The following is a 72,089-nucleotide window of genomic DNA, read 5'->3' on the forward strand; positions in this document are numbered from 1 at the left end:
GGGTAGTTAGAGGCGGGTGAGAGGAAAATACTCTGCGTGGAAGTACAACTTCGGCTATGCTTAGAACGAGGACAGGAAGTTACCAAAATGCGCGTGGTTTTGTGCAATTGATGGACTGTATTTCACCAGCTTATTTTTACTGTCAAGGCTCCGGACTATATTAGGAGTCTATTCAATCTCTTAAGTCATGAAATGTGAATAATGGGTTTGGATAAAATGCTTAAAATCAGTTTGGTCATGATTTAAGATACTAAGTGTATGCAAAACGAAAGACTTAAATTGTATGATAAAAACACAAACACCTCCTCATGTCTCACCTCTACATTTTTCCAGTTTAGAGAAACTGATGAAGTTTTGTTTGATTAAAAAAAAAACAAAATTAGCAAACAAGATTGTTGCCTTGCAGCATTTCAGTTGAAACTGGCTTAATCTATCCAAACAAATAAGCTCAGAAGGAGTTGTAAAAACAAATTTTATACTATATTCCATGAAATATTTTATGTACAGTCTCTGATTAAAAGCTTCAGAAAAAAAAGGATGCATTTAAGCTGTTTACAGAATTTGATAACTGCCTTTTCTTAGAAATAAAAATCTTACCATTTCCTAGAATGTCTTATCCATACACTAAATTTATGCTACTATTTTCAAGTATTATTTTTTAGTTGATTCGAAGCCACTTTTCTATGAGAATAATTGAAAAAAAAAAAACAAAAAACACATGAGAAGTCTCACAACAGTGAAAAGTGGTTCACAACCTTGATTAAAAGACATAGAAGGGTTAAAATTTCAGATCTTTATGTAAGAATTAAAAATAAAAGGAGAGTTAAAAAGGGGGAGAAGGGGGGGAAGAGCTAAGCTGCTGGTGACTTGAGTGTATTTATGGATTACTATGTCGTGAAAAGAAGAAAACCAGAATTGTAAGATGACACTGCAGGGGTTGTCTGGACTTTTCACCGAGTGTAAAGTCTGTTTAGTCAGTGTCTTAATGCCCAATGCTGACCTTTGTCCTCTTCACTCCTCCCTGCTCCAGGTGCAACATTTTTGCAAGTGCTTTAACTCTACTGGAAGGGCTGTGCAGGTTTCACACACTGCAAAGTGCACAGAGCACTTTACACAACAACATCCATTACACACCCAATATCAAAGCTTAGTAAATTTTTTTTTTTTTTTGTCTTAAGTAAATGCAATGATTTGGTTTACATATCTTCCCTTATTAGCTATTATCGTGTTAAGTTAATGAAAACTAAAGCTTCTTTGTAAGAGTATTCCATTTGCATATTTCTATGTAACAAGCTACAAGGTTAAGTTTAAACTCATGTTGCATACTCCCCAGCACTATGAGTTATAGCAGGAGTATGCAACATATGCCAGCAATGCTATTGATCTCTCCTAAATTAATTTGCTTTGCTATGGAAATGGCAGACAAAACCAGAACCTATTGCTAAACCAAAGCAGCTAAGGAACTTCAGCTGATTTTCCTCAGAAATAAATTGATTTCTTGTACACTTATTAATTATATTTGGACTGATATAAATTTAAAAGAAAAATTTTACAGACTAATAATAAAGAGAGCTAAACTACATAAGTCTGTATAATATCAATTTTGATTTACAAAAATAAGAAGTGTAGTAAAATGTATATTAAATATGAGATGTTATAAAGTTGTTAGTGATGCAGATAAAAGATGGCACATACGTATGTAATGTTTATTCATCTACGCTTAGATTTAATAGGTGGTCGCTGAGATTTTTGAGGGCTTGCAATCGGACTTTACTGGTGAAAAATTATAAGCTGTATACCATCATCTTTGAGACCATTTCAGATTTTATGATCTTTCCAAAAAACTTACTATTGGTGTTTCCTGCCACTATGGGCAAGGAACCCAATTTCCCTGTTCATATTATGCTGTGGGACTGATGGTTTCTTCAGATGGGGACCTGGCATTTCAGATCCCTAAGTTTTCCACCACATGATACTGTGTACTAAAACACACTCTGTATGACTGCAGTATAAATCTTGCTGGAAATACAAGTCTGTTCAGTACATATTTCCTGCATTTTGTGGTCTATACCATCTAACTATGCCTAATAAAGATTTAGGAATTGTGATTTAGACGTTTAGAAGCTTTAACTAATTTGTTTCTCCTACATACCATCCTCACTGAGCTATGCTGCAAAATGTTCATTATGCTGAATTTAGGAAAAGAAATTAGGTAGTCTTTATGGAGAGCCTCACCAATCAGAACTGTTTAGCCAAAAGAACCCAGGATAACCCCTCTTCTAGGTACAGCATTATTTCACCATCAGACTTGCAGAAAAAGAGGTCTGATGATGGTTTACATTTAGGGAACTTCCATAACAGACATGTTTGGCTCTGGACTAAAGCATTTATTTTGCTGGATTGTCTTTAGATATGACAAGTGGCCTGCAGTATACTGTGTTGTTCTAAAAGACTATTTTGTTGTTTCCCTGCGTCATCTCTATATAAGTTAATTTAGGCCATCTTCTTTATCTGGATAGTTTTAAGGGGTGTGGTTTTGGAGGAGTCTTTTTTTCTTTTTTTAAACAAAAAAATCTGATTATACTAGTTTATGCTAGGAGTAGGCACAAGTCAAAGGATCAAAATATTTTAGGAAGTGTCCTGAGACAGTTTTCTTATGTTCTTTTATTTTGTTTGTAACATTTAGAGTACAAGAGAATTGAGGGGGGAAAAAAATAAAAGAAAGAAAAGTTGTTTATTTCATGACAGACTATTTCTAGGGCTGGGTAGCTTTATCTCAACACAGAGTGCTCCTGTTCACAGTGCAGCTGCTAACAACTCATCAACACTCCTTGTTTAAGAGCAGGGCACAATTAGAAGCCAAACCTGTAAAGCAAGCTGAAATGTTACTATTGTAGTAAACTATGCGACTGGATTTGATTTCTAGCCAGATTGTATCCCTTTGCTCCTGACACTGTTTACAAGACATATTTAGTGCAGGTGGTACTCTCCTTAATTTCCCTGAAGGTCAAGTGTACTTGTCATAATTGTATTTTTTGCACAGCTGAGAATTCAACTACTTCTGTAGACTGAAAACAGACATTGTTTCTGTGAAGGAAACATAGCGCTGAAGAGTTGGACTTAAAAACAGAATGAAGTAATTTTTCACACTGTTTTCTCCTACTTCCTCATCAAGGTCATCACTTTTGAGGTTGTTGTATCAGTGGAAGCAGCCATTTGGGTAGTTGTATTTACAGAACTTCAGGATCTTTTCTCTGGAAAAGTCTGTCTTCCTTTACATGGCTACTATGAATCTTTTTCAGGAGAGCAATATGCAAAGAAATTTGTAGTGTTTGTGAAGGACTGATTTTACAATGACTTGCAAGCATAACATTGAATAAAAATGAATTTCTAATTTAAGTGAAGAAAAAAATAGATTACAAAAAATATAAATTCGTTTAATCGTCTGCTATTTTGAAGCATCAAAATTGTGTCTTTCAGGAGAGACTCATAAAGCTTATTCTCTGTAAGTTCCAAACTGATTTGTTACAGTTTTTACACACTGTACTAATCTTCAGGAAAAAAAATAGGATGATAGAAGTAGGACACTATTCTTGTGTCTTGATTAATTTACTCATGAATTATCAGTCCCCTCTACATGCAGTAAGTGCATGTAAAATACAGGAAATTGTCCACCGAACCGCCTTTTTCTGTGAATACATATTCCCCTCATCCTCTTCCTTACAATCGCTCCTAACGCCTTTGCTACATATTTTACCTGAAGAAAAGAACTTAATGCAAATCATCTTTGAATTGTGCTTGGTTTTAAACTTGTTTTCCATGTCGGTTGAAATAAGCTATAGCAGAATAAAAAAAAAAAAAAAACACCCCAAACCAGGTGCCTCCTTCTGCAATTCTTATATAATACTTCAGTATTGCATAACACTTAACAACCAGTTTTCCCCCAGTATGCAACTTCCTAATGTATCATAGACATAGAAGAGAAGAAATACTTCCTTTCAGATCCTGTGCACCATCAGGATTAGAGCTCAGGTGTGCTCCAGAGCGTCAGCTGACAAAATTCTATGACTAGAGACAGATTCCGGTGTGAAATCTATTCCCCATTGAGCTGCTTCTTACTGATCTCTTCTACTCGTATCCAGCCTGTTTCTTTAAATGGCTCTGCCCCCAGTTGCTGTATTCCTCTGAAAGAAGGAATGAAAAGATATAAAAATTGGAACTGGTTGCCATAAATATGAAAAAATACTGTAGATAGAATGCTATTTTATTTTACTTTAAATCATAAATGCAAGTAAAATAGTGCCTTTCTGTGGGGCAGATGATTTTCAAAGATAGATAAATATTTTTATTCAATTGACACAAGAAAGACTAGGACTTCAAGACTATATTTTCATTATTAGGGGAAACCACTAATCAATAAACAGCTTGCAATCTGATCAGTCTCTTATAATTTTCCTGTTTGCAAATTCAGAGACAAGTTTCCTCACAACATAAAAGAACATGATAAAGCAAGCATTGTCTCATGAAATTTCAGTAAATCTAAATATGGGACATGGTTACTTCAATCTGTGGGATTCATCTGACATTTTGTTTCTAAATCCAAGCTTCTTCTTTCTGCACCTTGGTGTTGGAAATGTACTTTATCTTTCAGCAGTATTTGTTTATTATTATTAAGTTTTATTGGTTTATTTTATGGCTAAATCCATATTACAATTCTACAAAACACTCATTAAGAAAAACGAGTGAAAGAGATCCCTCTAAACAGTATCCTCTGCCAGTTTTGTATGTTGATTCAGTGAATAAAGTTTATATAACTCCATTTAAAGAGTCATTCACCATGCCTACTATATCAGTACCAATATTCTAGCTGAATTTTTCAGGCTCAGTGACAAAATTCTGATAACTTAAGATCTTTTCCGTGGGAAAAAAAAAAGTTAAATGTACTATGGCACACGTTAATGAAGGAAGTGAAACCTGAGTTACTTAAAAAGCTGCTAAGTTCATGTTGTTTCAAAAAGGAATTAAGAAGTTTTTTACTGAAAAACTGGCTTAAATTTGTACAAAACAAGATTTCCTGAATTTTAAGAAATAAAGAGGTCGAAGGAAACAGGGACTAACACTGGATATGTATCAAGTTCATGAATATATTTTCTGTCTGTGTAACTCTTTCAAGATGGTTCCTCAAGGGACATGGCAATACCCCTGTATCCATGCAGGTCTATTGGTAGCAACTAGCACAAAGTGTCATCCCAACAGGATTTAAATGGGTTAGGACTTCATTGTGTGTTTCCATCACGCTCCTGGTGGAAGGAGACTAATGCCTTGAATACACAGGTCACAAAAACATCAAGACCGTTGAAATCACCAAAGACACTTGCCTGGATTAATTAACTTTTTTTTTATATTAAGAGCTAGCTCTCTACTCCATTTGCCTCCAATGCCTCTCTGCTGGGTAACACACTATGCAGTGCCTACCTCCTGTCCTTTTCTTCCCTTCTTTGGGATTCAGACAGAACAGACAGCAATGATTTCCTGCTGGATGCCCTCAGGATTCACTGCGTGTTTTGGACATTGCAAGGGAGAGCAGGCAGTCAAGAAAATTTGAGACTTTTATGGGAGAGGGGGTTGTGGCCTTTGGCTACAAGACCTTAATGAGCTTCCTGCTCCTTTTTCCTTAGCTCTCTACAACAGGAGGTGGCAAGCATAACGAAGACTAGAATTGTGTATCCCTCCTTGCCAAAGATTTGTCATCCAGTATTTTTAAATTTAGAAACTTAACTTGGCTGGCATTTCTTCTACTGCACAAATGTAAAATAAATGAGGTTAACATAGCATGAAAGAGAAATGTGTAGGAGACCTACTTTTCAATTGTTCTGTTTGAAAGCTCATACTTTTTTGTGACAAGCAATAAGTGAAAAAGTCAGTCTGTGTTGAAAGATACTGGGCATTCTTCATTATATGAGAATATTTCTGAATGAAGACCTTCTGTATTGTTTTCCATTTCCTTAAGAAGGCCTCAGACTGTACCAGCTGTCTAAACATATTTACAGTCTCTCCACACTTCTGCAAGTCCACTGTAGTGGAATTTGTGTAAGGGTCAAAGGTAGCATAACTGAAGAGTTTTTGTTTTGGTTTGTTTTTTAAGACAAGAGAAGATAGTCATGCATTTTCTGCAAGCAGAGCTATGCATACAGCTGACTTTTTATAGAAACATTTGTTAATCTAATTTAAAGATACAACCTGAGTGACTGCTATTTGGCAAACTTTTTTTTTTTTTAAATTTAGTGCTAAATTCTGCAGCTTGCTTTTGACTTGCGTACTTTGTTCTCTACTGAGCTTTCAATTTTTTTTTTCTTTGCAAGATGCTAGTTGAGCCACAAAAACAAACTCTGTTATCTCCCAGTATAGTTGCCAAGTTAACTTTCCTTTAACTTATTCATTTAAGTTGAGGGAAAAGAATAAATGTTTTTGATCAGATGATATATCCACATTTGAAACCAGAAGCTGAGATCAGATCAAGTTTACCTAATCAATTGCTCAAAATTTGACAGCTAATATCTTTTTTGAAATTGCTATATTGAGGATCCTTCCCCCATCCTCCAGGAAAGACATCTGGCTAGCACTGAATGGTGCTTAGTGTTTGAACATCCCATCTGGTTTCATCATGTTAACACATGATTCCAAGTCATTCAAGAAGTATGAACAATGGATATTGTATTCCATATAGTGCCATGTGGATTTAATCTTTACAAGATGGTGGCACTGTACAACTCAACCCTGTAGTTAAAAGTAAAAATATTTCATGTACTTAAAACTTACTTCCCATAGCCTCAAAAAAGTCTCACATTTTATTCTACTCTTTTCCTGAACATGGTAGTGAAAAGCAATGTTAAGACAGAAGTTTTCATGAGAATACTCATTATGTTCATCGTCAAATTACTTCCAGATTGCTTAAAAACAAATGCAGAAGTTTGCTATGAGACAAATGGAAGTTGGGTACCTTTGCCTTCCAGAGCTGGTAACTACCTTTCACTGAGATTAACAAAATCTACAATGTCTTTCCAAAATAATTGGTAAGTGTTTTCTCTTCAACAGGACTAATATGTCTCAGTGATCCTGAAAGAACATCTCGTTTCTCTATATCCTCTTGCATAAATATTCAAATTTCAGTTAACAACATTTCTTATTCAATCATTTCTTTTACATTTATTGCTTCATAAGGATAATTGACCCATTGTCCTGTAACACAGGTCTTAACAGGCATTTTAATTTTTTTTATTAAAGGATCCCTAGTAGGAACAAATATTTAATAAGTGGCTTGTTATGAAAAGTTAATAAAACTGTTTTCAGACTTGAAAGAGAATCATAGAAACTTCACATGTAAGCAGGTATTTAAGTATTTGCTAGCTGTCCTTTAAGCTGCCTAATAAAACTAGGTTGCTTCATTTGAACACTTGGGAAAGTAAATGGTTTTCATCTGCTAGGGCAAGAAAATAGGGAAGTAAATACATATATTTGTGTGAGAAACATCTTTTTAGTGGAATGAAGCAGGGAAAATATGCTTTAAAATGTACACAACATGTATGAATATGTCATTTTAAAATCAGATTGCTGAATCTCAACTCATGTTTTATTTTTTGGAGTTAAGTTTTTAAAATATTTGATTTCCCTTCATAAATCCCTAGAACTGAACCAGGAAGAGGGACTGGTTTAGCTTCAAAATTGTGAAGCCAGAATCAGAGCTGTGTAACAAGACATTATAGATTTGGCTGATGAGAAAAGACAAAGAATTCTGTGGAGACTGATAAAGGAGATTGAATTACACCATCCAACTTTTTCTGAACTCTGTTGAAATGTATCCTTACTTTAATGTCACCATAATTACCAGCCAGCTCACAGGGTAAAGTTCAATAAAAGTGGGCAAGAAAAGCAAAGTGGATCATGTGACATCAGGATTTTCACACCAACACCTAAATCAAAAGTTATTGATGATGTTTAAAAGATCATTTTGCATTTTCTGGAAAATTTATTTAGTGCTGTGCTGTTTCAGTTAACAAAATCTGTCTAGAGGACCAGGACTACTGTATTTGGAAAACGAAGGAGCAAAAGAAGAAGAAATGTGCTCCTGTTTATGGAAGCAAATGAGTTCCCTGTGGGAGGAACTCAATAAGTTCACAGCAAAGTTGGGTTGAAGGTTAGCTGTATCAGTTGGAGAATTGATTTAAACCTGTGGAGATCATACAGACTGTTAAACCAGTGGATTATAAAGATTCAACAGCATCACGTCTAGCTAAATACAGCAGGGAAGCTACTAACTCCGTAATTCATGAGAACAATAAAATGCAAGATTGGAATACAGATGATCAAAATTTGTTGGTTTTAATAGAGTGTCCAACTGCTCCTTCCACCTCTAATGGTTAAATCATTAATATATCAGTGATTATGCTCATTAATGACCACCTTGCATTTAAAGAACTAAAAGAGAATTGTTCATCTCATTTGGCAATACTTCCATCAACACTTTTCAAGTAATTCTGGTTGAGTACTCAGCACAGATTTATGCAAGCTACAGAAGACAGCCTGTGTCAGAAAGTCTTCAGTTTTTTTGTCCAGTTCAAGTACTATGTCTAGAAAGGCATTGCTCTTCAGTACTCAAAACCTATTCATTCACTTCCTTATGTTGATTGGCACAGAGTCTCCAAAATACACAATACTTATCTGTCCATAATTATTAACAAAGAAAATGTTAGGTAACTCCCTCCACCATTTGTAAAACCTTGACTTCTGCAAGGACTTGCCATACACTAAATGAAAAAAGGGACACTGCAAAAGGAGTCTTCAGGAAACTGAAGTACTAAATTGAGTCTGCCTGAAAGCACTTCTAAAAGATTTTAGATTTCTGTCGCCTTAACACATGAAAACATGCAAGATCCTGGTTTAAACAGAAATAAAAAATCCTGTGTTTTGGAATTTAGGCAGTTGGTTAAATCTTATTGGTTCCATGCAAACATTTTGCACAACTTGACTTTTTATAGTGGAAATGCTTGACTTCTCAGACAAGATCTATTTGGTTCTACTCATGATAGGTTCTGCTTAAGATGTAGCAAGAGAAATGTGAAGATGTAGCAAGAAGTTTCCAAAGGAGATAGAATTTCTTTATTCAAATGCTTTACTTCAAGTTCAACCATGCTGGCCTAGCTAGACAACACAAACTTGATGCCAAATGGTCCTCAAAAAGATTCTCAAGGTGGTGGTAGTACAGTGCCTGATAGAACATTGTTGTTACATCAGTTTTCAGCAGTTTTATTTAAGTTTCAGCATTAAGATTAAAAATAAGTGGCTTTATTGAGGGCATCTGCTCTTGCTGGACAGAGCTACCACCATTAACTGGACCTAATGGGTGGTCCTAACATGAAGTCTTGCAAGGGCAGCCTGAGCTCTAACTTGGATCCTGATTATTTTCAACTCATGGCTAGCCTTATGGAGGCTGTAACTACATTACAATCCAAACAACTAAATGCAAATCTCTTCTCCTTTCATTAATGTAACTAAAATATTTGTGCACTGCAGATATTTGAAATCTCAGTCTGTCCCTCTTGGTCATACAATTTTGTATTCCACATATAAATGACAAACTGCCAGTTTGGGAAGTACACAGGCTGCAGTGCAAAGGAAAATAAGTAGATATGTCTGTATGTGTTAACTACAAGTCAGACTATTGTCTAGTGCAGCTGGAATGAAAAATACTCCAAAAAAGCTAATTACAACTCCAGCCTTTATTATCATAAGCAAAAGCTTTTGTGAGCTAGAGTTGCATTCCCCACTGCATTTATTTCTTTGTTTTGCCTCTTCACTGATTCAAACTCTTGAAAATAAATTTGTATCAAAGCTATTAAAACAACAACAAAAATGTTATAACAAGGCAATTTATCATAACACAGAACAAAGAACAAAATTATTTATGTTCATTCCCATTCCTCTATAGATGACACTTTTAGTTCCTTTTAACCATATGTAGAACGCAATTCCAGCATAGACACTGGAGCTCATTAAAAAATCTAATAAACAAAACCTATTAGTATTGTTTGAAATACTTTTCTAAAGCTTCCTTTTCCCTTTCTTGGGAACAGAAAGAGGCAAGTTACTGGTGAAACCAGCAGGTGACCCAGGTTCACCTGGGTTCCTGTTGCAGATTGAGAATGATGTAGTATGTGAAACTCTACTTATTCCTTGACTGCCATGGGATGGCAGTCTCATGACGGCTATGGGAAGGTAAACTATGTTTACTTCCCTTTGTTCATTCTATTATAAAACAAAGCAAATGGAGACTGTTTTGGACACTGCTATATGGTAACAAGGAAATCCAGGTGATTCTATACTGTATATCATACACACATTTGTATGTCACCCTCAAAAACCAGTAGCAGTAATCTAAGTCAGGATACAGATGAAAACATATGAAGTTAACAAAACTAGAAAACCCCGTGTGTTCTCTTTTTATCTGTATTTTCCATCCATGTGCTGTATTTTGACCATCGTGTCACCATATCTGTTGAGCCTGATAAGATAAAAATATAACCACAATTATATTTTATTCATCCGCACTTCTAGTTAAGAATGAGAAACTTAACTAAATTTTGTGAGCTCTACTGTGTTGCATTCTCTCTTCATGACATGCTTGGCATCTTCTTTTGCCACACCACTCAGAATAAGCTGCTTTTCTGTAATTCATAGACCACTTCTGTACAGGACTGTTGCCATTTTTCATTTTCAAAAGCAACTATATGAAGTGATAGAACTTTCAGAAATGGAAAAAATGTGTTCTACTTTTAACTTAACAGAAAGTGGCATTTCATCTTATAGCCTTGCCAGTGCACTTGTTAGTAATGTGATATGATGTGTCATGTAGGTTGAAGTGAATTTGTTTGCCTCAAGGATCAAGTGCCACTTCTCACCAAAAACGTAAGAAGATTTCACATCATGTTTGACTTCTAATTCACAAGTAGTGCAGTCTTTGAATATCAGCTTTTCTGTCAAGCTGGAAGGTAGTGATTCATGAAATTAAACTTCAGTGGGGTTGTACTATTTTAAAAGAAAACTCATTTGGAAAACATTTTTAAGGATTAAAAGGGAATTTATACTGAAAACCAGACACATTGACTCCAAAGTAGCTGTTTCCGTCTTCGGCAGCAAAGTGACTATTTTAGACAGAGCTCTTCATTTTCCTAAATTTCATGGAAATTTTGTGTAGAACAGAAATAGTTCTGAACTCAAAGTTTTGTGGGCTGGAAAAAGTGAGTTTTCTGCTTAACAGTGGTCATGAAATATTTATCAGTTTGTCATTTAAAAAAAAAAGTAGCAACAAATGGTATATAGTGAATCAGTTTACATATGAAGCACTTAATATACATGAGCAATATAGCTTTCGGTAGTCATGTGTATTCGACATATTGAGTCACGTTACTTTATCTCACCCTCATACAAGCATAACAACTACATTACATGGTATTTAATGTAATGGGCCAGAAGTATCTCAAAGTTGCTCAGCATAATTAACAACCCAAGATAGAACTAAATGCCCAAATTTTGGGGAACTTTGCAAGAAATCCTATGTGCAACAGTATCTATTGCGCAATTTCTAGCAAAACCTTTTAGTCTGTTTTGGACAAATACAACTACTTATGTGAACTTTTCAAATTAAATATCCAGTGAAGCCATCTAATAAAACAAAAATGCTGTAATCAGTCTTACAGATACAGTAGTTAATTTTAGTAATAGAACTAGCACGTCCCAGATTCAAATCCACTTTTTAAGCATTTTAAAAGAGAATTGCAATTGTTAAAAGGTATGTAAATATATTCAAGGGTAAGGAGAAGGATGACTTTTGGACTTTCATTATTATAGTTTTAGGGGTAAGTGGAAAAGGAATGAGAGAACTAGCTCTGTATTTAAAATAATTATTTTACTGCCAGAAGATTCTGCCGTCAAAAAAATGAACAATACATGAAACAAACCCAACAAGACAAAGGTCTTCTCAGCCTCTGCTTATGACCAGAGCTAAGCAAATGCATAGCTGACAAAAGGCACTCAACATCCTTTTCCTGAGTCTTTGAAACCTTCATCACAGTATTATAGGTAACAAGGCTTAAGAGATGTTGCTCTTGTTGAAAAGCATTTTCAACAATTATCAAAATTATGGCAGGCTGTCATTTTCTGAGTCATGGAACTGCTCTATTTTGATGTCAGGCATTTCAGGGGACTTCTCACAGAAACCCCCCACAAGATTTCACAGCAGTTCAGCAGAATAGCCTAGCTATTACCATAGCCTCCACCTTCCATTTTAAATCTTTTAGGAAGGCTTGGTAGCCTCTTGAAAAACAAAAACAAAAACAAAAATGAATTGGAAGTATATATGTAAAGATTGATATGTTTGAGGTGTGGAATGAAGAAAAAAAGGTTCTAGTAAGTACAAGACCTGTATGTATTTAAGACAAGTCCCTTAAAATAGATTTCTCCCTGCAAATCATCCTGTAAGTACAGGACTTACTGCTGCTATTTTTTAACATTAGAAAGTTGCCTCACAAAATAAAAAAGGCTGGCTGCTTAAAAAAAAGAATAATGACTAACAGAATATGAAGTTATTTCTTTACAAAGATGAAACAATTAAATTAGAAAGTCTTCTGTGATTTTAAAGACAGCTATGCAAATATTTAACAAATATGTATCTTCCTCTATCTACTGTAAGTCAAGCATATAGCACTGTGCTTGGGAATAAAATGTGGAGATTGATTAAAATTTCCTCTGGCCTCAAATTTGATTTGATGGAAGTCAAAAAAAAAAGAAAGAAAGAAAATCAGTAAATTAGAATACGTTCTACTTTCTTGTATTCTTTACATCATTCTGGTAATTTAGGTTGTGGATTTTTTTCTGACATAATTTTTGTGGAAGGTTCTCTATACATTTGAAGGCAGAAGGATCAGTACAACAATTTTTTTAGAATAAAAAGAAATCTAATTACACATTTAAGAAGAAAAATTCTATTAACAGTCAATCAAATAAAGGAGCAATAGTAACAGAGCAGATCTCAGTTCACTACTACTTGTTTGCAGAGAAATTTGTCTAGAAGTCTGCAAGGTGCAGAGTCATAACTCTCTGCTGCAGTGTTAGAAATCAGTGTCACAAATATGAAAAACAGAATTATTTAAAACATTTTTTGTAGTTAAAAGAATTAAAATAAATTGTTAAAACCTGTTTAATAAACCAGTGTCACAAGAGAAGGCTGTAGTATCTGCAGCAGCAACATTTTCCAGGGCACATGCTGTACTGATAGCATTATCAGAGCAACTTGTGATGAAGGAACAGAACCAAAGACCAAATTCTGTTGAACAACCAAAACCCAGTGTACAACAATATATGCCTCCATAGATTTTGGTTTCTCTCCCAGATATGACCTTATTACAGAAAAAGAGAAGATTTAAATACTGGAATTGAAACAGTGGAGAAGAAACACCAAAAAGTATTTCATGTCCTAACTTGAAGGCATGGGGCATTTACATGTTAATGCCTGTATATGCTAACTAGTAAAATGAAAATATTACATACCATACTAACTCAGAAGCAGACTCACTGCATGCACCAAAATATTTGGCATACTGTGAAGAAAATTTACTAAAAATTCCTTATTTAACAATATAATTTATGTACTTATTAAACAAGTATATCATATCAGTACCACTTCCTACACTAACTTGACTCAAGGAAAAAGTATTGTACGGAGCTTGGCAGAGGAGTGCAAAAGTCTGGTTTTCTTTTTTAACAAAAATTCCTTCCTGTATCATAAATGAAGGCTCCTACTACACCTATGTCAAGTATAAGCTAATAAAAGAGGAGAACTTTTGAAAGTAAAAAAAAAAAAAAGAAAGAGCTGCCCACTTATAAAAGAGAATAGAACTTGCTGTTTCTGTGAATGGAAAATTATTTCCACTCTGAAAGAAAAAAAAAAAAAAATCAGTGGAAGACGAAAGAATCCTTAACCTTTATTCTCTCTCCCTAGAAACTTTACTATAAAAGAAAAAAAAAATCCACCTTTTTAGTTGGTCACATTATATTAAGATTACCTTGGAGAAATAATAATTCTGGAAAGAAGCAGCCCAAGGCAGTTATAAAAATCTTTATCAAAATATTTAAGAAAAACAAAAATCATTTCATCATTACATATTCCCATATCCTCACTTTTCAAAAACCAACCAAACAAAAAAAACCAAACAAAAATACAGGTAGTTGTGTTTAAAGGAGTAGGAACATCGTATGCATTGATTTGATGAGTCTGAACTGAAACTAGGGCATCAAGAAATAATAATAGCAGCAGGTATTCCCTTACTCCTCTTCTGCCAAAAATGATGCGACTCCTTACTACACATTATTACTTCCTCCTCTGATTGACCATGTTACATGACAGTGAATCTCTGATGGTTGAAATTAATATCATAAGAGAATTTACTTTTGTTTTTAAGTTATCGCAGGCAAAGCAAAGGTCTTTTCTTACAGAAGCAGTATTTGGAGTATTGACATTTCTCTCTCTCTTTTTGACACTACTGCCAACTGTCATTGTAGGCACAGTGAGGACTCCCATGGCATTGCTTCTCCTTAACCCCTTCAAGAACATATGACATAGAGGAAGACTTCAGGGAGCCAGGAGCCTTCTCTAATCAATAGCATTAGCCAGCTCTTTCTGCTGAAATGAATGCAGCAACAAGTATTTGCTACTTGACAGAAAATAATTTTTACAAACCTTTGTGATACCAAGTATCTTCTGTTCCATATATTACAAATAAGAAGTCAAAACTTTAAAGCATTGTTTAAACTGAATTGCTCAAGTGAACACCTTTGAAAATTAAATGCCTGAACTCACATATCCTATTGGCAATCCATAGTTTTTAATACCTGCTGGTAGCCCGGAACACCTTTTCTTTTTGCACTCCTTACTGGCAGCCTGGAGAGCTCCTGCATACCACAGGATGAAATTCCAAGAGAATTTGGGCAATACGAGCAATATTAGTGATAGTAAAAGTAACATTTCAGGCAAATTCTTTAAGTCATAATACATCTGTATGCAACTACTTTCACACATTTGCAGTAATTGACAATATTTTCACGTATGCAATCATTATGGGATTTAAAAGGACAATGAATGGGAATACGTTCTTTAACCTGTGCGCCAAAATTGTTATTTCTTAAAAGAATTAAGCAGAGCTTTCAAACTTCTGTGAAATAAAGGGATTTGCAAAAGAGATCCTAGCCTAATGTGAAGCACTATAATAATAAACCCTTGGAATACTTAAATAACAGTGTGGATTGTAATTAGAAATTTTAATATTTGAAGTTTAATACAAATCTTTTTTCCTTTAATGCAAATGCATTTTCCTTCACTCCAGTTAGTTTTTGTATAAAGAACCTACTGCTGAATCAGAAATAAACTTCTCTTTACGCTTGAGTAAATTAGACAATCAAAAATATCTAAAAATGTTGGTGAAGAAATGCATCATGTCTGACCACAAACACTCACAAAGGAAAATGATCTCAATGTACTTAAAAATCCTAGAGGACAAAAAGAAATATTGTGTGTTAAATTGTGTGTGTGAAATATTGTGTTATAGCTGTGGTATAATCAGGGTTCCTACAGTTTCTTTGAACCTTGTGACTAACAGAGTGGGCTTTGGATTATTCCTTTTTTTTGCAAAAGGCACAAGATGATAATTCCAATACAACATAAAGAGGAAATCTAGATAATATCCTGGAAAATGCTAGTTAGCAAGAGAGTGTACTTTGAAACTTTGTGCCTATAAGGTAACAGAATTCTTTTAGCAATACCCAGTCCTGTTAGGATTGTAGTTTTTTATATTAACATCTTTTAGATTAAACTGGGTCTGTATCAGAAACCTTGTTTTATACCAGTCTACTATTTACTATACTTGTTAATCTCTATAAAATTTGTATTTAATCAATCCACATGTACTGGTGAAAAAACCACTAGCAATGTATCATTACAAAGAATTCCGCTGATGGACACATTTCTTTCTAAAAGAAGCATCCTAAACATGAAAATTTCCTCCTCAGTTATGCAAAACGCACATCAAAAGCTGAATCCAAAGATTAAGCTTGATATGAAAAGGCTCTCTGGGATGTGCAATTGAAGATACTCATATTGTTTATTAAAAAAATCTTGTATATTTTTTTCTATTTAAAGAAATTTCTGTCTCTGGATCTGTGATCTGTATTATAAATACCTGATATTCAGAAGTCTGAAATACATTAAAAATTCACACAGTTCTCTTCAAAGCTTTGCTGTGGTTTTGTAATAAAGAAAATGTACCTTGTCCACAATAAACTTCTCTCAGGAACTGAATGGCTATTACAGCTCTGAGCTAGGGAAAAAAACCTTGACACAATACCTTATAGTTACCCTGAAAGCACACTTCCAGGAGGTGTCTTTTTGACTTTTTCTTATTACAATAGTAATTTGAAGCGACATCTGAGATATTTATTTGCAGTAAGAATTCAAGCACTTGTGTCAAGTAGCGCCATGTTCTGTAAGCTGTCTCATTTGAAAGCTGTAAGTCTAGCTGGATGCTGGCATGTATGATTCAAGGTGACAGAACCCTCGTGCTTAGCAAGGAAGGAAATGCATTTAGAAAATAATAGAAGTTCAATTGTGAGCTATGGAAATATATAATCTCATTGAGTTGCATGGAAAAAGGTTGTGCTTAAAGTTAGATAAAGTGCTCAAATCTCTTGTTTAATCAGTCATCAGTAAAAGAATAACTGCCAATAAACGTTTTAACCTGACAAGGTATTGTAAATACTGTGACTTCTCTTTGGATATAGTCTATTGTTTTCATAGTATTAGCTACAGTCAGTGGAAAAAATAAAGTAAGTTGTGGGATGTAGTGTTGGGTTATCTTCTCTGAGTTTACTGAATTCCTTCCAAAATGCCTTATGGATGGACTATTTAGTATTCATTGCCATGCTCCTGTACAGCAACGGCTGTTAATCTTCTAAAACATACAGAAAAGGAAAAACATTACCTCTACAAACAGGCTTATTTTGTCCTATCTTATAATTTTTAGTAGACGAGTTGCTGGGCTTGCTACAGGGGGAAAAGAATTAATTTCAATAGTTAACTGTAAATTAAACAGCAAAAGTAGGAATTTACTGTTTAGTGTATATAAGAATCAGTGAAACAAATTCACTTCTCTTCTTTTTTCAGGGTCAGCCCTATGATGGCATACAGTCTGTATTACACAGTGGTATCATACAGCCAACATGCCAGATGATGAACCCATAATTCAATAAGCTCAAACTTAAGGTCCAGCACAAACGTGGAGTTAAATATGCTTCCCAGAGCTTCTGAATATTGCATTCAGTCATTGCTGCTTCCTAGGAAAACAACCACCCCTCCCCAGCCACATACACAGAAACCTCCTCCTTTTCCTCCTCTTTCAGCCTCCTACCTACCCCCAAAATGTAACACAAAACCCAAAGAAACTCATAAGTATGGCAAGCAAGGACAACACTGAATTTTGTCGTTGCAACGTGGAGTTACTGAAATGACCTTAACAGCTCAGTGGAATAGATAGCACTGCTCTGGTTTTACACTAGTACAGAGGGGATGAGCATCTAACTCCCTTTTTGTTGTTTAACTGATTTTTAACAAGAGGAATTAGGGAGGAGAAAGGAAGGGTTTCTAACTGCTTTCTGAAAAGGTGTCTCTGAAGGGAAAATACAGTTTTCAAAAAGGAAGAAAATTAAAAGCCTTTCCTCACGTTTCCTTTCATTTCTTATCTTCCTAAAATATATATATACAGTTTGTTCCAGGAAATGTCTGAAATGCCTTCTTTAAAAGAAGCTACCGCTTTTAAATAAACACGAAAAATCTCCTTTTGAGTTCAAAGAGTTTCATATAATGATGAAGGAAGGGTTCTTGGACTATAACACAGATGTAAACAAAGGTCAGGAATCACTCTCAATAATTAAAATGCATTATCATTAGTTTTGGACTTTTAGTCTGCTATCACATAACTGAATTAGATTTGAGCAAAGCTCTAATGTGCTTCCACAGCAATCTTTTCCTGTACACTAAAACCAACAGACCACAGCTACATTTCTTGGCTAGGAGCTAATGCTTCTGGGTACATGGTACTGTTGCAGTTTCATTTGTCAGAAAAGCCTTATTTACTTGCTTCCTGTTATTAATTATGGGAAACCGGATCTCTTCAAACTGTAGGAGAGGCTCTTTTAACTCCTGTCTAGACTTTTGAAGACAAAATATTGATGAGCCCTTTAATGTTTGTGCAGAAACACAAACTGAGCTAAAAAAACATTGTTACCTAAAACAGTTTAAGACTCCTTATCACACATTCAGAAAAATAAAAAAAAATCCTTTAAATCACTTGGGCTCACATCCTTATTGTTAGTCACTGAAGTAAGGTTTTCTTTCATAGTTGGATACTTTCTTCATCTGTCACACTGATTAATTAACATCTCACAGTATGAACCCTGAGCTTAAATAGCCTACTGAAATGAGGAGGAGAGATCAACATTAATATTCCATAAAAGGCTGAAGCAAAATGCTTTCTTTAGTACGAAGGGATCTGTCGTCTAATAAAATAAAAAATTAAGCAATTTTGTTTGCTTACATTCCACAAAGAGATGAAAGCACATGGCCTGTGAAGGAATATTGCAGTAGAAGATCAGGACAAAAGTTAGAGAAGACTTTAAATGTTTTAAATTAAGCTGCTGGTTGGAAACAACCAGGTCTTGAACACCAGTGAAATATTTTTCATCGTCGTTTAAAAAAAAAAGCCAGTTTATCAACATGCAATATACAAGTCTATAAATACAGTACCATTGCCTGTACAGATATATGGAGAAAAGGCATGCAATTACATGAAATGGAGAGTTACTAAAACCTTAAACCTAAAGCTGCTTTTAGCCAAAACATTTGTAGTTTCTCCCTCTCCACCACCTTTCCCAAACTGTTACAGTCCAGCAATTATTTCAAGGTTTTGACTTTCAACAGCTAAGAGTTCTCCCCCTTTTAAGCCCCTCCAGTATTGCTGAGTGGACAAAAATTACAGATGCAAGAAAAACTGACAAATGAGTGCAAGGCCCCTCCTTTCTAGTGCCTCGACAGTCAGAGCTCCTGCCAAAACATGCCTGAAAGCTAGTGAGGAGACAAAGACACAAAGATTTCCATTCTCAGGGAAAACAGATTTCATGTAGAAACTACCAGGGAGAAGAATAGCACACTGGCACATGTGTCATTTCAAAAGCAGAGCAGGAATTAATGTTTCAAGAAAAAAAGAAATCATATTTGATTATTCAGTAAGCTCAACAAATGCTGTTTAAGACACGGCTCTTTTTAAACTGTGAAGTGCTATAGAGGATAGGAGGGGGGTGGGAAGCCCCCATAAAGCTGGAAAAACATTCTCAGTCATGGAGAATCTTCAATTCAATATAACCGAAGCTAAGGGTTCACTGCTGTTGCTCTAAATCATCTCCTGATTGTGCTGTAGTACACGTGCAACCAAAACAAAGTAAATCTAGCTTTTTTAGCTCAAATCTGTTTGAATGTATTTACTATTAAAAGATTCTTCCTCCAGGGTGTCGTTAATAAAGTTGCAATGAATTTAAAACCCTGGCAGCTAAGCACTTCCAAGTTTGCAAGTTTTTCATAGCAACTTTACTAGTTTTGGCTTCTTACATTATCATGACTGGCACTCATCACTGAGCTGGAACTGGTTTGCCTGTGAGCAGGGAGATCAGCAGCAAGATGAACATGGGCCAGCAGAGCAGAAGAGAAAGCGAGAACATGATTTCTCTGAAACTAGTCCTAAAGTTGAGAAAAAAATGCAACTGATGGTAGGAAGATTCAAGTTTCTCACTAATTTAAACCCAAGGATATTTACAACAACACCATATAAGATAAAGAACTATCAGTTATTTTAAGTGCAATTCCAATCCATTAGGACTCAGGGGCAAAAGTAACTACTGCTGTTAAATATAACATGGACCAGACTGGGAACTTGGAAAGCAGCGATGTAAAATGGAGGTGTAGTCATCAGAAAGGTTTTCAAAATGTTCCCTGCTCTGATAATTACTGCCCATCAATATGCAGCATTCTTAGAAACTTTCTGCTTCTAATAGCCCTTTTTTCTTTTATGTGAGCCTGCTTTTACCTGTCTGCTGGCAAGAGCCACCCGAATTCAGCTGAAGTCTTCCAGCCCTTCAGCATTAACACTAATGTAGTATAAACAGAACATAGAAAACATTACATAATGAAGGCTCTAAAAATATGATTAAGGCCTTGAATTGACAGGTTTGCAATTGAGGATAAGATACAGCAGCTGCAAGCTCTCTAGAAGAGGATTCCTAGGGCCACCTGCCCTGCAGAGAGCACCACAGGGAGCAAGTACAGCTCTCTACTTTCTCCTCACCTTCATATTCCCTCTTCTTTCAGCTCAGCCACAGCGGGCATCTCCCCTGCCCACCCAGACCCAGGCCATGAGGGTGTGGCACAGTTTTCTCTCTGAACCTAGGAGCTGCCTCACAGCCATCACTCTCACAGCCATCTCTCTTGCCTTCTGTCTGCTTCTGAAGACTGCTCTGATGATAGGCTTAAGAAAGAAAGAGCTGGTAATCATTTGACTAACACCACTTCAGACTAATACTGATCATTATAGAGGGATTGGGATAGTGAAGAACATCATATGAAGAAACAAAAAATCTGCTGAGAAACAAACCTATTCTCCTTAATACATCTGAAGTGAAGGACAGAGAAAATAGGAGCAAACCTTGAACTCTACACATTTAGTTATAAGTTTATTTTTCACTAAATTTGGTTTTCATTAAATTTCTTCACATACCCTTGGCTGATCCCACTATCCTCCCACTTGCTAAGTCTAGGAGTGTTCTAAGTCTTTGTAGCCATACACAGTATCTAAGTGCTTTTTGTTCTTTTGATGCATTTTACCATCCAACCATCATTCAGCCCCTCCTCATCTCATGTTCCTGCTGCCATAAAGTCCTCTCATCTGCTCTGATAAAATACCATGCTCCTCATGCACAACTATTCTCATTTGGTCTTCTTTCTCAATGAGACCAAACCATCATCACATTTTTGTTTCATTAGCACAAAGGAATCCTAAATGTTGGCTTACTACACAGATGTGAAAAGTCTGCATCTACAAGTTTGATCCTCTTTACTGAAACTTTTTTTCCTTTAAATTGTTGTAATGTGGATCTCAATACCTTCCTGTACTGCACCAATAGAAAGCAGAACTGCTGCACTTTAACACATAGATCAAGAGTGATTTGATTGCTTGATTTCCAGAAATACTGCAGGAGAAGGGCACTTAAATCTGGGGTCAAACGCTGGAAAGCCTACTAACAGCAGAACTTTATTAGGGAAAAAAAAAAAAAAAAAGGGCTTCAGTTGTCAACTAGGTGAGAGATAAGGAGGAAAGAAGGAAATAAACAAGATTTTGAATAAAGAGCTACAAATATTCTTTTTCTTATAAGGCTGGAAACTCATTTTTCAGAATACAATTACAAAGGAATTTTTTAAGAGAAAGCTCAAGTTGTATCAGAGTGTAGAAACACTACAGCAGTAGAAAAAATTTATCACTTGATTTCACACATAGTGGCCTGTTCCCTCACTTGGCTAACACTATTCCTATCTGAATACTTTTAAAGATTACTTGAAGATCAAATCCTAGAATTATTTAAACCTATAAAAGCTGTTGAAACTCAAAATGAAGACTCACATCTTTGTCTCATGTCTGTCATTGCAACTGAGATCATTTTAATGACCACATGTCCAGGCAATGTGGCACAGGGTTTGAAAAGGAAGGAGAATTATGTTTTAGTTGGCACTGGTACAGCATAGGTGTTTAGTGTAAAATTTATTAGCATTAATGGGCATTATGTAATTAAAGCATTGTGCTTTAATTCCCTAAGGGGTGCTGTGTTTTTTTGTGTTGTTTTTTTTTTTTTTAATTATTTTTTGTGTGTTTTTTGTTTTGTTTTGTTTTGTTTGTTTTGTTTGTTTTATGTCCTATGAAATAGACAAATAACAAATGTGAGATCTTTCAAAGCTATTCAAAGAATTCAAACTTTCATGTTCCTCCACTAATCATAATAGAGAAGGTGTAGCTAAACAAGATGGATCCAAAATTCTCAAAATGTCTTCCATAAGACTGAATAGAAGTTAATACAATAGACCAGTCTTTTTAAGCATATGCTGTATAATTATATTCTGCAAACCACAAGCTTGTCAAAAAGTAATCATTAGGCCACTGAAAAGTATTGTTTTGAAAATATTTCTTTTTAGAATTAATACACTGTACTTACTTGGTACTAGCCTTATTTGGATGATCCAATTTAATAAACTGTCTGTAACAGGCAACTCAATGATTTGTTACTTTAGCCCCAGCATTTTCAATCCTGAATGCCAAGAATTTAGAATGCTTTCGGAATCCCATCCCATAACCCACTGCACTTCAGGGGCAGAGGATAGTTTTTTGTGTAGTTCCTCAGGTGCCTTTAACACTGCAGGCTAAGGTTGGAACAATTTTCACAGCTGTTGAAAAACTACAGGATTTTTGCGGAATTCATCAGGAGTGGTGCATGGTACCAATAAAGGTCAGACAGACTATTACCTAGACCTGTAGTTGAGACCTAGACCTAGACTGTATTTGAGTGTTTAAGTGAGATTATTTTTCATTAATTCAGAAAATGAATTCAAAACCACCCTATGGAAAAAGACCAATACACACAGGTTAAATATTTTAGTTATCAGAGAAAGATTTTTATCAGCACTTATCTGCAGCACTGAAAAATAAGCCTAGAGCTCATTTCTGGCAATTTTTTTTTTTTTTTTTTTTATGTATCTGAATACTCTCACAAGAACAGCAGACCAGAACAGCATGAAACAAAACACCACAGACATATGTATTTATGATGTTTAAATTATTGAAAATATAAGGCTTATTCACAGAAGTGTGTCTCAGTTTAATATTCTGAATAATCTAAATTCACTTACAGATAACTTGAAGTACAATTTATATTACCTGGAAGTCCATTTAAAAGAATTAGTACAAATAGTACAAAAACCAGTTGAACCTCTGTAGGGACACTAATGTTTTTTCCTCAGGTAATGTCAAGACCAATTATTAGCTGATCTATTGAGCATATCCTAAACTATCACACAAAATTCTTTATTTCTTTTTCTTCTAGACAAATCAGCACAGAGCTACAGACCAGCAAATGAAGTGAACTGAGGGCAATTTGACCAACATCATCTGTGTCGGTTCCCCAGAAGTCAATGAAACGTTATCAGGTCTCCAAGGTACATCCCAGAGATTAGTTGCTTGTGCTGTACAATTAGTAAATGATTAAAACAAGCTGTTTTCTTTGATTACATTAAGATATTTGCAGCAGTGATAGCTGTTATCTTCTACAGAACTGTGTACCCTCCCAAATTATGTTGTTTATTAGCACTTCATTAACGATATGCCAGCTCAGCCAAATGATCAGGTAGCATTGTGGTCTCGGGTACAAGGAAAAGATCACTATGAAACCTCACCTTCTTCATTTGGACAAAGCAAGTAAATATATTTGAACCACAGATTGCACAGATATTTGAATACTAGTTTTCATCTCAGTTTTATTTGTGTATCTCATGCTGAACCCATAAGCCTTTTTTCAGAGTTATCAACAAAGCTGGGTAGAGACTGAATTAAACACATGAGTTTTTAAATGGCTGAACAACTTTTCCTCTTCAAAAGATCAGAACCTTAGGTAAATGATACCCTCTAATACAACGCATGAAAATCTCAGTTATGGAAATCATTATTCTGGGCATAATGTGCCATTTTATCCTCCCAGCAGGATGTTTTTCAACTCATCAAGAGTTTCTGAGGCTGTTTAGTGTTTCTGTATATGCAAAAAATATTTAAGATCCTCTGAAATCATCTGCTAATTAAAAAAGCTGAGACAAGTGGTCAGACAGACTGGAACTTGAGGATTATAGGTAGGAGGGATGAAATGAAGGTTTGGAAGCTATAATTTCTCTTTCTGTGGTAGCAGTAGAAGCAGCTGTTATAGATGGACGAATTAAAGACATGGCTAAGCCAGCAGTAGGGAAACAAGCAATTGCAAAACCAAAACAGCAAGTCATCTGCACCCCACTTTCAAAAAGCCAAAAGTGCTGACCACTTCTTTTTCTCTCTTTCTCTCTCTCTCTTCCTGTTATTCTTATCTGTCACGAATATCCTCCAGCTGGTACCCTTCCAGCTTTTGCTCACCAGTTCTGATTTCCCACCCCCATATTGGGGAGTTAACAGTAGTTCCCATGGCTGTGTACAAGTGCTCTGTAGTGGGAGTTGTCAGCAAACAAGAAGGCATACTTCTAAAAGAAGCGCAGGTGAAATAACAGAGTTGCATTTCTACTCTTTTTTATTTTTTTTTTTTCATAAGAGAGTTGTTCTTCAAACATGTAAAAATAATCTTCCCATACTGAGCAATATTTACCATTCCTTGAGTGCAGTTTCCTCTGACCAGTAACATCAGCATCTAGACACAGAAAGTTCTCTGATTGAAAACCAGAGATTACCACCACAGTTTTCAGAGACCTTGGTTAAGTTTGTTGTAATTGACTCTCTTCAGTTTCTAGTCTGTTGTTCACCCTGAATCTTTTTAAAATAAGCTAATCCTTGTGCAATGAACTAATGCGGCTGTGTATTTTTTCCAAATGAGAAACAATTTCTGAAGATTCTATGAACTATCGCAAAAATAAGTTACTTAAACAACAAAAGCACTCCAAAAAGTCCTTGTCACACAACAGGTATAGACTTCCTATTAGAAGTAGGAGAAATATTTTCTTCACTTAGACAGCTTTTAGGTCAAACAGTGTTGCCAACATAGATTTTTTTTTTCTCAATTTATGTTAGTATAAACCTGTGGACTCTATTTGATCTCAGTTTATACACAATGAATATCACCCAATCTATTTCTGCTGTGTTTATTCGTACTCAAAATAAACCCATCATTTGTGGTAGATGCATTTTTTTAAGAACTGCCATTTCAGTACTACACTAATAATAGTGTTGAAAATATTGCTGCATTGAAACATTGCATCAGATTTGAGGCACACAAACTTTTTAAAAACAATTATTCACTAAATAAATTTCAAAAGTGTTTATGAAATTTGTACCATAAATCCTTAACAGACAAAACTGATACAGGCAAGTCCTCCATTTCTTCTCAAAAAATAATTTTAGGTGGCATGGAGCCTTTGATGTCTTTACCTGAAAGAAATCAATTGCCTTTTTGCATTTTCATACAGGTCTAAGAACATGAGAGAACAGCGAAAGAATTCTAAAGGTTAGATAAAACACATATTCAGTAAAGTCTCCCCAGTGCCCTACTGTTAAAAGTAGGTATTTGAGGAGGTTCTTTACATCTCCTCCTACAGTTTCTCTGCTTCATAATCAGAAGCCAGCTGCTGGTTCTTTCAAGTCTAGTGGTTAGTTGACATTTACCATTAGTTTATGATTTCCATTCTATCTTAGTAAGAAAAAGAGCTAGAAAATTACTTTTAAAGAATTACTATTAAATCCTTATATTTCTAATTCCCCAAAACTGAAGGGATTCTGCAGCCAAGGTTTTTTGATGGGGTGTAATGAAGGAACAAAAAGACGATGCTGAGCAGCACAGAGAATAGGACCAAGTCCTGGCTTTAGTGTTACGATCTTTCTCCTGGAAAACCTCATTGCAACTCCTGACCAGTTATACTGATTTTGTTATTTATCCCCTTCAAACTCAGCCTCTAAAAATGCTGCATAAAGCACTGACTGCATTTATAACTTGACAAATTTGGCAGCATGATTTAGCAACGGGCATAAAAAGAAAAAAAAATCCTACACATATACCTATGATACAGTAATTTGATGGTAGAGATGTGAAAAATGAGAAAGAGGCCGGGAACACACCACAAAAATCACTTTTCTTTTCCAGAGCAAGGAGAACATCAAATCCAGCTGAAACCTATAAAAAGTAAGATACCAAGTCAAAGACACCTGCAAAAAACTGTGTAGCACAACCACGTGAAAGATTGCCACTACAGTTAACTCCCTGCTCCATGCACACATGTACAAATGCACAACATAGTACAGCCCTAAAGTCCAGCTTAGTTGCCAGATAAGCACACTCATACAGGTATATAAGGTTTGTCTTTCTTAAACTTATCTTGAAAAGAAACTCAGTTATGAATTTTAAATACTCAAAAATCTTATGCATATCTACAGATACAAAATAGTAGTGTTGTGGCCACTATTTCAACAGTAGAATACGCTTCCTAAAATAATTTTCAGATTAATGGGTATTTTGGACACATAATAAAGAAAATAGTTTGAGATGGATCTCCTTTAGGGCAAGCTCATACATGAAGGAATCAGGAAAATGGAGGTGATCTGATAAGCAAAATTCCACCCAAACTCAGGAAGTCAAAAAAGCCATACCTGTAATTGTTAACAGCCCACTAAAACCTTCAGTAAAACTAAGCTCAGTAGTCAGTCTGCTGGTAATACTATGTTTATTTAATGGACTTTCACAGAGCAGAAATCCAGAGTGTGTAGCCTTTTATCTGATGATATTTAATAACAAAGAGCTTTAAAAGAGATAATGTTAACGGGATTGCTGTAGATATGAAAAGGAACTTGGAACTCTTCAATTACTGGATGGCTCCAAACTTTATCTGATGTGTTTAGGACTAACAGAAGAAAACCATCCCAGACAGCTCAGTAGAGAGTGCCAGAAAATACCATACTGATTTTTTTCTAGGTCCAGGTCAGGGCATTTGAAGACATCCATGACTGAATAGGATTTCTTTTTCTTAAATCAAGGCTTCCATGACTGAACTTCACAGAAGCAGCTATAAACATCACACTGGCTCACATCTGCAGGACTCAGTAGTGCAGCTGTTCATTGCACACATGTTAAACAGGCAGCACTAAAAACCGTAAAAACAGGTCAAAGCAAAACCAAAAAGGACCAGAAATGAAGAATTTCACATAGATAACTGGAATAGAATGTAGAAACAATCTTTCCTTCAGGTCAGCAGGCTGAAATAATTAAGAGAAAAAGCAGTTTGCAGCAATCCACGCACAATAGGTCTGGAGCATTACTTCCTTTTATTGTGTATTGCACTTATGGGGCATTAGATTTTTCTAAACAGTATTCAAAGCATACTTTCAACTCCAGCCAACAAACATCTGAATGTCACAGCAGCTTTTCAAGGGAAAGTTACAGCACTAAGTTTTTAAAGACAGACTGAAATATTTCAAAGAGATCAAATATACCCCAATGCTACCTCCTCTTGTTCCCTTGAATTAAAAATGAAGAGCAGCTTATCTGGAAAGCAGAATCTAATTAAAAATGATCTTTACTAAAGAATAAAGGAGAAAAGCACCAGTCTTTAAACAAGTTGGAAACCCATCTGGAGACAGACAGCCTTGCAAAAAGAAACAGACAAAGTACTGGTTCAGAAGCACGCCCAAAAACACATTTAAATGATGAATATTAAAACATTAAATACTGAAAATGAGGTGCATCCCATGGGAGCATGATCCAAACATCACCTGCCTTTTGCCACTGATGGAAGCCTTAAAGAAAATCAGACATACCTGTGTTCGAGTACGTTAAAATATCTGTAATATCTTAGCATGCATGCTGAAGTTTCTGAAAGACATTTTACTGATTTCAGTTACAATTTGTACTTCAAAAAAGATATTTTAATAGTCAACAATAAAATTAAGCTAATGTTTTGCATGTTTTTTTTTTATGAATGGGAGAGATTCAGATAGATCAGATTGGATCTTTTTTATTCTTCCATAGAGTCACTTTAGCTTTATGAACAGGATTTTTTCCTCACACTTTTTTTTTTTTTCCTGTTTGGTTTTGTATTTTTTAAAGCAGACCTCACATTGTCAACATTAGTTCTAGTTTTGACTACATGTAAGGCAAAATATTAAGTGCATATACAAGTGCACAGACAGCAAGATGTCTCTTTGCATGACTCAGTGTAATAAATTAATAAATGCAAGAATTTTCCCTGTCTCCAAACAGAACTCTTCAGCCACAGTACCTTTCTCTTCATACATCTACAGCTGTTTTACTTCATTGATAAGGTCAAACTCTGTATCGTTATTATAGTTTGTTCTTTACTAGACAACACAAACAATGTATCTATGCATTACTTTTAAGACTCCTTAGAAAATAATATCTCTTTTTCAGACAGAAAGAAAAAGAGATTTTGAATATTTTCTGTTTTATACTAAAGAAAGATACATTTAAATTATTTTAATTTCCTTTTTGGGATGGGAGATCATAGCAAAGGAAAGATGAGGAGAAAAAACAAGCAGCACCAGCATCTTCCAGGTAGATAGTAGTCTAATCTTTAAGACTTTCACACCAAATATTGGAAACCCAGGTTTCCAGACCCTTCTCCAACAACAACAGAGCTGACATTCCAGAGGCACACCAAAACTGCCAGGCTATCAAACATTTTGGGGCAGTAAGGGGTCTTTTTTAACTTTCCTCACTCAAAACACCTTTCCAGGAAAGTGTCCATTGAAAAATATATTTCCTCAAAATATTTTGTGACTTCCTCACAGGGAAAAAAAAGAAAAAACAGGGGAAAAAAAATTAATTTTCAGCTAGATATAGTTAGTTTTTTATACATCTGCAATTGTAGAGAAAAATTCCTAACAGAATGAGGAAAAAAAAAAAATCCATAAAGTTCTAGTAATACCTTCCATAATATTACAAGCTTAATGCAGTATATTAATTTGTTAAATTAACACAGTTGGATTTTTAGATTAAATAGGGAAGAGAGAGAGAAGACTGTGATCCTGCAAACACACATTGTAAAAGTGCTGCTGTTCAAAAGAAGTCAAGAATATTCCTGTGCTTGAAGTCTAACAAAGGGGATTTTCCTTAAGGCAGTTATTAGGTGTTTTGTCTTAATTTGTCACCTTTTTTTTTTTTAATGGTAACATCAGTTCTTTTGCTGTGGAAACGTACTCAAATCTGTTCTTACTCCTGTGAATAACAGTTTTTTTAGGACACTTTTTTTGGTCTTAGTAATACTTGTGATAGGATTACTTTCTCTCAGGTTTGCATTTTACAGAAGACCACAAGCCTCAGAAGATTGCTATGGAGAAGAAACACACAGAAATAACTTAATGTTGATATTACACAAAGCACAGCCGACTTTGGTAGTCATTCTACCTCTGAAGGAGTCTCATGTCAGGTAGTGGAAGCTAACACATAAGATGACATGTAAGATGAAGCCAATCCAGCGCAATATGGGGAAAGAAGGGGGCTGGTTATGGGGACCCCCACACCTACCCTTTCTCATATAGCCAAGTAAACTCCATTATAATTGATGCAGTATGTAGAAAACAGAAGAGAGGACTAATTGAGTTCAAAAGCTATACAGTTGCAACGTCATTTAGGAAATGCCTCCAGCCCTGCTTGAGCATTTAGTAATAAACCTAGACCACAAAGCAAAGTGAATGTTCAAATCTACATACCCAGAAGGGACAGAAGACCATTTTCTCCATGTTCCTAAGCCCATGTTAGCCCCTTCAATCTTTCTCCAGCAAAGCAGGATTCTAGGAATCCAGGAATCATCGTCTCCATTTTTCTTATACAGAAGGTGGAGATGTATACTGGTGACACTTGCTATAATCTTGATTACAAATTTCTGTTACAGTAATATGTAAGCATCATCAGCTGAAATCAAGGCCCTGTTTTCATACATCTTGTAAAAAAGAAAAGCTAGGTTTAGGCTAAATGGATCACAGAAATAGAAATGTCCACACAGAGTTTGGGAAAAGGAAAAATTCGTGTTTGGTGTTCCTCTTCTTCCACAAGTGGCAGGGATAGCAAGTACCTGAGAAACCTTCTGCTCTTCCTCAGCTGCTCACTAGGACATTTAAAATAATTTAATTAGTCTGTAGTGGTGATATTCTGGTGACAACCAGAATATCCAAAGCACTTAATGGAATAATTAGGTGTGGAAAGTATCCAGGATCAGTCCCCAACTCAGTCTTGAACATTTTCAAAAAATTTGAACACGTGCACATTCAACCATAGTAGAACATATTCTGAAATAATATGAAAAATATGGGAACAACCAAAACTAAAGTTGTTTTCCCATCGTTTTATGAAATTCAAGCTTTATTAAGCTTTTAGTGTCCTATAAAAACAGCCCCATGAAACAGTGACAGAAACACCAGAGCTAAAAAACTAAAAACATTTCCACAATGAGGTTTTCCTCCCCTCTATAGACACCGTAATCATGACTACAGCAAGCAAGTAGCATGATAAAGGTGAAAGCTCTAAAGAACAAGTCCTGTGAGGAGTGACTGAAACCTGGAGAAAAGCAGGCTGAAGGGAGACCATATTGCTCTCTACAACTACCTGAAAGGAGATTGTAGCAAGGTGGGTGCTGGTATCTTTTCCCAAATAACAAGGAATAGGACAAGTGGAAACAGATTCAAGTTGCACCAGGGGAGGTTTAGAGTGGACATTAGGAAAAATCTCTTCACCAAAAGTGTTGTCAAGCCCTAGAACAGACTGCCCAGGGAAGTGGTGGAGTCACCATCCTTGGAGGTATTTAAAAGATTTGTAGATGTGTGGTGCTTAGGGCCATGGTTTAGTGGTGAACTTCTCAGTGTTAGGTTTACAGCTGGATGTGATCTTTAAGGTCTTTTCCAACCGAAATGATTCTATGAATGACAAGTTTGAATCATTGGCTATGTTACCTTATATACTGCTTTTTAGATACTAGCTAATTCCTGCTTTACATGGCTTTCGAGATGTCATTATTATATCCTCAAATCCAAGTGCTTTTTGCACTCACTTTAGCAACATGAATTCATCTAAAGACTACAATCCATAATACATTTTCCTCCATACTCTATATACACATCACTACAGCCACAGTGAAAATATTTCAGCAAATACGTTATCAGATAGCCAGTGCTGTCCAAGTTACAGCACCATACAGCAAAACAGGAACACCTGGAATTCTGCTCTCATGAGGACAACTGGGACTGCACCACTACATCAGGAAGCAAAGCCCTCTCCTCAAGGCTTGGTTACAGAACAGATTCAGGGCTTTTAGCAGAAAAGTGACAACCGTTTTGTTTATTGAAACAATTACTTGTGCAGAAGGTGTTTATTAGGAAAAAAGTGCATAGTATGTTTGTGTGACAGAATTGTGCACATTCAATCCATATTTAAAAACTATTAGAGCATGAGGAGTGGTTCCCTTTAATTTCAGAACGTTTCTTAAGTAGAAAAATAGTGCTATACTCAAGACTGAATTTACCAAACCTGACACTAAGAGCATTTTTTTTTTCACTAACTCGTATTCTGATCTTATTTAAAAAGCAGTTTGGAAAAACACTACCCATTACTTCTCTCAGGTTGTCCTTTGGTTTCGTGGTATTCCTCACAGTGGCTTTGTGGCAGTAAGCATAAGGAAAATTTAGTCATTTCTTTGGCCAAACTCTGTTTATGACAAGGAAATGATCACTTACAAACTTGTTTTATAGCAGATAAATGATGCCAGGTGAGATTGACTTCTTACCATAACAGCTGACATGTCTTCTTTAGCTTTTTCTAACACTCATGCACATCTTTACACGTTTTTCTCTTCCATGCAGGTAAATCGCAGGACTGTGGTTCACTACATATTACAGTACTGCTCATTTGGCTTCACAGATTCCCACAGGACTGTAGGCACTAGATACTACTCAAATATTCTGTCCAGTGTGTCTGAAGTACATGCACACAATCCTAGCATCTCCAACTGTTTTAACGAAATTGTTAGCTTATCTTTGAGCTTTTTTTGGTTTCTTCATATTTATTTTTCCATTTCTTTCAGCAACTGAATAATTTTTCTGCTGACTGTGCTGTTACAATAGTTTTCAGAATACAGAAAAGGAGGAAACGCAACATTACTTTTCCATTCAGAATCTTTGAAGCATTTATCAGTAATGCTACAGTTAAGGTATCAGTACCAGTCCATCTCCATGAAGTGTACATTTTCTGATCTTGAGGGCACAAATTATGCTGATAATGAGATCAGAGTACTGCACCTATGTTATTCAAGCTCATAGTTTCAAATTTGAGTAACAATATGGGCAAACGTGACCATTTCTGATATACTCTATTAAAAAGTTTTATTTTCAAAGTTTCTTCTGTTCTTAAAAAAGCCATCCTGTACTTATGCCCCACCCCTCTAAGCATTATGAAGAGCTTTAAGGCCAAGTAAGTGGAGGAAGTAGTGATACAAATACACGACAAATTTTTCAAGCGTTTCCCTTAAATTTCCTACTAGAGCATCTTGCAACTTCAAGACCTGAAGATTATGACTCTAATATTAAAACTTTGGCTTTTCTTTCAAATCTGTAACCTCTCACAGGTTTTAGCAATTTGGCTGGTGAGCAGCTGTCACAATACCCTTAAGCTCTTCCTGACTGTTACTATTCTTACAAACACTTCCACTAACCTGAAGGAGATTTCAGCATAGGTGGTTAAGGCTTAAGCAGATTCTACTTTTCTGTGGGTTTAAGGAATGAGGGGTAAGAATTCTTAGCCTACCTGACCAAGCTTTTGTGACAAGGGTGCTAAGAAAGAAATAATTATTTTTCAAAAATCACAAGCAAAATTGTAAGAGTTTTGGAAGTAGACAGCTCCCTTCAATACTATTTTCAGCAACTGACATATGTAAATTCTACATTTATAGTAGAGGCATTTCCTGTCATTTTTATCCTTCATGGAAAGACATAATAGAAATTAAATAAGCGAAAGCTTAAATAAGCAAAAATTCACTCTTGTAAGTTTCACATCTGTGTTAATAGTACATGAAAGTCCATGAGGTACAGTCACAGAGATACACATAAGCCTGTTTGCAAAACACTGAATTTGGAGAGTTCAGCACAAAAATTCAGAGGTCTCTAGTTACTTGAACTACTGTTTTTTTTCTATAGCAGGTACACAATAGGTTTTAATCACTATGACTAGCCATAGTGAGAAAGTGCAGTCACATTAAGACAGAGGATTCCATAAGTAATGATTCCTCTGAGATAGCAAAAAAAGAAAAATGTACATTAGGAAATGAAAATACAAGAAATCTCATTTCTGTTTGCATGATTTCTGTTGCAGTATGAAGCCGAAAGACAAACTGTAACAAAAAAAAAAAGATTATATCAGTACATTGTCAGGGCAGTGAAAGAAGAAACTAGCAACAAATACAGGAAGAGAAAATAAAGGGGAGGCAGGTTTTTCCAATACTTCTACCCTAAGACCCAGAATTTTGGCATTTTAGTCATGACACGTCCAAATTATGATAAGAGAGAAAAATGATGTAAAGAGAAGCTAGTAGTGGTGCAGTTCCATAACGCACTCCAGAGTTCTATCTGTTGGATTTGTTATTAGAAGCTGAGAAAACGTAACCTTTCAAATTTTATAACTTGTAGGCATAATTTCTAGTTAAATTCTTGGACTACCTGGCAAAGAAACTTTATATAGAGCCACTAAACAATTCTCTGAAAAACTCGCTCTGCCCCCTGCCCGAACTAAAAAGAACTGACTGTAGTAGCCTTGTATAAGTGATTTAAGTGCTACCTTTCTTCACTAATATTCAGAAGAGAATAAACACAGACGATTACTTTTACTTGACAAATGTACCTTTTTGCATTTTATTGTCAGTTTTGATCAAGATTCCTTCCAAAATCAAAGCTGTCATAAGCTTTCTTTTTGCACATTCTAGTACTAGATTTTGGAAGAACATGAACTGTGTGAAGGCACATGATGATGATGATCACAGATTTGAAATACTCAAAGACGTACCTATACATGGCAGATACCAGATAAAGATAATTCTCAAGAAGTAACTTCTGCTAAAATCCAAAGTTTCTAAATTAATGCAGTAGCTTCATTTTTCTTCACTTCTCTTTAGCTTCAGTATAAAGTAGATCAACATCATATATTTTCTACCAGAGCAATATGCATTGAAATGTAGGTCTCATTTGTTTTCATGTGAGAAAAGAAATGTATACATACACACACATTTGCACACTTATAATGTGAAGCTTGGACTCTAAAAAGACAGCTTTTCTGAAACCCCTTACCTATCCCTTTAGCCACTGTTACTATTTAGTTTTTATTTATTCACAGAATAGAAGTTGAATTTAAATTTTGTTAGCACTGCATTAGTATTTTGAAGAGTTCGTCCACTTAGCCAAAATTGGAAACAGCTAGTATATACATGGTATAGTGCTAGACTCATATACAATGAACCAGTTTAAAGTGCAATTTTTAAAGGCTTCATTCTTTGTTTGCTATCGGTATAAAAAAAACAGTGCAACTATTACAACATTTCTGCTAGAAATGACAGAGCACTTTAAACAAGTTTCAGTTACACTGTATTTCTTCTCCTATTTTGAAATACGTGCTTTAAACAGCTTCACAATTAACATATTGTACACATTTTGCAAGGCTCTGAAAGGTCAGGAACTGTTCCTGGAAAGACTCGCTCCAATTTGGCAAACAATTACAGCATACACCACACTAAGGTGCATTAAACTTTTGGCTTCTGTGAAGGTAGAGAAATATGTTCTTACCCACGGTTAAGTTCAATAAGCAAAGTCAGTTATAATTTCAAAAGAAGGTGAAAAAAACCCCAGCTGGTCTAGGGATGTTCTCCAACTCCTTTACTCTGCCCTGGTGAGACCACATGTGGAATGCTGTATACAGTTTTGGACTCCCCAGTTCAAGAAAGACAGGGATCTACTGGATAGGGTCCACCAAATCTGCAAGGGTGATTAAGGTTCTTGAACATCTCTTCTATGGAGAAAGACTGAGAGAACTAGGACTGTTTGGTCTTGAGAAGGGCATGTTACTAATATCTATACATATCTGAGGAGTGGGTGTCAAGAGGAAGGGGACAGGCTCTTTTCAGTTGTGCCCAGTAATAGGACAAGGAATAATGGATGTAAGCTAGAACATAGGAAGTTCCACCTCAACATGAGGAGAAACTTTACTGTGAGGGTGACAGAGCACTGGAACAGGCTGCCCAGAGAGGTTGTGGAGTCACTTCCTCCAGAGACTTCCAAAACTCACCTGGACACGTTCCTGTGCAGCCTTCCCTGGGTGATCCTGCTTTGGCAGGGGGGTTGGACTAGATGATTGCTAGAGGTCCCTTCCAACTCCTAGCATTCTATGATTCTATGAAAAAGAAAAAAGGATAGCAAGGGAAAGGACAAGTCTAAAAGGCAAAGAATATTACAACAGCTGGGAGGAAACAAATGAGATATTATAATTGGGATGCAGTCACAGGACTATGTGTAACTATGTTACAGCTAAACACCAACAGCTTCTAATGAAATTAGTTCTGTGTGCTACTTTAGTAAAAGTATAAAGAAGCATATTCAAAAGCCAACGAACACAAAGAAAACACAGTCATGACTATGCACAATAGCAAATTCTGTACTGACTGTGCAAACAGGACATGACTTAGGCAAAACAGCAGCAGCCTGGGATCTTTGTAGTGACACAAACCAAGCAATCTAAACAGAAAATATCCATCTGTGCTAGGAGGAGGGGAAGATATAAAATGCCACAAAACCAAAAACTGCTCTTCTCATGGAAGAACTGGTAACCTTGGACAACATGTGGCACCACAAGTTCAAAGAACTGATTTATCTGCGTTGTAAGTACAGACCCAGAGATTTTACAGTGTTCCTTTCTCCGTGCTATTTCTTTTAGTGCCATTAATGGCATGTAAATTATAGACCTGCTGCAGCCATGTAGTCAAAACACCACATCACCCAATGAGACACTGTATTATAATGTCAGTGTGGCTGTGTTTTAACTGTTCTTTCATATACTGTATTTCTCATCAATCACCCTCTTTCTCTGCCAAAGAATAGATACAAGAGACAAGCCTATCTTTAGACTCCACTGAAATTTCCTACTTGGACAGCTGCAATACTTTATTCATTGCATAGCTAAGACTCCTGTTTACCTCAATTAAGTTCATAAAGGTACAAATAGTACAGAGCCAGATAAAAAACATTCATGGAGAATTTGAAACAAAAATACAGGATACAGTTAGGGTGTCAGAGAAATAATGTGCTTTAAACTAGCTTCAAAACTCGATCGGGTGGGATTTTTTGTTTCTTTTGGTTTTTAAATATTAAGTATTCTTTGCTTCCACTTTCAGTAAAATATTCTAGATGTGCTGACACACTGCTTTCCAGAAGCAGGTACTTTTTGACCTGTACACATATACAAATATTCACAATAACAAATACTGATAAAATAACAATTTGCATGTTGACAGGATCTTAGAAAAGAATATGTTCAAATTTCTAAACAATTGTGTGACGAGATCTGAGATATTTATATTTCTAAATTATTCTAACAAAAAAGTTAAAGTAGTCATATGAAGTCACTAACATAGCTAATCAGCCCAGATTTTTTGCTTTCATTTAAAACTTTTTCATCTCCAAAGCCCAAAGAAAGTTATTTCAAAGTCAAAAAACTGCTTTGAGGAGTTCTGCTTCTATAAGCTGCACTGCTGCTTACAGCCTTCAGACAGTTCTACTTAAGATAAAAAGTTTCATCTCCTGAAGAATTTTCAAGATCTCATGATTTCCTATTTTCTGCAATGTGAAGTACATGCAGTTCACCCATCTGAACACTCAGGTCCTCAAGTTCGTGTTTCAAACTATTCACACTGAGAAAAAAAAAATCACATTACTAAACTACAGTCAGCTAATTTTATTCTGAATTGGCTTATTTCTTATGTCACACAAAACCACAGAATCACAGAATAACTGATTTTGCTCATTAAAGTCATGATCTCAGCTCAGAAGAGCTCAATATCAGGAATACATTAAGTTTTTTTTAACTTGCCAGGATTATCTAGGGCAACTGAATATATTCAACAGTCAACTAAACTTAAAATTGCTTCCACAAGGTGGGGTGTGGAAAGAGAAGAATCAACCTACAACTATCTTTTAAAATATTGAGATTATTTTATTTTTCCTAAATGAAAAAGGATTTTATATTTTAAAAGTAATCCAGTTGTTCTTTTATTTTCCCCTCCAATATATCGGTTTTTATTTCCCCCCTGCACTCTGTTTTAAACATCATCCAAAGCTACAATGATTTGGCATAAGATAGCAGAGTCTGAAAGCAAAACAAAACTCATCCCAGCTATTCACTTATCCCTTCTCACAGTCAAACTACAACAAAAATCCCACCGCACTATAGGCATTGGAGAAAGCCATGCACACATATAAAGAGCCAAAATGTAGTTTTTTTTCCTCTCAAGTGTCAATAATCAAAAAGATATATTTATTATTATTAGCCTTTAGAACAGAAAGCTCAGAACACCCATAGAAGTTCTTCTCAAACAGCTGACAAAAATGTGTATAAGTAGAGTCTTGAGCTGTCTGAAGGGCCTTTGAAGCAGTTCCAACAAGCCTCATTGATATATACTTAGAGTGACTGAAATCAGAAAGGTTCCTGAAATAAGTGAGGTCAGAACGGACCTCAGAACCTCACATAGTAGTTCAGATAACTGAATCTAGCCATGGATGATTCTTTGAAGATAATTTTCTTTTTTGCATTTTAATCTGACCACATTCATCAATGTGTTAAACTAATGTAATTTACTAGAACTACCTCTAACGCTCTTTAGAAATTGGTGCAGTTAGTGTGAAGTGGATTCATTCTAAGTACTGATGGTTTGTTCTAACAACTTGATCTGAAAATCCTCCTTTCACAGAAGTAATTAGCGTTTACTAAATTCGACTCTCCAAGTCAGCATAAAAAAAAATACCATTTAATTTCACTAGGAGCAAAGTAAAGTAACATCACGGCTTTTGAAAACCTACTCTGAAGACACACTGTTTAGCCCAAAGCTACTCTTGGAACAACTCACTGTTTATAAGAGAATATGACAAATCCTGAGAAGTATCTACTAAAGATACTAGGTTTGATTGCTTAAAACTGGAAGTCTTCTGTATAGTTTGCCTCCTTTAGTCAGTTCAGTAAAGATTTTGATCTCTGCCCTTTAAGTAAGGGTAAAAATACTAGGCATTTCAGATGTGGTATTACATGACGAAGGTCTAATTTGTGTCTGACTACTTGCTGGCTGTAATTTGTGTTTCTGGTAGAAAATGAAAGAGTTTACAGGGGAAACACTAAAATACTTTCCTCTCTGTCCCTGCTCTGAACTGGGAAATCAGGTCCCTTTTTAAACTTACCAGTATGTCCCTGTTGACCTAGCCCATAGAAATTCCCTTATTATTATGGCAGATTAGGAAAATAACTACATTTAAATTCAAATCAAAGCTGAATGAGAATGATCCATACCCTCTGCATCCCTTCTTATAAATCACAAGTCTCAAGCTACACTATATATTTCCATGATTGCCAAGGATATTAATGATTTAATACATTCGATTTTATGATTTTTTTTTTCTTATCATCTTCCTTTTTAAATACAAGAAAGGTAAAACTTATTATTCATTTAGGATGTATCAAAATGAAATAGGTATACAACTTTTCTAATACATGTATTTTTCAACACTTGTATAGAAAGACACAAAATTAAATGCTTAAGTCAGTGCATTTTCAAGCTCATATTATTTATGGAGTGCTGATGGAAACATGCCTTTACAAAAAAAAAGAAACAAACATATAGATATATATATAGGTTTGCTTCTCAGCTGCACAGAAAGTATTTCCTATGGCAGGTCAAGCAAACAGACAAGAATATGACACTAAAACCTTTTTTCATTCTTTATCATCAAATACATCTATGATGCTTGTGTCTCAAAGATACCCCTTTATTCAGACCTGCCTCCTTTTATTCATGTTCACAGTGATCAGATTTTGGATTTCCTGACAAATACATGTATGGGGATATTTTAAGTATTTCAGACATATTTGCCTGTTGTCTCTGAAATTCCTTGAATTCTCCCATTTTCCAACTTGCGTGCAAAGGGTAACACAACTGTCTGAAAAACCCAATTTGTATGTTCAGAAATTGTATTTAATAATTTCCTTACGCAGTCAAGTAGCAAAAACCTATATCAGAGATGTGATGAGACTGAAGGAAACAATGAAATAGAAACCATCTATCCACTCTGGGCTTTTCACTGCTTTATCATCACTCAAATGCATAGGATTATAGAGAAACTTGTAGCAGCACTACCGTACCTATGATTTTTTAATATCTTTGTAGATTTAATGATATGGAAATAAAACAAATTAGAGTAAAATTTAAGACACTACAGTAGAGTTTCCATATCAGTTTAGTAATTACTTTTATAATCAGATAATTTGCCATAGTTACTCTCTAGAGTGAACATGAATTAGCATAATCTCTGAATTATTTTGCTAAGCTTGTCCAGAGACATTTTTAAGCTTCAGATTTGAACATACATTTTTAATCATGTACATGGCATTTAAAACATTTCCAGATTTCATTATTAAGCACCTATGTGTAATTGGATAGAAATACAGAGGGCCATACCTCAGGAGGAAAGAAACAAAAACCCTAAAGAAACATCCAAATTCCCAAACCCATAGAAACATCTATGCCTGCATTTTGGTCCTGAAAAAAAGTGCTTTTATTGCCTGTTTTAGGACAAATTTTCAGATTTGTTTGTTTGTTTGTTTGTTTCCCAAACATAAGAAAACCAGGAAACAATGTGAATACAGTATGATGAAAAAACCCAGCCTAAATAGAATCACATCTCAAGTGACTCTCTGTGACAAGCTTAACAAGAAATTATATAAACAGTGCACTGAGTTATCTTTAGTTTATAATTACCAATTCGTGATAACCCACTGATACATAAGCCCTTACGATGCCGTCTACTTTGCCACAGTTCACAACAGAAGGATAGCTCCTGAATCTGTTATTTCCCTTTTTCCCTTCTTGAAATGCCTTTTTTGCAATACATTTTTGAGCTTTATTAGACTCCAGCTGGAAGCATGCTTCTGTTGCTACCAAGTATTCCCCCAAAAACTCTGCCTCCCCCAAGAAGGGAAAATGTAGGACAGTGTTGCAGTGTGGGAGAAGCAGGGAAGGGGAAGGAAGGAAGGAAACACACAATCAAAACCAGTAGCTTTACCAGACCTGTATTAGGCAGCATCCATCTTAGTCATAACACCTTTTCAACTACACCACATCATAAGCTATTGCACAGCACGCCTCTAACAAGAATAGGCAGGTTTTTCATGTTTCTGCACTCTGTCTCATTTTACATAAGCAACATCGTTGTTCGTTATGTCAAATTAACAAATGAAAAATCAAATGAAAGTCAGGAAGATTCATGCTATAGCACATTTTACAATTAGCTTTTCCAAGTATCCCCAAAGGCATCTAAAGAGGAGTAACTATTATCAATTACCCGATCTTCTGAATAAAAACATCACTATAAAGTTTCATTAATAAAGCAGTCTGACAACATATGCAGGTGGACATGGATAAGAAAGCTCAAAATACACAGTTAAATTCTTCCAAAGTCAATTAAAAAGAAAAATCTTTCTCTAAAAAGTCCCCATGTAAAAAGAAAAAACCCTCTTTTTTAAGACAGACTCTAGTTGTACTCGGAGTAGTAGAAAACTGCATAGCACCATTTAAGGTTCAACCTTGCAGATAAGCAAGGCTTAAATCTCCTATATACTGAAGATGGATCCTAACATTATTAAAGGGTATCAAGTTTTTTGGTTTTGTTTTTGTTTTCTTGTTTTTGTTGTTGTTTTTGGTTTTGTTTTTTTCTCAAACACACAGGAGAAAAATCTGTCTTTAAGATTATAGGTTTCTCTCACTAGTAATTCTCCGTATTAGTGATCATAAAACAAGAAGCCTCACAGAGCTGTTTCCTATTGTTTTGAATCCAGAAAAGAACTTGTAAGATATAACCAGCCTTCTGTTTTCATGTGGGCCATCCAACTTAGAAATAAAGTGCAGTTTGGTACATATGAATATTATTTTCTTTTTTTCAGGTTTAATTCATGTGAGTTAGCTAAGAACTAATTTACATTCTAAATTTTTTTCTCAAACCCTCGAATTCACATGCTAAAACTTTCAGCTATCAATATCATATGCATAAATATTGGGTTCATACATTAGATTTCTAGATTTAGCAGTTGAAGCTAAGCTAAATCCTTTGATAATGGGAATAGACTTCATAACTCTGGTTTAGCTGATGAACCTCTTCCTGGAGAACTGTCCAGCTGCAGAAAACTCATCCTAGGCACAGATTTTTTGGTTGTGCCATGGCACACATCACTGAGGAGCTGTACCTTCAGCAGAAGGAGCAATATCAAGTTAGGCCTCAGAAGAAAGCAGAACATACAGCAAAGAATATATTAGCCTCAGTTAAAATCAAGAAGACTCAACCAAAACCCATAATCACTGCGTTCACTTCCTAAAGGAGGAGGTGGAGAAGGAGGAGAGGAAGCCCTGAAGATAGGTTAGAGCAACCAAAGGATTGAAGTTATAGAAATAAGAAAAGTTGTAGTACTCTTCCAAGTTTCTATATGCAAAATATCTATAGTAATTTATATCTAGGCAGCTGTATATACTGCTTAAAGAACTATGCATATAAAAGAACACTCACAAGTCAGCAGGTTGAAGATTGTTCCTAATTTACGTGGGGGAATAGTGAGAATCACAAGTCTAGAACTTCAGCCTGAAATTTTGAATTTAATGTTGCTGTCATCACAGTGATATGACCTGAAACTTTCTCCTGGAGTTTAGCCCTGAAATCACTCCTCTCCCAACTGAAAAAGGAGCAGATATTTTTACTGCCATCCTCTCAGGGAATAGCTTACCTACCCTGGGCGTGGAAGACCTGAAATCAAATTTCAGATTTATCAATGAGATTTTGAACCCAAATCTCCCCACTGCCTATGACCAGATATTCCAATTGAGAGATACTCTAAAAGACCTCCTCAATAAGCGTTCACAATTTGCAAAGAGGAATTAAATTAATTCAGTTGGCAATAGAGAATATGCTCAGCTACAGCTTAGCAATGGAGACACCAGCTTCCCTTGTTTTTAGGATTTGCTCCAATGACTGCTCATAAGAGCAGAAAGCCCGGGGGAAAGGACCCACCTGCTCCTTCAGCCTGTTGTGCAGGACCTGCTGAGGTGTGCTCAGCACCAGCCTGGCCTAAGCAATAGGGAATTCATCTGGCAGAGATTTTGGCAGTCAGGGGCTTTGGACGCTTCCACAGTAAGACAAGCACTGAATAGGGTGTTCTGAGGATTCAGATTTTGAATTCAGGTGCTATGTGCTATTTAAGCACCTAAGCCATCTGTGGAACTTATTTAAGCAAAATAACACTGCTTGATCGGGTTTACACTAGGCTAATTTTGTAATGGTTGTTTTAAATACCTACTAAAAATTATTTGCATCTCATAAATGTGATGGGAAAATTCATTCTATTCTTATACAATCAAATGGCCCTCAATATTTCTGGGAAGTCCCCTGGATTCTGTAAAAACTGGAAATGCTGTGAAGATGCAGTTACAATTGTGAAAGGATTTGTGTGCACATTAGCTTCATCGTTATTTTTTCTGATTTTAGTTTTAGTTCATCATTTTAATTTTCAGTATGCCAAGTCTGTACAGACATCATCTGAGTGGTGAAAGCTGGGGGCAGCTACACTACTTTATAGGTACTCTGCTGGCTGGCGTTTTGTGCATGTGCAAGGCAGTTTGATGTTGATATTTAGGCTTGATTGGCAGCAAAACACTTTGTTTAATATAGAAGGGTTTCTAAACGCACTAAACTTAAACCTTGGCAAGTGAAAGTAAGAATGACAAGTACCATAGTAGCCAAGCAGAAAGGCATTCTATGTAATATAAAGATACCAAAAGGAATTAAAATAGGACCTTGCCACCATTTGAGACCAGAGACCAGTTTAACTCCTTAACCATGGAGGATGGCAAGACATTTGTTATGTAACAGCAACTTCAGATGGCGTTTTTGAATCCTGCCATCTTTTCACTGAAAAACAGAAGATTAGACTTCCAAAGAGTCTGAGAGACAGGGAGTGGAGCCAGCAGCAATATTTAGCGGAGTGACTGATTTCTGGCACCACCTAGCTTTTCTGCATCAGGAATCTGGCAGCCTGGTAGGTGCTTCTCAAAGATGCTGATTGAATAGTTGGTACTAACGGTATACAAAGGCTCTAAACAGCACAATAAAAAATAAGAATGAGTAGGTCCTAAGCCCCAACACTACTTTTTTATTATTGTTATTAAATAAAGATAGTGGGGAAAATATCCTGGGTGGAATGCCAAAGCTAAGAGAATGCAGAACTTGTTCATAATTCATCTTCTGACTGTGCATGTCTCACAAACATCTATACTATATTATCAAACACGTAAGTCACAAAGAAGCCATAATGCAAGGAAGACCGTTAATTCTTAATTTTGATGAAACAATATAGTCTGCAAAGCATAGATTTTGTTGACCAATAAAACTATTTATATTTCCACTCAGAATTGCAAAACCCCAATGAGTCTTTGTAATTATAAATATAGTGAATTTACAGTCATTCATTTCACTTAAGGACTTTTGAACTGTAGAAACTCCAGTTCATCAAAACCAGCACCATATGGAAAACTGCTGACCATTTAAGAAAAACAGCTGTGTCAACATAGAATCAATTGATGAGATGTACAAACTTTGAAAGCTTGTGCACTGTAAAATTTTGCAGAAACATATTTACTCATCAGCATAAAGACATGTTTTCCGGACTCACACTCTGGGAAACAAGAAAGAGAGTCAAATAAGGTCCATTTATATTCTCAGTAGAGGATGAGAGGGTGAGTCAAGAGGAGAGAAAGAAAAATCTTACTGGACTATACCTGGCAAGCAGGCGTACTTTCTCCAATTCAGATCTTTTTTTTGCACAGTGAAACTTTCTTTCCATTTGTCTGAAATCACCTGGAATGCACCTTAGGAGTTAATCCCTTCACTTTTGGTTTACTCAGCATAGGCTCATTCAAAGCAAGGATTCTCAAACACATGACCAACCCAACCCACTTTCTGATTTGTGTGGTCTTTTCAACTACATTCATGAACAGTTATTGACATAGAAAATAAGGTATGTTTACACACAACTAAGGCATAGAAATTTTCTAATGAGAAGAGTGGAACATAGTTGCATGCTTTTTCCTATAATACATTTAAAATTATATTTCTCTGCCTCTCCCTCAGCGTTTTGGCTTAACATCCTCTGTCTGTATAGACACATCTTCTCAGGAAAGAGGTCTAGGGTTGTTCTGCTCTTCATTAATTCACAATCAGCCTTTCTGTTTTGTGATTTCATCAAATAACTAAAGATTAAATGCAAGGGAGACACAGTTACCTATTTATTTTAATTGGATATAAAAGGTTTTCCTTTAAAGAAGAGTCTTACATTCTCTTATCCCTAGATATTTTAGATTTTTTAGACTTCATATTTTTCAAATCTTTTGATTGTACAAGACTATGAAGGACCATATATTTTCTACAGCATGGGCAAGGCTGATGTCTGAATACTTGCAAGTCAATATTTGGTGTGGAATGAACAAAAGCATCCAAGTTGGAAGGAATTTCAAGATTCAGATCTAAGAACTTAAATGACCCAAATCTGAACTGCAGGCTTAAGTTCAAACTGAAGTTTGAAACTACTCTCATAGTCAACACCTGTTCTTTGAAGATACATTAAGCTCACTGAACAGTTACAGATCAAAATGGAAGAGCAAGTAAAACAAAATTAGGTAGTAGGAACAAACCAGAGAATATATTCATAAAGGAGGAAGGAAAATCGAGATATCTGTCAACAGCCTATAACTTTGATCTTTCTTAAAGGTTTTATATTCAGTTATAGGTTATGAAGTTGTAATTACTACAAAGTGCAAGTGTTTACATAGTTTGGATGAGCCACAGGTACTAGAACTAAAGAATCTTAAGCTATTGCAGAGTGTTCATCTGAAAGATACAGTGTGTTAAATTTAACACATTTCTATGATATTGCACTCAGATTGCACTTTTAAGTGATGCATCAAAGAAAACACTGGATTTTTCAGCAGAAATTCCACTGAGTGTCAAGGGAAGGGATCTTTTAAAATCCGTTGGTCCTTTTCCCTGTATGCAGTTTCAGGGGAACATTCCATTTTAAACAGCCTGGTAGGTAATTTTCTAGAAGGTAGAAAAGAACTTTCACTAAGCCCTTCTCCCTTGCTTTTTCCTACTTCCACGTGTGTAAACACATGCACACAAACAAGCTCTTGGCTGCCCATGTTTGTGCTGAATTTAGTGTCAGCATACCCAACCTGAAATTATGCACCCCACAGCTTCTTATCAAGAAAAATGCTGTCATGGGTTTGAAGATGTTATAGCATTGCTCAAGTCCTTTTTCTAGAAGGCAACTCTGCTGTTTTCTTCCACGTTAAGTTAGGTTTCCTGGCATGCGACATATGCAAACCTCGCCTCCAAGAAAACTCAGAAGTGGCCTTCTTCTCTCACGTACCAATAAAACGCTATAAATTTAGTGGGAGAAAGGGAAAAAAAAAAAGGAAAGAAACCACATTCAGCAAGTACTGAGTTTATAAGAATGTTTTCAGAAGTCACTTAGGCTATGCAGGTAATCCAATGTAATCATAAAGAGCTGAATGAGATTCTGATCATAACCTGAAGGTACCCAAAACAGGTGCTTGAGAGTAAGCATTGGGAAGAAGACAAAGAACAGAGGAGAGGGGAAAAGTGTTAAAAGTATTATAGGAATGGGGTGGTGCTACGTTTATTTTTGATATTCAGGAGGAGTTTGTCATGACTACATCAGCCCACTCCCTTTTTGCACTGAATAATTCCCAGCATTTCTGTATCACCACATCTCTGATGCACATATTGAAGGCTTAACTTTCTAGTGTTGCAAGTGTGTGCAGAGAGAAGGAGAGAGCAAGAAATACCAAAAAGCTTCCTCTCTCCCTTTGCCCTCATTACTGGACAATACTTCTCTTTTTCTGCAAATACTTGTGGAATTCACTGCCTCTGCAATAAAGGGAGGAGAAAACGGAAGGGATATGACTGATTTACATATGCATCATAAGTTATTTTATTTTATAATTAAAAAAAAATATACTTTAAATGCATATTTCTCAAACAGCATAGGTGAAAGTGCAGTTCCAGAGAAAAAAATAACCAGGATTTGTCACTCTTATTTCTTCATTAAATGGATTTTATATATTAGAGAAGAATCTAGATCTCATGAACCATTTGTCTTCTGATGCCTTCCAGTTGTTGCCCTAGGAGAGGACAAGCAAATTGCTAAGTATTTGAGCTGCTCTTTTTTCTCCTTCCTTGCTTCACTGTGTCTTACATTATATTAGCAGTGCTCTGTACAGCATATGACAATATGAGCTCTTATGTAAGACACTCAGACTGGACCCGCAAATGCCAATTAAGCATGGTCCACATTTCACAACAAGAAAAAAGTTCCAAAGAGATAAACAGACTGGTTATATCCGCTTGGGTCATATAATTTTCCGTCCATCCTATTCACCAATTTCTTTCCTCCTCAGTCTAATATTCTGTCTCCCACGGCCTTAAGAGACAGTATTTGGAACCTTACACTAATTTAAATCAATGTGATGAGGTCAGACATTAGATCCATAGGATCAGCAACATTAGAACATATATATCCCAGGTCCAGGTCCAAGTGCAATGCCCTATTCAGACTAATAGTTATCAGGTTGACTTGAAAACAAAAGTTATATTGAAAGACAGCAGGATCATTATTTCTCCCTTCTGCCCACCTCCTCAAGTGCCTGAGGTCATTTTCCACAACAAAAATGAAAGCCCTTCTTGGAAGTGTTTTTGTGCCAAACAGCAGTGGTTAATTTCTTGCAACTAATTAGTTACTCAAGTGAAAGTATAATGATCCTCCAGCATGATTGAAAGTTCTTCAGCTGTGTTTCCTGCTAACAGCATACTTCTAGAAAAGACATAATAAATCAGTGGGGTTATGGAAATTTTAAACAAAGCAAGTCTATGACAGGAACCCTTTAAAGATACAGCCATGCCACATTTATATACCTAGCTGACTTGTGCTTTTAACCTAGCACTTTCAGCTATAGCTTTTTAGCACCTGGACAATATTCACTAAGAATGAAATTCACCCTATCTGCTAAAAGCTGACAAAAAGTCTCTGCATTAAGTGTTTGGAGTATAGAGTTACCATAGGACTTAAGTAATGGAGCCTTCTCGCTGAACGGAATTTCATCCAGTTTTTCCTAAAGAATAATACCAACAGGACACCTTTAAGGAGCACAGGAATTTTAATCTGTAAATCTCACACAACACAAATATCCTTAGCAAGAAAATCAGTAGGTACCTAAACAAGAAAGGTTTTATAAATCCAAGGAGGTATTGATATAGAAACAAAGCTTCTCAGAATAGCCCATGTCACCCATGATTGTTCAAATTATGGTTTGTTGATTAAGAGTGGTTACTGAGATGGTAATAACGGATCTCTAGAGATTTTTAGAGAACGTGCTGACTGCATAAAATGCCATCCACTTACTACAAAAACTATTAATTCATTACAGATTGGGTGTTTAAGTGTATTGTGTATTACAGAAAAGCAAGACCCAGTTATGTGGAAATACATTTTGGTTATGTTTGAGCCTTCTGGATGTTACACATGTACAGATCTGATCCCCTTAGATTTCCAATAGGAAGAGGCATTTCTCTTTGTTCCATCACATTAAACTATGTCTGCATGTGTCTTACATGTATTTTAAAATGCCTAGCAGTGTATGTGAAGCAAATGGAACGATTTAGTAATCCCTGTTTACTGTGGCTATACGTTTCCCTCCATCCCACGAACTCATTTACTTCACTGTCAATCTCTCAGTTGGTCTTTCCAGAGTTTTGTGACAGAATTTGGATTTACAGGCTCAGTCAAGGTCCCAGACATTACTTCCTGGCCTACCCTTCCTTACTGTAGCAGATGGCTCCAAAAAGGGAAACCTCTGCTGTGGGGCTGTAAAAGGGAAACTTCAAGAAGGGGTGTAGGAACCACAGTTTCCTGAGACTCTGGGAGGTGAGAGGAAGCAAGAGGGTTATAAGAAAAGAGCAGAAATGGATTGAAGGACAGAGAAAAGGGCATCAAATGTCACTTCCCCTTCCCAATAAAATAATCTTTGCTCTCACCAAAGTTTTTTGGGCCAATAATCACTTTCAACTCGCATTTCTGTTGGAAAAATAAATTAGGACTCCAGCTTAATTTTGTCAATAGTAAGTTTAAAGTGGTCACTGGAGCACGAAGAGCTTTTCAAAGGGCAGCTGAGCTTAACAGGGACAAACAGAGGGAAGTTGTGAGCACCACAAATATACAGGCAGATTAAAAACTTTAAAGTTGCATTATTTTTCAACAATAAAGGTAAGGCTTTATTAGCAATTCCTGCAATCTTACATCTGTTTATTATGAGCTACCTTTCCTTAGAGGAATATATATTACTTAAAAATACCTGGGTCAGAGCAGAAAATAAGTATGTTTTATGTACTGCTCTTTATAAAAAAGACCCAGAAAACAGTAAACTAGGCATTTGCTCCCTGAATACATGGGATTATGCTTTGCATTTGTGCTCTGAATCACTGGATCTAGTACAAATGATCATACTGCAATGGGTTTTGCTATGCTAAATATTTGAAATGTGTGCCTAGTCCTTCAAAGTCTGGGCTTATTCTGCACTCAGAGCTTTATAGGGTTGAGTCAATAGCATATTTGTTTTGAATGGCTGTTCCTAGATAGCAGTAACAAGAATCCAAACTTGTTTACATCATTTAACATGACTAAAATCTTTGTTCAAGGCTCTAAAAAAAAAAAAAGAAAAACCAACCAAGCAAGCAGAATAATGCAGTTCCTTAAAATGATCACTGCTATTGAAAATAAAAAGTTACACCATCAAAACGCAAAAATGTTTTGCCAACTCTGGACCAAAAACTATTTTGTTTTTAAACTGGAGCAATGCCTGGCATAGAAAGATTCCAAGGAATTTCCTCTTCTCCCTGAGGACAGTCATGAGTCCTTCTACCTCAGACTGCATGTTGCACTGATTGCAAGATAGGCACGTCCTGTGGGCCCTGAGCAGTAACCTTTACTTATCAGCGCATACAGAATGTGTGATGGAGAGTCAAAATGCAGCAAATCAGACAATTCCACCAATTTTATGAAAATGTTCCCATCTGAACAGTGCATTCAGCTCTAATAGACAGATGTTACATCATCCGTTTAGCAAGTGTGCCTCTACTATTTTCTTAACTTATATAACTAGCTTAAGAACAAGATTTTGCCAACATTTACACACAGATGCCCATGGAGTGCTCAACATGCTCACAAATTGCGTTTGTGGTCTTCTGTAAAGTATTGTGATATTTTCAGGAGCAAAGATGAAGCATCATCTCTCATCTGTTTCAAATTACACATAAAAAATATGCAAACCTAAGTATCTTAGCAACAAATAAATTTGCATGCAGAAATTTCAAAGGAAAAATACAAAAATGCCAAAATACAATTACATCAAATGAAATAATGCAAACAGGCAATGATTTATCATCTTTACATTTTCCAGTATCACAGTTATAACTGAATGCTGTCTGCCTTTAGTTAGTATCCGTTCTGTGTAATAAACACAGTATTTGCTAAAACATGCTTTTTCATATTTACATGCTACCTAGAAAACTCCGATACTTAATCTGGAAGCAGACAGAACACAAAAAAGGTGCCTCTTTTCTAGTGAAGACGTGATTTCCCCTGTAAGGGCCTGGGGCAGTGTGCCACAAATGGTAATAGCTTGAGTTGTGTGCAATAGCCCTATATTGTTTATATAGCACTTCACATGTTCAAAGCACTATGAGATATCAGCCATCACTACACTTTTATGAGGCTGTAAGCACTACCTCCTAAACATTAGGGTTCAAATGACTTGCTCTTGATCAAAAGAAACTTTGTGCAGCAGGAACATAATTATTTGAATTTGGGAATTCTCACAGTCCATTCCTATAGTGACTCTGAAAGAAGGGTATGAGTTATTAAAGTAAATTGCTACTGCATTCTGCTCTGACAGTGAAATACAAACACACAGAGAAACTCTAAGCTAACTTTCTCTCAAACAGCACCTTTTTGGTAACTTCTAAAAAGTAATTAAAAATCAAAAGCACAAATTGAACAAAGTGGTTTTGAATGCCCCAAACATTTTTCTGAATGTATTTCGCATAGCTACTGTGAAGAACTTAAAACGCAATGTTCAAACTGTACCGAAATAGTCCAGAAATCTTAAGATGGGGATCTCCATTGATTATGAAGCAGTTTGGGTGTTTTAAAACCAAGGATTAGTAGGCAAGTTAAAAGTAATCAGCTCATTTTCCACAGGTGAAGAACTGCAATCTATTGTCTAACACCTGACTAATTAGGGCTTTATAACTTTTAGAAACATAGAAAATTTTTACTCTCCTCTTTTATACATATTTTCATTCTATGAAAATTCAGTTCCTATGCTAACATTAAAGTCTATCCTTAAAATATCAGGTCTCCATTCTCATAAAGTAAAAATAAGGAGAAAGGAGATGTTGAAAAACAACCGGTGAATCCAGTCTTGGTACATATGAAAACCAAATAAATGCTTGCCATAAACACTGTACAGGATACATTCTGAAGATTCTTCTCTTTATAGCTGAAGACACTTCATGTAAAAATACTAACCTTTAGATTGAAGAAAGACAGAATGAAAAAGAAAAAATGTATCCCCTGCCTTTGCATCCAGTACCCATCCCATCATACAGTATCATCTTTCCCACATCTTACATTTTAACTTGTACGCAGTCTTGGTTTCCACACGTGTCATATGTTTTCTGAGTGCAGCTTCACAGTTATTTGCCTCAGAATCTTACCTGCAGGATCACATGGGAAATAGATCATGCTGCCAAGACAAAAACTTAAACCACTGTACATATTCCAGATTCATCAAGTAAGAAGAGGATGCCTGTTTAAGTCTATCACAGGCAAGAGGAGTAAGAAATTCCCTTCAAAGGCAGTAATGAGTACAGAGAAGTGCTACCAGAACCGCTTGTGTTTTATCAGGGTTGATCAAGTTGCTCTGAATATTTACAACAGCCTTACAATTTCCATTTGACATTTTTCAGGTACAAGCCACACAGAGCTCCATGCCCGACTATGTTTGAGTTTTCTACTACTTTGACTTACATTGCCTGAAAAGTTAAATTACTGCAATATTTGCTAAAATATTAAGTCTAATCTAAGTAGGTGAGCATTACTTCATGGATATTAATGTAAAAAGCATTTACCATACTCCATCTACTGATCTAAAGAACAGATGTTTGCATATGATTTATGGACACTGAAATATGTGCATATCTTCCATAAATAATAATGTGTTCCAGTAACAAAGAGTGGAGAACTGTCATCCAAAAGGCTGGGAAAATGTAGGCAGTATTAGAATTTATTCACCAGTTTCTTGGCTTTAAATAAAAAGCAAAGCTTATAGGTCCAGTGCTGCAATCCTGTCTGTTGGAAAAGCTCTTATAATTTCAAACAGGAGTAACAACATGAAGTAATAAATTGCAGAGTCAGGCTCAATAGGTCAGATAGTAACAATTTATATTGATTGAGGTACAGTAAATCTAAAGCAGTAAGCAAGGAGACAAAATTGCCTTGGTTATTTTTACATAAAATTTTGTTTTGGAAGTGCCTTTAATATCAAAATTTAACAAAATATTAATCAGATAAAATTCTAATGGGCAAAACATAGTTTTGAATTCTGAAATTAAATAATTTCTGGAAGTGCAGTCAAATATTTGACTGAACTAATGTCATTGCTGCTTCTCACATTTGTTCTGTTTCTAAATTAGATTGGCTAATCAGCATCTCACCTCGTAGCCTGTGTTGTAGGCATGCAATATTATCTGATGGGTTTAATTTTGAGAGCACAGTCACCTTTTGTTCAACAAACTTGCTAAAAAACTTAGTCAAAGGCTACAAACACGCAAACTAGAATACCTGGAGATGTCCTTATTTTGGGGCCAGTAGAACTCTGGTAAGACTTGAACTGCTCTGTGATGGCTAAGCATATCAGACAAGTTTTGATTTAGTTTAAAAAAAAAAAACAACAGTCTTAGAGTTATTATTTCACCTCCAAAAGTGTTTTCTGGTGTGTCAAGATATTTTCCTCTCTTATTTTATGAGCAGGATTCAGGATGATCCTGCATAAGTTTAGAGGACTTCATATCATCATACACAAAAATATCAGCCTTGTAGAAAGCAGAATTTAAACACAGAAATCACAGTTTTCCCCCGGTCTCAGGCTGGCGTGCACTAGTGCTTCAAGATGCTATGCAGCTGCTACTTTTCTCAAGAGATGGCTGTACTCCAGTAAACGGTGAAATACTCCCTAAAACATTTCTTTTTTTTTTCCAGCAGAGGTTTACAAAGATGTTGCCTTCCACCTCTGGAAACATGAGAACATTGTGATTGTCTAGCTGGATTTCTTGAAAAACATGGGCCTTCGAAATACTGCATTAGTAATTAGGAGGCAATGCTATACTCCAGTGCACCACAGAGACAACTGCAGTTAGTGTTTATAGAGTACAGTGAGAGCCTTAGTCCACAGTGAAGGTTATTGGATTCTGTTTGTGCATTTTTTAAGACCACAGAAGAAACAAACACTTTTCATTTTGTCAGAAAAAGGGCTTCCTCTTGATAGCTGCACAGAGATTTTACTTTCAACATATAACTCAAAGTCATCCAAGAATAAATTGGATTTCTAATAACTACAGACAGCTGGATTTAATTCCTTTTGTTGAAAGCACAGCAGTGTCAATACTTACTAAGATTTAGTATTACTGCTAATTTATTGCAGGTAAAACATCAATACAACATGATAATTTTTCATTCGAGAAAGGTTTAATAAAAAAGATGAACGTGTAACACAAAAAATAGAAAAGGTAATAAGAACTGCTAACTGCTAATTCTACTTCACTTTTCTTTCCAGATGACCATCCAGGTGCCAGTTGGTGTAAATGCAGATGTCACTGATGTCAATGGAGCTGTGTCAGTTTACACCAGCTGAGAATCTGTTCCCAAATCTGTTAGTGCCATTTTTAGACACTACCACTGGAATTCACTTTTGCAACACAATTGAAAATACATCCACACATTGCATTTTTTCCTGTCCCCAAGCATATAACTGGAAGCCTGTTGACAGGCTGTGGGAGAGGGCAAGTGGGAGGTAGAAGTAGCCTACAACTGTATCCATGAGATGACTTTTCAACAGGACTACCAACACTAGTTCTGCTGTCTTCCTTTAATACAAGTTAATATCTGTCTTCAAAAAGTCTTAGTAACAATTCAGTGCCAGGAAAAGAAAGTAGATACTGCAAGCCCTGAAGAGTATCTACCATATAAATATGTTAACATACTATTTTAATCAGTGTACAGTCTAAATAGCCTGTTTTAATGCATCTTTATGGAGAAATTATCTAAAATGGTAAGAAAGGCCTCAAACCTGAGATGTGTGTATTCAGCTGAGTAGTTGTTCCTAAGTGATGTCACTGCTATACAAGCAGTAAGATTGTTAAAAGTACTAAAACAGCTGTTTGGAGTAGCCTGCAAGCCAGACCTGTTGGACATCTACCATTTACATCTCATTGAACACTTATGTGGGGGAGGGAAAGGGAGAAAGGGAAGAGGTGGGGCAATATAGAGAACAGAATACCAGTTCACAGCTCTGGCCACCATTTATAAGTAGAGAGAGAGAACTTTTATCATTGTTTAACATATGGCAGCTGCTAAATATGAGTGTACACTGTAACAGTTGCCAGTATTAACCAGTACAATGAAGTTAAACATTAGTCTTTTGATTCAAGATATCAAGGTCAAAATGGAAAAGCTAGCTAATTAGAACTGAAGATGCAGTTCACATAGCATTGAAGTGATTGTTTGTGCAGTACAACACCCATATCTTCAATTTAGGTCAGGCCATCAAGAGGAGGAAAAGGACTGAAGACTGAAGATGAGATGCTCTACTTCACACAGTTGCCCTCTGGAAGGACTGGCAAAGGCAGTCACTTAAATTAAGTACAGGTCATCAGACAATATATCTAATCTATTCCTAAAACAGGCAGCTCTAGCAGTCCAAATCCCTATGGCCTTTACAGCAACACAATGAACTACTTCCTCATGTACTTCTGTCAATTCACGTTAGATTCCAATTTTTTTAAAGCGGTATTTCATGTACACCATGACCCTATTGCTCATAGCAAGGAAAATGCTTTATTTTATTTATGACCTACTAACCTTAAATAAAAAAAAAATAAAAAAAAAAAATACATCCAATCCGAATGTTCACATAAGCCTGCAGATCTGAAATAAAATTTAAAATAAAGCTGGCATTTGTAACAGCTAGCTAAGCCCAGTAAGGGATTTTTAAAACAATGAAAACCAGATGAGAGAAGATGAAAGCATTTTTACCCTGCATAACCTGCACACATCAGGAATTAGAGCTGGAGCTCAGGAATACTTTTTAGTGGTATTGTACTTAAAAGTTTTAGTCTTTTTCAACAGAGGCTAGGTAACCAAGGAAATACGGAGGTGTTCACATTATGGAGGGTGGGCAGGAAATAATGACCACCTGTGAAAGTAATTCCTTCTAAGATGCACCCCAAACAGCTGCAAGCTCTACAAAGTTCTTTGCCTTCCACTACACCACATCCTAAATGTCATGTATCAGCTAGGTAAGACCTCATAATGAAACATGAAGTGACATATCGAAGCAAGGATTGAGAGCATAGGAGTAAGTACTGAAAGAAATGGTGTACAGAGAGAAAGTTTATAATAGGGTGTGTGTCAAATATGAGCAGTCTTAAATCATAAAGTCTGTTCATTTGGCTTGAACAACGTTGAACAGATGCAGATGCACAGAAGACTACTGAGCTGGAGAGCCGTATTCTCTCATCCCTTGTGCTGGTGTAAGGAACCCCTTTTGTAACATCCATGACTATGGAAAAAAATACAGAAAAGACAGTACAAATAAATGGAGGAAAAAAAATTAAAAACTTCAGAACTAAAGTACTGGCAAAAAATACCTCATGCTACTGTATGAGGAAAAAAAGAAAAAGAGGGTTGGCTGCCAATATCAGTTACATTTCAGATATATTCATAATCCCAGCAGTCTTCCTAAGAAAGACACATCTAATCTACTATAAAGAAGAAAATTAGTTGATTACATTCTTGTCTAGTTCGCCAATAAGCTACATTAATGATTCCGTCCTTTAAATATGTTTGATAGAAAATACAGTTGAGTACAGATGTAATAAACACCTCTAAATATAGAGCAATTAGATGAAAGAAACAACTAGAACAAAGTCCTTGTCGTGGTGTTTACCATGACAAACATTTATTAAAATTTTTCAGATAATGAGAAATGGATGGGAAAGGGTGTAAGACATTTTTTTACCAAAGGATAAGGTAAAAACACAATTCACAGAAGCCAATGAATCAGTCAAATATTTTCAGTGCAGCAAGACAAGAGCAGACCTAGCAAAAAAAAGAATTCAGACCAGCTGAGCTGCAAGACCACCTTCTGCGGGCGAACTCTACTCACAAATTCAAATAAGGTAAAGTTCTTAGGTTACCAGGTTTTGGTTTTGGATCCAGTCTCCAAAACCCTTCCTCTATAACATGAAAATTGTAATCCTACATTTTTTGTTTAGATTTTATTTATATTAGAAATTAAGACAATTGAGTTGGAAAGCTCAGAAAATTGGGGGAAAAAAATGTGGAAATTTTTAATAATAAATGCTTTACTGTGTGATGATCAAGTTCTATATATGGACAGTATGCTTCCACATAAAAAATATACTAAAAGAAATTTTAGGTCACCAAGCATTGATGTACATCCTCCTTTTATTCCCCTGAAAACTATCATAACAGATTCTGTATGTATGAATATTTGTAAGGAAAAAAAAAAGGTTTTCTGTCTCTCTAAGAGATATTTATTGAGAAATTTAACCTTCTTAAAAGAAAACCTAGTTTTCATTAATCCTAAACAAATTTACATCTGATTGGACTATGTCAGCAGAAGAAATTTTAGTTAACTGGGCAATCTATAATTGGCAACACTGATTCAGAAAATTCTTAGCCAGCTCTGTTCATATATGGGATATTGTGTTTTGGTTTGTCATAAAGTTCAGTTTTGCAAAATAACAGACAACATGAATGTACTTCTGCTTGGATCCCCAGGTTACATTGTTGAAGCCTGAATAAGTGAAATATCATTTCTTTTTATAGAAAGAAGTTTGAAAAACTGCCAGCTCCTCGCACAAAGGATGAAATAGGATGGGCAGAGAAGAGTATTGGTGTTGGTAAGAGGAAAAATGACTGAAGTTGCATCATTTGTATGATTAAAATCATTGTGTGAACTTTGATTTCCTCCCCCTCCTTTCAGACATTTGAGGATGCTGTCAAGTCAATGGAGTTCTGTTGTAGTGGTTGCTTCAGTGAACATTCAACGCTGTCGGTGAGTTTGGAATTAAAGTGAAAACCATCGACCGTTGATTGTACCCTCCAGCTAACCATCCTCCTCCTTACTTCATGCTTTCAGGCCTTAACACCGAAGATAGCAACCTAATCATCATGTGATGTTTCTCCCCCACCCTGCCAAGCCTTACAAAAAGGTCACAATCAACATTCATTGCTGTCGGTGGGTTTAACTATGTGGACAAGCTCACTGAACAATGAATGCAACTGTGGCCCCACATTTTACAGTTGTTTTTGAGAGGAACATCAGCTCTGAAAGTAGTGAGAATCAAAAACTTCTTATAGGCTACATGTTTCTGGTAAAAAAAAAAAAAAAAAGCTGAGAATATTCAGGAGTTTTGTTTGTTTGTTTGTTTTATTTTAACATGTGTTTAACTTAGCTGACTAGTTAAAAAAAGAAAATTCACTGACTTTTTCCGGAATATTGTCCTCCCAGAGTTCAGTATCATTGACACCATAATAATTCTTATTTGCTGCGGATGTGGAAATAAATAACAGTACAGACGACTTTGTGTATATTTACTCCTAAGAACTCTGAGCATAAGATGAAATAATATTTAAATCTCTTTTTAACTAGGCATTGTGGAATAGTTAAAAATTTATAGTTAAAAGATACAGATAAAATGCTATTTAAAATAAAAGATTAATTTTACATAAAGCTGATTTTAAGCACCTAAATAAATATTATGCAGCAAATACTATTACATTTGCCTTTTTTCGGGGGCTGAAAGATGACAGAGAAATGAATATCCAGAAATAATAATGGAACAGTAGTTAAATTGTAAAATTACTGTGAACTTTGGGTACCTGTGTCACTCAGTACTGCTAACAGGAATAAGGAAATAAAAGCGCAAATAAAGCTCAAACTTTGTCCTTATTTCTCTACAACCCTTTATTTTCCTAGTCATATAAACAGAAGGATCAGTCTACATTTCTCACATCACATAGTCATCCAAAGTAAGTTCACCTTTTAAGAATAGCTTCCAAAAGGTAGGTAATCACACAGCATTCATATTGTTCGTCTGTGTACTGGGGGGCCCATTAACAATCCTGTAGTCTGATTATTCCCTAGGTTTCCTCAGCACAGCAATTACACATTAGTTGTCTTGTACGCTCTACTTGTTCTATCCATGTTTCACCATGTAGCAACTTAACAGGATACAAATATAAAGGCTGTCATGGGAGGATACATCTGTAATTACTTCTTGAATTTTGTGTTGCCCGTTTACTGAAATAGTAAAAATATATTTCAGTCATGAAAGAGATTATTTCTCAAACCTATGTGAGACTGCTATTTATAGGAGGAAAAAAAGAGTTCATCGAAGACATAACCACACTAACAAATTAAATCCTGGAATTGTTTGGACATTGCCTAAAACTGATGCTCGGGAAGATTACATTTTGATATTGCAGGGTTTACTAGAGAAGAATTCCTGGGGTCTATTGCTCACTGGCTATGGTCAGCGGTCAGAGACAGCAGAATAAAGTATTAAAAAAGAATTGCTATGCATGTATGAGTTCTCAGCAACACTGTTCAGAGATAAGCCTGTATCTTTTACGTTTACTCATTTCTACAAAAACAGGAACTTGAATTACTACCAACTTACATATTGAAGATTGATAAACACCATTATAAAAACAGGACTCAAAGCTACATATTCTATCTAGAAGGAGAAATTTCCAAATTAAGTTATAGCTAGTTTGTTTTTCCAACAATATGCATCAAGGTTCTTTACTGGAACCTGAAAATCAGATCTTGCTTCTGCAATTAACTTATTAATGCTAGTTATAGTTGTGTTATGTATTTTTAAGAAAGAAAATACTTATCAAAATAGAAGATTCTGGAATTTGACCACACTGGAATGTATGTCCTAGAGCATGAGTGGGTTTTGTATGTGTGTTTTCTATGCTCAATGATGATGTCTGACGATTAGCATTGGGGCAACAAATAACAGATTGGTGCAGGAAAAAGATAAAGTGTCTTATATCCTTTTCTAATGAAGTGTTTTTCCTCAAAATAGATGTTTTTACCTTATTTCTATCATAATTTTGTTTCATAAACTCACTAAATGTTAAATAAAAACAATGTACGTTCTACTAGAACAAGGTGCAGAAACCTCAGCCAACACTGACCCTGGCACAGTTAATCAGTCCGTGTCCATTACAAATAAAAACCAAAAATTTTCACCTGAATTGCAAGTTTTACTGGTTTCTGAAGAACAGACTATGCAGCAACAGTCTTGCTACAGACCCTACATGTAGGATATGTAGCCGTAGACCTATAGCACTGTGCCTAGTAGAAAATTAATCAGCTATTTTAGTGATGTCATTTTCCTATAGGCATAGAAAAATGTCTTACTGTACGGATATATAATGTTTCATACAACTTAACTAAAAGTCAACTTCTACAAACCAGTAATTTACAGAAAGTTCATTGGCAAAACAATCCCATTATTCCACACCCCACAAGAGATGCTGGCTCACACATGTCTTTCCTTACACTGTAAAGCCACAAAACGATCCCACTTTGGTAATCAAAGCTGCGAAATACTGTGGAAAGTTTTCATGGTCATTTTCATGTTTTTTTGTTAATATGATACTAATGTACTCAGTGCAACACCCACAAGCCATAGAGACTTTCTAGAAAATTACTCCTCAGTGTCATTGTAAATAATTCACTCACAGCAATATTTTTAGGTCAACCATATCAAAGTTGCAGTAAACATGAAGGACCTTGACATAATAGGAGCACCAGTTTTACAGCAGCAGAGGAGGAGAAGGAATATACTTGGCATACATAAGAGAGCAGTTGCTGCTCCCCAGTGTACACAATGCTGTGCTTGAAGGCAGCAGAGGTAGTACTAAGGTCTTGTTTGTAAGGTCTAAGGTTTGAAGTTGCTGGATTTTTTATTTACCTCCAAATGTTCTTTTTTTCCCCCTCATTTCTGGCATAAGATGTGTCAAAACTCCTAACCAAACAGTTTCTGCATCAAGTCTATAACTTCTGTTTAGCAGGTACAGAAAGACTTACCTCTAAAATTGCAAGTCAAAGAATTCCTACGATAGAAATAGTCTGTGATATTCAAGACCATGGTAGGATGAATATGTGAGACTCGCTTTTTGGCACTGCCTAACACAACCATGCTAACATCTTTTGCTTTACAGATGGTGAAGTGACATGCAGTAATTTAAAGAGTTAAATATAGAAGTAGTCTGTAGTTCAACTGGAAGCAGTATCTAGATGATCTTGGACTCCAATCATGTGTCTCTCTGGGGGAACAAAAAATCAAAAAGAATGACCATATAATCCTGACTTTCCCTTAATGTGAACACCATGTTTTTCTTTCTGACTACCCACTTTTTCTTTTCTTTTAATGTTTATCTTTGTTACTTGCCAGAGTTACGAGGAGAACCAATTTGTTTTTAGGAACTTGCATGGTGACACCCACCCCAGATGAATTTTTATATCTTGTAATTTCTTTTATTTAGGTTTGTTTAATTTTGTCTTAAGGGGTTTTTTTGGTGGTGTTTGTTTTTTTTTTTTTTTCTTCCTGTGAATCTTCCTGAAGAGTGAGTGCCAGAAATGCAGACCACATTCCAAGCAGCCCAGCCAAGGTTAGCTGAAATAGTCTGACCTCTCCTTATTTTACAAGCAATCACTGATCCTTTTCAGCCAAAAATAGCATTTCTAATGGCACCACACAGTTAACACATTTAAATTTATCTAACACTATTCCATAGATACATAAGTGTCCACAAATTCTTTCCTATTTTGAAATAGATTATTTCATCTACTTAAAATGCAGTACTTGCAAATTTTGAAGTTAGAGATTTTTTTCCGAAATATAACTCCTCCTTCCCCCTCAAAATCACTAATATTCAAAAACTTTGAAACTACTGCAGTATATAGGAGTAGGAATGAACTTTGAATACATGCAGAAGACTGTCATGATTTAGAGGGAAAAAAAATAATTAAAACTTGGCATTGTATTTAGTTTTAAATTCCCTACATTATTTTAATTTTTCAAGTACAGACTGCAAAAGGGACAATAGAAAGAATAAACACAAAAGCAACAAGTTTTTCATGAGCACAAATATGTTCCCCCTTATATAAATGAAGTGTGTCTTCAAGGCACATAGACATAAGAGAACCATTAAAATGTTTACCATTTGTCACTACTGGGAGATACTGCAGATAGCATTATATAACTTAAGCAAACATTTTCTGCAACACAATTAGAAAAGTTTTTTATTGTCCAATAAGAAGTATATTAGAAGTGAAAGGATATCACTATTTTATATTATTGCATCTTTATTCCTTTTTCATGTAGTAAGCAAGTTAACTGCCCCCTCCTGTTGTCCCCATTCAAAGTGTATTTACAAGCTCAGTATTTTACAATGCCATGCTAAAGCTTTCACTTCATAACAATGAGTAATCACAAATTGAATACACAAATATGTCTGACAAATATGTGTCAGTTAAGGTTTGAGTTTAGGAAGTATTGATTTGAGGCAGAAACAGGGAAAGTATTCAAATTGCACAGGTTCCAAATATGGCTCTCTTATCAAAAAATGATAGAAATGCCTAATTTCTATGTCTGGTGGTTATGGATACCAAAACTAAAAGAACTTTCAGACAGACATTTAGGGTGTAACCGTAGAAGGCAACAGGAAAAAAGACAGTACTTTAAAGACAGCAGCCATCTGTGGTGTAGGGGATATCTCAAAAGAAGTCTTTGTAGCCTCATCAGAGAGATTTCTGTACATTCCCAAACCAGAAGTTCATGTGGATCGTGGTCTGCTAATTAATGAATTCAGATACTCTGCTTGTTTTAGTCAACATAGTTTTGTTATTTCAGTGGAATTGTGCCAATTTGTACAAGCTGAGGATTTGGTAAGCCAACACAGAAGACAAATCTAAAAGTACCATGGTCCCACACATCCTACACTAAATAAAAATGCAGTCAGAGGTAGATGTCACTCTTGGGGGATGAGGGAAACATGTACTTGGAAAACACATGTTCCCACCTACAGAGAGAGCATTTCTGCCCACAGACAAGCTGTGGGTGGCCCTGGATGCACAGCATTTGGATGCCTAACTACTCTGTGCAGATCACTGTTTTGCAGGTACAAATAAGGAGTTTCAGAACACAACATGCAGAAGAATATTTTGGGGTAGAAACAGCATACCTACATTATGATTTGGCTTTTGCCACTGCATGACAGTCTCCTTTACTTTAGGAAGCTTGAAGTATGTGGGTAGGAAAGAGCTTGCAGCATACTGTTGTCTGATGATGGCTCCCACAGCACAAGTGTACGTAGTTAAAGCAATGGCAGCTTGTTTCCAGTCTCTCCCCGACATTGTTCCCTTCACATCATTTCAAATTATTTAGACACAGAGCTAGTAAAACTAAGCCTTTCATTGGTTGCATTTGAGGAAAAAAACCCAACAGTTGGAGCAAAACATTATCATATTATTTAAAATACCTTTTGTCACAATATGCAGGAGCTTCTTTATTTAGGGTGAGTGTTAGCATCCCTCTCTAGCCTGGAACTACATACTGACTTCAGATTTTTATCAACTTTTACAAGAGATGATTTATGTTCTGCAAAATTTTAGACATTGCAGGTACATGTACAAATGCTTGTAACTGCTGACTGGATACAGATGTCATACATAAAGAGTGAGATAACCAAACCATAGGTCTGTTCAAAGTGAATACCACAAACTGACTGTAAATTCTGAAAAAAAAAAAAAAAAAAAAAATAAACCCCAACCAACAAAATCCAAACTGAAAACCAAACCACCACACACCAAGAAAACCTATCTCCTCTTCCTCTCTCTTCATTGCTATACTATCCATCCCATCAATGCTTTTATGACTGCAAGCAGACACCTAAGACACTTAATACTTAAAGATAAACAAACAAAACCAAGCAAAAAACAAAACAAAAACAAAAACAAACACATAAACCCAAACTACCACAACCATTAGGTTTCCTTCCTCCTTATACAGGCTGTTATCTGTCTGGGAAGGTGATTTAGCTGCACACCTTTCCAACTGGTTTTGACCAGTCATTATGTTCAGTATAGTGGTTCCTTTCTAATTAAATGAAATACCTGAGCTGTATTTTCCTGATAGGGAATTCTTCTTGCCTTATTCATTTTCTGAGGACACTATGAGATTAGCTCAGGATACCTGTGATAAAGTTATTTGCCAGGAGGCTATATTAGCCCTTGCTGAACTGAAAGGTAATTCAGTGAAGAGCCTACAAACACTAGACCGTATTTTAAGGACTGCCTGTAATCATTAAAAATGTTTTCCTTTCGTCATCTTTCTACCATGAATTAATTGGCATAGGTCACATCTAGAGAGAAATTCTGATTTGTCTCCCCAGATCAGTCAGACTACATAAGCAGATTGCTGTGCTTGAGTTCAGAGTGCTGGTGCCACTATCCTCCTCCTAACAGGAAGAGCCACAGTGTACACAGGCCCTCCGAACTTGTTGAGCAAGAAAGTTGGTATCTCTGCATTGCACAGAGACAAGACTGATAGGTTCCTGTGCTCACTGCAGTTTATGTCCCTTTATTATCATCAGAAACTATAACAGTCAGTGTCAAAGTGAACAAAGAGCCTACATACTTAAAAGCACAGAATGCTGCAATGTGGGCTTAGGCTCTATGTTCACTCCAGGATTGTTGGCTGTGACATTCTATCAGCTCTTTTTGAAATAAGGTTGCTCACTAACTGCTTTCCAAGCTTTCACATATCAGCTACAAGTGTAAATTTGCAAGCAATGGGAACACACATATGCGCATGCATAGTCTTATGGAGTCTGTATAGAAGGTAAAGCTGTCACCAGATGGCATTTTTAAGTTTTGTGCAGCCAGTTATTCAGAAGCAGCATCTGAATTTTGGATTCTTTTTTTTGGATACTCCCAAAACACAGCATTTGCTCCTAGAAATAACTCTTGTGGTATTTTGTGGATAAACCTCTAACAGCTCATTTTGCATGACTACATACCTAGACTATTAAGAGCTCTAAATTAGTACTTGGGTAGAGATTACTCAAAAATTCAGTCCATAATGTCAGTGAATAAACTTTTTATGAATATAATTTTGAGTCAGCCCTAACAGTAGGAAAAATAAGTAGGTTGCTTTTCCTTTCCTACAGGGAAATGTTGCCAAAAATATATAACTGTCACTTTTCATCTTCAGAATAATGTTAGCTACTGAAAAAAAATTCACAATGAGCAATTATATCTTCAGCTTTCATGTCATTTTACATCATTCCACTATCCACCATGCTCAAAAGCTTAGAGGCAACATTCTAGGTCAGTGACTTTTGCAGACAGTTTATTTGCTGTTTGGTAATTAAATTAGTTACACTTAAAATACCCAAATTCTGAAACAGCCACTAACAAACACATGACCAAATGTATCACTGGCGCTGTTGACACTGGATGAAGAAAGTTATACATGTTAGCAATCATTAACTATCACTGAGGATTATAAATTTAAGGATTATGATATTAAGAATAAGTGGATCAGAAAATCACTGCAGAGAAAAATCCTTAAGATGCAGCTAAAAGCCAGACTGAAGGACTGACCTACTTTTCATCACCAAGTTTTATTTATACGTGTACAGAATTTTTTCCTCCATTATGATTATCAAAATAACTTCTCCTACCAAGAAAGCTCTCAATTATTAGTGAAACTAAACAGACCATGAAATACTCTAGCAGGTCCTCAGTTTTTACTTTTAATAAGTCTTTAGCCTAAATCTCATGCAAATAGCCACTTGTGTTATTTTGGATAAAATTTTAAACAGCAAAACAGAGAGACTGTCACTTTATATAGCAAATCTTGTGGATAAATTAAGATATTGACTCTTAAGACTTAAAATTAGAATTTAAAAATATTTAATATCAAACATAGCTCAAAGGCATCTATTATTGAAAAAGTATATGTTTGCTATTTTTGTCAAGACTTGCATTTGGAAATAAACAATAAATGAGTCAGAAAAAAACATCTGATGGGTGCTGTAAGGTATGCTTTTTGGAAAAGCAATTCTCATAACTCCTCAAGGGACAAACAGGCCTTTTTCTTTTAAAAAAAAAAAAAAAGCTCTTCATAACATGCAAATTATAACGGGGTACAAAGAATACAACTTCAGGCTGGGGTCTACTAAGTTATGCAAGTGTTACACAGCAAATGTTATTGGTGTTCCACTGTTTTGGGAATACTTTCTTCATCCCATCCACAAGATCCACCTGAACTTTTGTTAGGTTAATATCATTATCACTTTGCCAACAATCAACATTCAAGCTGAAGTCCTCAACTTGTGACAATCTTGAAAAAAGGTCAAATTTTAAAATCCCATTTTTGTCTTTTCTCCTGGAGCCTGACGAATTGGTCTTTCATTTCAAGACATATACGAACTACAAGGCACAATCAATGGTCACAGATCATTAAAATATCCTGTCCATGTAACTGTGCCTGCAGACAACTGTAAGGACATTGAAGCCAGTCCCACAAGCTAAAGATGATAACATGGTTGCAAGATTGCCATGGTTACCTTTAAAGTACTGAGCTGAAAAATTATTCTTAATGTTTGCAGGTATTGCTTTAGCTGAAACCCATGGTAAAACTAGCTTCAAGAGTGAGGAGAATGCGACCTACCACATGTATATTTCTGACTATTATAAAACATGAGACTGAATAAGAGGTTTCTCTGTCCCTTCCTGTGCCCCAGGTAGAAGTTTGCAGTGGTGTCACACTCAGCTGCCAGCAGGTGTTGCAATTGGCAGCCACATTAAGTGTCTGTTCACTGAACTCTGTCACTCCAGTTATGTACTCTTTATGGCAAGGAAAACAGAGAAAACAAAGAGGCTCTTATGCTTTAACTTCAAAACCTTCATACCCCCAAACTTCAGCTCTGTACCTCAAGCAATGCTGCCCAGAAGAGAGGGGCAGCATAATCTCAGGTAAAGACATCTACTTCTGCTTGAATAAGCTGGTCCTTGTAGTGCTTTCATAAGAGATTTAAGAAAAAAATAAAAAAAAAACACCAGAAAATTCCCTAAAACCCACACTTGATATAGTCACAGTGATAGCAGAAGGTCATCTGACATTTGTTATTTGACTGATGAGTAATTTTTATTCCTAAGCTTTCCAAGTTCACAGGAAGTTTTGTTTTGTTTGTTTTTTTTTTTTTTCCTCTTAAAGGTCATAGAGGAATCGTAAGTTTGTCCATAAGTGCTGCAAGAATCAATGCACAGGAAGTTAGGAGATATTGACCTTCCCAGTTTACAGTTCCCGTTGAAGTTATCATTCTCTGGTTGCACCAATTTCCTCTCTATCAGGGGTAAAGCTTTCATAAGCTCCCTAATGCCTGTGTGCAATATTTATTCTGTTAGTCTAATTAAAGGTATTACTATGTACATAGTTACTGGATCTGTCCCCAGTGGCACTTCACATCATAAATAACAGATGTGCAATGTACTCCTGTTGGGAAAAGTGCTAGTATCCGTTCTTCTTATGCTATCTCTTTAACCATTACGTCACCTCACCATTCTTCAGAGTTTTAATTTGTAGGAAAAATTACCATTAAGATAATATTGGTTTGGAATATCTAAGTTTATTAAATCTTCATGGGCCCATAGGAAGAAATAATCATTAGGATGTATTAATTTTATTGTAATGTAAAATGATAGTTATACAATGCATAAATAAAGTCAACAGTACCACATTTCTGGTGCTTACTTGCATGGGACTACCCCCAGATAAAATTACAATTTCAAACATGCATTGAAAAATATTTAGTCCATGAAAGATGCAAGGAAAAAAAGCAACTGTTTGGTGTCCCACTCCAAACTTTAGAGATACTCAGACTATAGATTTGGATTAATCCAAGTACTTTAGAATATATAAGCCTATATTCTTTCAGTGGAAAGGATATAGGTTGTGGCCATACAGCTGAATTCTCTTTTCACGTCCATACAGATTAGAAGATCAAAATATATGTGTTCTTAAAACATCAGTTCAGCTACCTAAAACTAAGCTAGTTGCCTCATAGCTTTAAATTGCATCTCTTCAATGGTAACATGTATGACTGGCTATAGTCTCCACTCACAAGAGTTCAATAATGTTAATGAGGTATTGTCCAACAACAATTAGCAAAAAAAAAAAAAAAAAAACCACAAAAAATAAACCACAACAGTTTTCTCCTTAATTCTGTAGATGTATAATGTACACAGTTGCATTTTCATCTAAATAGTTTCTACATTATCTTACATTTCTATCAACATATGACATTTTGAAACCATAAAGGAGTTTGAGAAGCCACATCAAGCCTATCTCATTTCTCATCCAATGGTTAAGCTTGTAATATCCTTCTGAGAAAAAGTTTTTCCCTTCCTATAGGGATAAAACTTTTACTTCTTAAGACATACCCACCAGTTTTCCTGTCTATGCCAAAGTACTCATACTCTTCCAGTGCAGATATCTGATAAATTTCAAAGATCTTTTTAAGATCTCAACATTTCTGAAAGCGACACATCCCAGATTTTATGAAGTAATTTGGATGATGCTTTTCTGCTGCTGTCTACAATAGATACACTTTCCATCTCCTGAATTTCCCCAACATATTTGAAGCCCTCTTTTTCCCAATTTCATTCTTATTTATAAACTAATGAAGGTGCTCGAGTTCAGCAGCAAGGTCCTAGTGAAGCTGTTGAATAGTCCTGGACTTGGGACAGAACCTTACATATTTCCATTCAATAGCTTATCATTTGGAGAGCTAATGGCAACTGCCTTGAATCTTACTAATGCAAGGATAAGAGATATTGCTTCTCTATTTTCTACAAGTCCTATTATAGAAATTAATTTGACTGCTTGCTTCTTACAAGTCCATGGTGACTCTCATTTTCCTCACATCTCAAATGGTTTTTGAAGACCTGGACCATTTAATATAATATTTATTCCAGGAATCTAACTTCAGCTAGCAGACCAAAAAGTCTATGACTCCTCTTACTGTAATCCAAATTCTTAAACATGGGAAATATTTTAATTTTTTTTTTCCTTTATATCCATCATCTGTTTTCTACAAAGTTTTCAGATCTCTCCTTGGAAGCACAGATTTCAGACTTTATTTCATAAAAATAAATTGGGAGAGAAACTAAGGAGTTTTACAGATGATTGACATTGTAAACACAGGACACTCATCTGTAAAAGAGAAAAATTACCTGAGCAGAAGTATACCAGAACTGAAGAAAAACTTGTAGACAAAAATAATTGACCCAGTTTCTCAATACAAATCAATAGTACAATGGTTCAAGTGACATTTAATATGGTTCAAGCCTGAAGGAAGGCATTATTGCTGTTCTTGAATAGCCTTGCTTTGGTGCAGCACAGATGTGACTGAGTGACTTGGGCACTGTGGGCACTGATGACGCAGCTGGATGACAGTGGGGATTAGGTCAGGCAGGAATGGTAGGAGGAGGCATGATCAGGATTGGAGAAGTGTAGTGCAGCTGGATAAGAGGAGAACACTTCATAGATTCCAGTGACAAAAGGTTTGGAAATGTTGTGTGAAATGAAATCTTAAAAAAGCCATAAGAGAGAGAATACAGAAGCATCAGATGGTGTCTGAGTATGGTTCAAAATGTAATTCAGCAAGAAGAGGAAGCAGTTTGAAGGAATGAGGAAAACAAATCAACCAATGTATCAGAAAAAAAGAGCATGGAGGGGCATGCAATAAATGGCATGCAGCTGTTGTACCCCTCTTCTTGCTCACTTCCATAGTTGATAACGGGCTTTCCAGGCATGAACAGCACAGCTGGGGTTGTTCAGCCTAGAGAAGAGCAGAGTCTGGGGAGCACTTATAGTGACCTTCCAGTACCTGAGAGGCCTACAAGAAAGCAGAGGAGGGTCTGTTCAAGAGGGTTTGTAGTGACAGGAGAAGTGGTAATGGCTTTAAGCTAGAAAAGGGTAGAGTTAGGTTAGACGTTAGGAGAAAGTTCTTCAATATGAAGGTGATAGACCACTGCACTAGGTTGCTCAGAGAGGTGGTGGGGGCCCCATTCCTGGAGACATTCAAGGTCAGCCTTGATGAGACTCTGAGCTGCTTGATCTAGCTGGAGATGTCCCTGCTTATAGCAGGGGGGTTGGACTAGATCACCTTTGGAGGTCCCTTCCAACCCAAACATTCTATGATTCTGTGATTCTATGATTAAACCCTTTGACAGTCTGAAAAAAAGAAGACCTGCTTACGTCCATCTGGGTTTACCTCTGCATGGAGAGTTCTACAAAACTAGATATCTACCTTTCCCAGACCTCTTCATATTCTCAGTTAGCTATCTGGCTGAGCTGGCTTGATGTCACTGTACAAGTCAGATGTTGAAATGGAGACTACTGTGAAGGTAGATTTATACTGGATCACAAACTGGCATGTCATTGACCTTTACCCCCTTATTCAAAGCTAAAGACTTCTGTCCTACTCCCCCCGCTCCCTGAATAAGATATTATTGGCAGTGAATCTATCACATAGAAGAGCCTTTACTAGCTCACTGTCAAAATAAGCTTTCCTATTCCTAGTACTGCAATAGCAACTGAGAGATAGAAGGATCAAAAATATAATTAAAGTTTGCTAGTATAACTGCTGGGGGTTTTCCCTCTTTGTGGATGTTCTCCAAATTGAAGGGTTTAGCCATTTTGAAGGAAAACTGTCAGAAATCTGCTGTGAATTCTGGCAAATAAATATTAGTCCTTTTATAGCCAGATCCAGAATATATTCCTTAAACATTTCATTGCTCTTTTTATTTACTTTTGTTTCTGGGTGGATTTTTTGAAGACGAACACTCCACTCCTGCCAGCACGCCCAGACAGCTATGACGGCGCACAAATGCTGATTCGGCGTCTCAGTGCAGTTGCCTGTACTGCCACATCAAAACAAAAAAAAATTCAGATTTTGTTACCCAGTTTGTTTAATCAATATTTTCTCATTTCTTTTGTTTTAAGAAATAAGTATATTTTTGGACTGTGACTGTAGTAATTATTAATGTTCACAAGGTAGACTTAGCTTATGACAGCTCTTTACTTTGTGATGTTTGTGCCTATCACAGCAGGACTAACCTCGTCCAGAATGCATACCCTGTGAAACCCAACAACCTGCAGCAGTACCTGGCTAAATTTGTTCATCCTCTTGAAACGTTATTTTGAACTTGCTCTGTCCTACAACATGAGAAGCCAGACTGCTGTTCCTTTCTGCTTTGAAACTTAGCAGGAACATAGGAACACATGAACAACGATGGCATTTGTGATACTTGCAAGTAAGTGACAAAAACTGTTTTCCAGGAGGTTTTTTTATCTCATTTTTCTTCTATTTGAGCCAATTTTTTTTTAACCCAGACTGTTAAGAGTTCCTTAAAAAAAAATAATAATTTCTGGCTTCCAGCAAATTTATGTTCTACTTTTATTTAGAAAGACATAAATGTGTTGAGCCAAAGCCACAGTATGCACTGCTATTTGAAACAATCTGCGCAGCTCTTTTACATCCCTATTTGCAGAGTCCCTTGCAAAATTCAGTATACGAACCACAGCACTAACCTTTCCAACTGTCCACACACATCATCCTCTAGATAAACAGAGTAATATATAGTTTTTAATGACTGCGATCAATAGTTCCATCAACGAACATGCAAATACTATATTTATCATCTAATCAAGTGAGATTCCTTAATTAAAATTACAGTGGGTATTTCTGCTAATCTGAAAGATTTAACATCTCTTTTCTCATCAAAAAATCTATTTGAGATACAAAAAACAAATGCTTTCAAATCTAGTTTTGCTGGATACAATGTAGGGAAGAGACAGTAACTTGGTATCTCAAATATTTTTAAAAAGAATATTGAGCCAAAAAAAAATCAGTTCCCACCAATGAGATATTGGGGAAAAGTAGAAAAGTTTTTATGACATCCATTTTTTGTATCAGGACATAGCTGACATTCAAGTCTTGCAACTCAAGCTTAGAAGTATTCTTCCTAGATCACAGTCTTGAGGAACATAACAGCAGTTAAACATGCAATAACCAAGCCAAAGCATTTATTATAACAACTGGACTGGCCCACCCACCCCCCCAATAAAACGATGAATTAACCATAAAACACATTTGCTCAGAAGAACAAGCCTTCGTGATTTCCATTAAAACTGCACGATCATTGTGAATCAAAACAGACGGGAGAAAAAATTAGAGCTCACAGTAATTTGTTTCAGTATTTTCAAGCAAAAACATTGTACATTATTAATCTAATAAAATATCCTCTCTTTTCCTATAGATTAAATAATTATAAAATAATTTCTAAGTTAAAATATAGATTTCAGAGCATATATTTGGATTCACCTGAAAGAAATTGATGGGAAAGCTAACCTTCTCCCATCTGGCTTGGTTTGTCCTGAAAACATTTCCCCTCTCTTCCTTTCCAATGCATTAATCCAATCACTGAACTGAAAAAGTCCAGCTTTATTTAACATCTGTGCTTTCATGAACATATATAACTAGGAAATCACAATGCCTTTTGCTAACCAGTATTTAACTGTATTGCAAGGAACATCTTAAAATTTCCTAGGATTTTAATAGATGTTATAAGGGGTCATGTACTAAACTGGAAGTCTGGGGACAAAATCCACATTAATTTTCTGGACACCACTAAAGAGAAAATTTAGCAGTGGACAAATTATCACTTCAGAGAACCTGCTGCACGATAAATTCAGACAAGATTCAGTCACTTGCTTACACACTTTACACTCCTTCCACTGCAGCAAGCTTTACTGCTATGGTCAGGGAGGAGCCCTTGCTGCTACCATGACAGTTTTAAGCCCTAAATTATCTCTTTTTCACCTAGGAGACAAATGGTATCTCCAGAAGCAGGAGAACCAATGTTCACTTTAAAAGACAGAACAATCCTCATTTAGACCAACCAGATATCGTACAGTAAGAGCTGTTACATTGGAGCCAAAGGCTACAACTGAGGAAAGGGAAGCAGGTGTCTCTTTGCTTTATAAACATTATGTATAAACACAGTAACATGAGCAAAAAGATGGTGTCAATGCAGAAAGAGTTTCCTGCAGTGCTTCAACTTGCCCTCGCTATTGAGGTATTACCAAAATCCATGTATTTTTGGTGTATGCACAAAAATAGTATTTACTAACAATAGAGTCCAAGAAAAATGTGCATAAAAGGCAATGACACCTAAAATTTGAAGATATAATGATAAATAATGGGACTAAATGACCTTCCATTACCAC

This window comes from Merops nubicus, unplaced genomic scaffold, assembly GCF_000691845.1.
Source record: "Merops nubicus isolate BGI_N331 unplaced genomic scaffold, ASM69184v1 scaffold11719, whole genome shotgun sequence".
NCBI lineage: Eukaryota > Metazoa > Chordata > Aves > Coraciiformes > Meropidae > Merops > Merops nubicus.